The 53,773-nt window shown below is 42.6% G+C and overlaps 1 protein-coding gene and 1 long non-coding RNA gene across 10 annotated transcripts; one reads left to right on the top strand and one right to left on the bottom strand.

Annotated features, from left to right (window-relative positions):
• Positions 1-16,199: 16,199 nt before the first annotated feature.
• CCDC174 (coiled-coil domain containing 174) lies at positions 16,200-46,061 on the top strand. 9 transcript variants are annotated; one of them, XR_003257087.1, is made up of 19 exons: positions 16,200-16,302; positions 17,790-17,894; positions 18,809-18,909; positions 19,774-19,832; positions 20,909-21,089; positions 23,126-23,221; positions 24,646-24,782; positions 25,166-25,260; positions 25,504-25,651; positions 27,215-27,364; positions 30,450-31,289; positions 32,977-33,751; positions 34,361-34,451; positions 36,499-36,696; positions 37,622-37,793; positions 37,895-38,024; positions 38,593-38,705; positions 45,589-45,651; positions 45,961-46,061. XR_003257087.1 is itself a non-coding variant. In XM_026088004.1 (11 exons), the coding sequence occupies exons 1-11, from the start codon at positions 16,261-16,263 to the stop codon at positions 31,184-31,186; spliced, it is 1,851 nt and encodes a 616-aa protein (XP_025943789.1). In that variant the 5' UTR covers positions 16,200-16,260; the 3' UTR covers positions 31,187-31,347. The 9 variants fall into 9 exon arrangements, 1 of the variants encoding a protein (XP_025943789.1); XR_003257086.1 differs by lacking the exons at positions 45,589-45,651; positions 45,961-46,061 and adding an exon at positions 39,270-41,172; XR_003257088.1 differs by lacking the exons at positions 45,589-45,651; positions 45,961-46,061 and having other exon boundaries at positions 32,977-33,202; positions 33,636-33,751.
• A 1,827-nt stretch (positions 46,062-47,888) lies between these two features.
• LOC112976602 lies at positions 47,889-53,773 on the bottom strand. The gene is made up of 4 exons (XR_003257093.1): positions 53,726-53,773; positions 53,585-53,640; positions 51,433-51,520; positions 47,889-48,061 (listed from the first exon to the last, which is right to left on the bottom strand). It is a non-coding gene; the product is annotated as an uncharacterized LOC112976602 (long non-coding RNA).

The raw sequence follows: 53,773 nt of genomic DNA, 5'->3' as shown, positions 1-53,773 counted from the left end.
CCCCAACTTCGCTCCCCGGAGTTGCGGGCGCAGCGTCGAGCGCGGGGATTTCGGCTTTCGCGGCCACAGCTGACACGCGGGGAGGGGGCTGGAAAGCGTCTGTGTCACTTCTTAATATTGCCGAGGTTTCGGTGCTTTAGCACGGACACAAAGGAGAGGCTTATTGCATATGCCGCCGTGTTCGCGTTTTAATTTCCTGGGGGCAACGTATCTCTGCAATGACTAGCAGCTTTTTTTGTTCTTCATCAGGCCTTTTATTAGCTGCCTGATAGGGCTCACTCTGCATCTCCGCCTGCCTTCGTGAGAGTGATTGCATTATGTGCAGTGCCTGCTATAACCTCAAGTCTTACGGACCAAATTCTCCTTGGGAGAGCATGAGCTAATTCCAATTTCAGAGGTCTATTGTCTGACACCACCAGACCGGACAGGACAGCCGCAGAGCCAAAGGATGCATCTCCCTAGCCATGTCCGTATGGACTACCTCAGCTGAGTTTTCAGACCAGCTTTTCATTCGGGTAGGGAGAGGAAAGCTGCTGTTCGGATAGCCGAGCATCCTGCTAAGGGACAGTACTCGCACTCGCCTGAGGACTGCCTGCCATTTGGGGCATCAGCAGCCAGGTTTACAGGGCAGCCAAGTGTAACGTGGCACACGGCAGGCTGAGCAGCAGGGGTTTGGAAACCTCTCCAGTGCCTGGTGGAAACTGAAGTGCCTCAACCCAAAATGCGCTTTGGAGGGTGTCTGCTGGAAGCAGCCCCCTGCAGCTCAGCGCGTGCCCAGGGAGAAAGGCCGTCTCTGCAGAAAGTGGCTGAAAGCAGAAACCTACCAACGTCAGGGACAACTCGGGAGTCTATCTGAGGGGATGAGGGTCTGAACGGCAGTACTGGAGTTAAATGCCTACGGTTAGGTCAGCTGAATATTCTTTATTTCTTCCCTCACATGTTCTTGAAGAGCAATGGGGGAGCTGCCAGCCCTGGGATGGGATGGACTGGAGAGGATCTGTTTTGAAGTTATCATTACTGCATTTTCCCTGCAAGGTTAGGCTCTGATCCTCCATTTCAGCCCGTAAGAGTAGCCCTTTTCATTGAAGCATAAGAGTCTGCAACACTGGGGAGGGTAGGCAGTGAAGTGTAAAGCCACAGAGCTGCATCAGAAGTTCCCATCACAGCAGAGCAGCACCATAATGGCCGATTCCCTTCAATATTTCCAACCAGGGAGTTACCCATCAATTTAAAGGAAAGTGACTGGAGCGGTGGCACCTGAAGGCTTATTCCAGTCAGCTAGAGCAACCATTAAGAGACCTTTCCCAAAGAATATCAGCAGCAGGAACAGTGCGATAAGCTCAGACCCTGCCTATCCCTTGCTAGCAGCACAGAAACGAGAAGTCAGTTATACAGAAAAATTCATGGAAACAAAAAGATTTTTGTCCATATTTGCTACTAGGGTAGAAATAAGCAGGGATTGATTCCTCACCGAGCTAGAACTTCTTAAAGAGCTCCTATCTTTAAATTAAATATGACAGCTTTCTGCAGCTTGCTCCTCAAGGAAAAACACAGCCCTCTGCAATTTGATTATAAATGTACATGATACCTTTGGGACTAGCAGCAACGCAGAACTCCACAGCTGAATTTGATCAGGACGCGTCACACTAACTTATAGGAAGTTTGTGACATGCACCAAATATTCTAGCTGACAAAAAAACTCGAAAGTTTATAGAGGAGTAATCTGAAGCCCACATATATACCAGTGTTCAATAGTTAAGCACAGCACACGGACAAGTGCTGTTGAGTTATATTACTGACTCAACCACGTACATAGGCAAATCTACCTGCCCTTTCTGTGCCTTAGTTTCCTCGACTGTAATTTATAATCACTTGATGATATCCAGATGCTGTGCTATTAGGAAATGATTCCCAGAAAAGTGATCATTATTGATCTAGCAATCTCAGGTAAAGCAATGAGAGTCTGAGGAAAACATGGCATATGAAGGAGCTTTTAAAAATAAGGTCAAATCTACACTTTTGTGCTTAAAAACTCATCTGTTTCTGTCATCTGCACTGGCTGATCTCATAAAAGTCTCCTTTACGTTATCGCTTTAGACCATCATAGCTACAACAATACAACTTTTAAAGCACATTAGTGCCACAGAAATGATTAAACATGGATAATAGCAAGCATATTACTAGTTGAAAATGTAGCCCAGGGCTTTTAACAATTGATGCATACGTTATTGTAAAAAGAACCAAAGCTAGCAGGGTGGGATTCTTAAGAGCACTTCATGTTAGCTTAGCATCAGTACTCAAATGGGAAATTGTGCTGGAGAAAACAAAGCACAGCTAAAAATACCAGTGCTGAATTCATAAGCAGAGTCAATATCAAACAGATGCTATGCTATACGTTTGGAGGGGAGATCCTTTCTCTACAAGAGTCAGCAGTAGGCACAGAGATATTTCAAGCAGCAAAAATCCATAGGAAACCTCAGAAGTGAATATCCATGTCCTTGAACTATGCCTGTAATCCGCCTGCATGACTGAAATGCCTGGCTATAGGATCTTAGGCACCACGATGACACGGACACTGCTACAACCACAAGAGGTACTGCTGGTTTGTTGCCAAACCTCCCACCAGCTGTGCCATCCCGCGGAGTCTGCTGTCAAACCACACTTGGGAGGAACAGACTCCTCTTAAGCAACATGCCCCGGGACAGGGCAACTTCACAGAAGAGTTGGGTTTGGCAGAGACCTCTGGAGATCATGTGGTCCAACTCCGCTGCTCAAGCAGGGTCAGATAGAGCACGTTGCCCAGGACCGTGTCCAGTCGGGGTCTGAATATCTCCAAGATGGAGACTCCACAACCTCTCTGGGCAAGCTGTTCCAGCATTCAACCACCCTCACAGTAAAAAAGCATTTTCTGACATTCAGATGGAATTGCCTGTGTTTTAATTTGTGCCTGTTGCCTCTCATCCTGTCACTGGATAACACTGAGAAGAGTCTGGCTCCGTCTTTTTTCGCCCTCCCATCAGGTACTTATACGCATTGATGAGATCCCCCCCGACCTTCCCTTCTCCAGGCTGATCAGTCCCAGCTCTCTCAGCCTCTCCTCGTATGTCAGATGCTCCAGGCCCTTAATCATCTTTGCGGCCCTTTGCTGGACTCACTCCAGTAAGTCCATATTCTTCTTGTCCTGGGGAGCCCAGCACTGGACCCAGCACTCCAGATGGGTCTCAACAGGGCTGTGGTGTCTCTCTAGGGTTGGAGGGGTGAAGGCAGGTCCCAAGTTGCAGGTTTGTTCCAAACGCGTTTGTAGAGAACATAAACAGGTGCTAAAGGCTGAGCTAGGTTCAAGCACTTAACCTCCCACCTAGCAGCTTTCTTTGGCATATAAGAGGAGGGATGGAGGGATTTGGGTCCATTGTGCTTTAGATACCATTATAGCTGTAGGAAGAAAAGGTGAAAGCAATGAGTTTTCCAGTCTCAAGAGCTGACTGCTGGGCAAAGGTTCAGATCTATTAGCAAGTGTGCAAAACAGTCTTTGGAAATCAGATGGGTCTTCCACCACTCTTACACGCTGTGTGCACTGGGTGGTTAGTAGGCAGTGGCATCAAGTGTATGGTTAGAGGAGACTCACAAGTGCTCAGCCTCATATTAGTAAGGACTCATGAGGTGGTGGATTTGTCCTACACACAAATACAAGGGGTTCTTCAGATAAATCACATTTTCCTTTGAGGGGTAAGGGAAAATGTCCAGGCTTTTTAGCTTCCATCTCATCTGGGGGCATACAGATCAAGGAAAACATCTTCTCCATCAAATACTCCTGTCACGTGCTCCCTCACCTTGAAGGTCCTTGCTTCATTAGCCCACAATGAGAAAGAGCTGACTCTACAAGCAGGAAAGGAAGTGAAATGAGACAACCTTCACTTTCAGCTCCAAACCAAATGATTTAAGAAGTCCCCTTTTGTCACGTGCGAGTCAGTGAGGATATGGCACTTGGGAGACCCTTGCGACTTAGCCATCCTTTCCTCCTTTCACTCCTAGCAGCTTGTTTAAAGACATAACATTAGTGAGGGGACATCCCCCAAGGCCACGCTGTTTCACCTCTGATGTGGAGGCATCATGCAACCCCCTGGGGAAACAGAAAGGACACGGGATGCAGATGTAGATTAGGCTGTTAAAAGCCCACCTGTGCAAGCTGTGGGTTTTGCCTCAGTTAATGACCCACCGCTACTGCCTGGCAGCATTCAATAGTTAGGTCAAATTAACTTCTAGCTTGATCTCATGTAATCTTGCACAGAAAAATCTATTTAGGTATCTAGACTAATCTCCTCTATGTTCTCTCCCCCTTCTGGACTCAAAGAAATTTTCTTTCTCCACCTTTTCTTTTCAAGGTTGGGCTACTTCGAGTTTTGAAGCAATGCACCCTGTATCCTTACAGTGATAGGTAGGATAGCCTGTTCCCATACCCAGCTGTGTCTGGAGCAAGCAGGGGATCATGGGCAGCCTATTTCTATTCCGCTGTAAGAGACAGATAGCACACAGCAGCTCTACTGAAAAGCCAGTCTCCATTTTCGCCTCCCAGGCACATGAAATAGGCTTGGGGATATAAGGGGATTAATATCTATCACAACACAGCATCAGGATGGGTTTATTTCACTGATGTCTGCTACAACTCTCACCTATATGCAGCTGTGTCCTGTAGCCCACAGACAGCAGTGATCTGCATCGAGATCATGGAATTTAAAAATAATCCTGTCATGCTAGAAGGTTAAAGACAGTTTTTAAGTGGATTGTCTTCATTTTGCTACCAGCAGCAGAGGTTGATCAATAGCAAGTTTACCTGTTAATACCACCTGGTTCTGTTTTGCCTTCAACACAAGCAGAGCAAACAGTTTACTCAGTGTGGTGTCCGTTTCTTGCTAGGAACTTCAAGACACACATTCCTTCAGGCTCCTGGAGAAATGTTTATGTCCAACTAGGTTTTGAAGGCTGGAAGAATCTGTCATTCTGCCTTTTCTGGGTGATGTTTACCCCTCTAAAAGGCTGAATGTCTTCCAGAGAGACAAAGGGAGGATGTCTTTGGATTTCACTGACAAAAGTTTACGCTGTGTTTACAGGCACCATGAGGGCATGGTCATCACTATTGCTCTGTTCCTGCTGAAAGGGAGCATGAGTGCTCCTTGCTTCTGGCCCAAAGGCATGCTTGGAGATCAGCTCCAAAGCTGCTTCCTCACCTCCTTCCTTGGAAATTATGACATAAGTCCAAAGTGGCTCGGACCAGTCCCTCACCTCCTTCCAAAGTCACCTTTGTTCTGTGAGCACCCTGCAAAACAAGCACGTACCAAGGCTCTGAGCGCTGAAGCAGTGAGGCTGCCTGTCAGCCAGCAAACTGAGTGGTATGAGATATCTGTGCTTGGCTCTTCTCCTGAATCACCACCATCAGTGGGTCTTCGCTCCTCAGCTCAGGGCTTGTCCTTGCTCACTTGGTTGCCAGGGCTGATGCTAATGCCAAAACTTTGGCTTTGCTTTCCTTCGAGGATGGTTTTTTAGTTTGTTTGTTTGTTTTTTAATTTTTCGTTGCTCTGCTGTCTCTGTTGACCACACCAGTGTCCAACTGCTGCTTCATCACTCGCTCACGCTACACCTCCAGGAGCAGGAACCTAACAGACACATCCCACCAGGCTGTTCCCAACCAAATGTCTCTCTTTGATGACTGCTAATGCCTGCAATACAGAAGCTCTCCATGTTTACTTCCAGATGATCCAGTGACACACAGCTTGGTGCTGGGAGGACTACACAGGGGAGCAAGATGAAGCCAGAGGACCTTTATATCCCTCTGTGTTCACTCGAAAATATCAGCACTTAAGTGAAATGCAGAGATCTGTGCCGTTTCCCCTGCTAACAGCATTGTTTATGATTGTGCAGCGCACAAAGCTCCACTGCAACTGCTGTGTATTGATTTCCGGGCTGCTGAGGCAGGTTTCAGAAACTCAATACGCTGAGGTGACTGCGTATGTTAGCATGTTATCCTGTGTAGCCTCCAATTCCAAGCAGTCAGCACCGAGCCTGAAGTGCTAGCAGCTGATACAGTTGCTTAACGTTATTAATATTTCCTTACAATTGTACAGCATAAGAGAAAAGAGCCATTTGGTACCCATCCTCTTTGAGAGACTCCTCGGGATGGCCAGCTTACAGCTTTGTCTGGGTTGCAGTGAGGATGCCGTGTGATCTGGACAGTTATTTAGAAACAAGTCTGAACTCGCTCACCCCCAGCAGTATAAGAGCTGCTTTTCAAACTTGTGGTTGAAGATGCAGTTGCTGGAAATGTATTCTTTCCCTTTCAAAACTGCCTTTAGGACTCCCTCCCTCCCTCCCTTTTTTGCTTCTGTAATTTTCTCCCTCACACACCATCCTTTCCCCTAGACACATATCCACACACTCATTCAATGCTGCACACACATAGCATTGTGGACAAAATAGCACCCATTTGCACCATGACCGAGTGTTCATCTTCACAGAGCTACATAATCCTCTTACAAGACTGGTGCTTATCACCATTTACCCATCGTAAAGACCTCCATACCATCCTATTGCTGTATAAAAATTTTCATTCCAGGAATTCACTTAGCAGCAAGATCATAATTTGCCTCTGGCTACATAAGGCTTCATCTCTGCTCCTCACTGCAGAGGTGCTTCAGGGTAGTTTTACAAATCACTTAAGTGAGAAAGAGTTATCAAACATGGGATAGTCAGCTCTCTGCCACCAAGAATACCAGGTACCCAGGATCTCAGCCTAGGAGAGTTTTCAGCTAGTAACTGCTCTATATTTCACTTTGATTTCCTGACTGATAAATGTTTCTGCATGGTGAAGTATCTGCAAGCTGTCCCTACAAAGACAAATTGCATCTTTCTTGGCTACCAGCTATGCAAGTAAAAACAAAACGGAAAAAAAAAGTTGCTTATCTGGGATTTGCCATTTCTCCTGGGAATAGCTTAATGTCTTAACATCCATGGAAGAAGTATGTACCAGAAGTCCTTTTATGCCATCTATTAACATGACAACAGGATCTCCCATGCTTAGAACTCAATTTACAACCACACTGGGAAGGGAAGGGAGCACAGGAGAGCATCCATCACAGGTGCTCAGGAACAGCCAACCTCAGGGTAGCAGCTGGCAGATTGGACTGTGCGACTTGTTTGGTCCTGCTGAGCCTGCTCTGTCCGGACCACATGAGCTAAATGAGCTTGTGAGGCGAGCTTAAGTTGTGCATCAATGGCAGATGGTTCAGGACATAAAAACAGGCTTGGACTCACCCCTTCATTCATGCTACGACAGTCTCAAGCTCCCTCCTAAGCTTTCATTAAATCAGAGCTGGCATTAAATACTCAACTGCCCCACCAAAATCCACTCTGAACTACTGCACTTGATAGCAAGCAGGGAATCACCATCCATCTTACAGTAAGGAACATCAGCATTTATATCTCATGAAGACAACTTTCAGCATTGCCACCAGATAAAATTCAATGTTTTCTTTTTATCTGGTCACTGACCAGAAGCAGTTAGAATAGTGAACAGGGCTCAGAAAGCAGTTCTACAGCTTTGTCAATATATCTAAAAAATCATATTACTATGACTATCTTGCTTCCTCATCCTTTTCAGTTCTGACCTGACTTCAGCTGTCAGTAACACAGCAATGACTACTGTCCATTTCAAAACCGAGAGGCAAGACAGTTGCAAATCATGTCAAGAGAGCGATTGTTAATCTTAATGGAAGTGCTACATATGTTTGCATGTACATTCAAAGAGGATGGGAAGAAAAAAAACAGAAAATAATGGCCATTTCCATGCTCTGATCTCTCCCAAACTAGCTGGCAAGGAAACAAGTACCATGGGCAAAAGTCAGAAATATAAAGCCCCCTTCACCTCTGGGTATTGTAGGCTCCCTCCTCCAATGTTTTATAAAATATTGGAATTTACATTCTACGTGGCTCTTTGGTATAGCTGAGGAGTTGCTTGGCACTCATCAAGGCTTTAATAAAGCAATCATTGGACTTTTGCCTGATGTAGTTATTCATTCTGAAATATTATTCTAGTTCTCTCACTCCACTTGTCTATATTTGACTAATGGCAGCAATGCCACAAACACTTCTAAGCTCTCTGTGGGCACAGACTCAGTCCATTTCTTTTCTCAGTCATTTCTAGAACAATATCTATAATCACACTCTAAGCTTTCTTTTGTGATACATATAGCAACACTTTGGTGCTTTCTGGGCTTCTATTTTAAGTAGATTTGGTATCAGGAGGCCTTTCCTGGATGCTGGAGCCCTGCTCAACAACAGGCCAGGGATCACTCAAGCAAAAGTGCAGATTTCCTCAGGACATGTCTCGACCAGCCTGCAAAGGTAACAATCCTTTTGGAGGATTCCTTACCTATTTATTCTTAACCTTATCCCTAGCAAGGCTATCGTCAGCCTTGAGTTTGAAAGGGTGACAGCTGTTACACCCATGCTAGTTAAGGTACTTGTCTAAATTTAATTTCGCAGAGCCCGCTAATGTGTAAGTTGTAACCTTTCAGTCCCTGCTAACCCATGCAGAATTTGAACGGGCTGCCTGAAATCGAAGGTCAGCTCTTCTTGCAATTCTGGGGTTTCTGCTTGTCCTACTTCAAGTAACTTTACATGTACGACACCATGGAGGAAGCAGGGAGGAAACCTATTTACTCCTCAAATGTTGGAGCAATGACAAGGAACTGCAGGGGAGAGACACTCACTGATGTACGGTAACTTATGCCAAGTGCTCGCAGCACCACTGAGGTACGAACTCTGCGGCTGTAAGAACAAACAGTCTTTTACTGCCATCTACCGCGTTGAGAGCGATCCAGTTACTAGCGGGAACGATTAACCTCCATGACATTGCTGCAGAGGGAAGCTAGGAATGAACCAATGCCCATTGAAAGCTGTTTCTTCCGTAGCCCTGCCAATCTCTCTCTGCCTGGGGCAGGTTTTGCTATACGGCCCTTTGAGTCGCGCGCCTCCTCCGACATGCGTGATGCTCAACTACGTTGTCTGGAAAGCCAATCTTCTCAGCAACACACTTCCTCCACTTCGTGTTTTGGGTCTGGGCAACGCAGGGGATGGCAGATGATGAAAGAGCACTTTATTTTCAGTAATTAGAGATGTACCTGCAGTGAAGATGGAAGCCCAAACTAGATCAAGGTTTTGAGCCACAGTGGAAAAAAGTCCTACAGTTCTAAAATGCATCTGATGGCAGCTTTTCACCACCAGAGTATCAGAGAAGGAATATATACAAGATAATGGTATGAAGGGTTTTTTTAATTAATCAGTCATAGCTGCCACTTAGTCTTCTATGCAGACATATGGTGGATGACTGCTAGGTAACCAATGACCATATGCTAGAGAACCTCCATACTGAATATGCTGATTTAAATCTCTCCAGTGCATCAAAGTAAAAATGATCATATGCCAGAGAAATGTCATGCCCAAGTACGCAGCTTTCATCATTCCTCTGCATGAGAAATCTCATCATATGTGGAGCCACGGTCTGCTTAATTATGCCAGCCCATCTTCTGCTCAGCATCAAGAACTAGACCCTCCACAACCAGAAAGGGTTATGTCTCCACATCTGTGTCTCAAATTGCAGTTCAAGTATTGCTGATAGCTAACAGGATAAAGATTTTTTTTATATACTTTTTTTTTTTTAATGTTGACACATGCTTTGGCATTTCTAGCCTGAGAAGACAAATTAGAAACCTCAGGCTAGTTTTCCATGGTTCCCAGAAAGAAAGACACGCTGCTTTGCACTGAACTGAAATCCCACTCAGATCACATTTTAATGACACCAGCATGAATTCAAGATATGTTTAAAAAACACCAGCAGCAATTCAACGATATTGCACTAGGACAAGTAAATGCAAATTATCCCTCCTTCCCCAAAGTAGTTTAATAATGTGCTAGAGGACTCAGATTCTTGCCACCATGTCAGGAAACCTGACTATGCTGCCATGAGCCTGCAGGTTTAAAATAATTCAACTCAAACAGTGGGATATAAACAGAATCATTTCACAGGCAGTGAAGGTGATATAAATACAGCTCACAACATCACCCTGACACTAAATGAACGTAAATAACAGGTTTAAACTCGGAGTTAGAAAGCAGCTTCTTTGGAAAGTTACATCTGCAATGAGCATGTGTCTATCTTCTTGACACAATCAATAGCCCAGTGATTTCTTCAAGAGAAAAAAACTGGAGCATGAAGTAGGTACATGAGCTTTAAAGTTCCCAACCATTATGCTCTGATAGCTGCCTTTTACCAGAAGCATACAACTTTATCACTGCAAAAGCTATATCTGCTAGGCCAGGTTCAGATTATAGACAGTGCTTTAAGCAGAACAGGCATGAATTCACTAACAGCATCCTCACTGAGAAGATCTGGACCGGTACTCTGGAAGGGCAATCGATTTCAAGGAGAAAATATGCTTCCTAAGGGGAAGCTAAACTGTGGTTGTTCTTTTCTTTTTTCTTTTCTTTTCCTTTTCTCTTTTCTCTTCTTTTAATAACCAATAGCCACATGTTTTTGGACAGATACTGGGGTTTCAGCAATGTCATGAGGAGATAGAAAAAGGAGCATCGAGCCTACGCTCTTCCCATAAGTCTCTCTAGATTACAGTCTCCCCCTCTGCTGTAATATTCCCTCTGGCCTTACCTCTGTCCTGCATTCACTGCAGACAAAGAGCAAGGCTCTTCCTCCAGCCTGGCATCCCAGTCCAAGAGAAAGAAATGCAAGTTCGCAGGGTCTTGAAGGGGCTTGCGGATATGCAGCTGGAATAGAAAATCCAGCTTCTTTATAAGGCTACACCTTAGCATAGAGGCAACTCCATCCGCGCTTGCAAAGACAGGAAACCTCCACTTCATGTGAAAGCCTGACTGTGAACCATCCAGGCTGCATTTTGCTGCAGGGATGGAGCAACTTCGCATGTCCACAGCAAAAGAAACAGATGGTGAGGGAAGAAGAGAGGACGGACGAATGGGTAAATCTCAAGGAGCTGAACAGTTCCTTAAGGGGCAGGCTTGCCTTTTATGCCAGCTACGCAGAAGCTACAGACAACAAAAGATTCACAACACAGTGCACATATTCTAATAGCTTATGGTTCCTGTGCAGGGGATGAAAATATTCCCTCCCCTCACCACCGCCATTTAACTGATAAGCCAAATAGTTTTCTTTGCAACTTCCTCGCTTTTTACATCTCCAGTTCAGAAAATGTATGTATTTATACCTCTTGCTACAGGAAAACATTGAGAAATATGCTTATTTTTTCATTGGTACTCAAATTTTTCTTATGTCAGTCAGAGTTAAGAACATGCACACATACTCCCCGAAGGAGGAAGGGTTATTATGCCCATTTTCATCAAGGCTTGCTAAAATGCATATTAAAAAATGGCTATCAGTAACAGTTTTCTAAGTAAATTCCAGTTATGTTAACTACGTCCCTCCTACAGATTCTGACATAAAATGGCATTAAGCCTACTTCTGATCTAAGTTGTTGCATGCTTTTAGGGAATTCTTACTTTTCAGCTGTATTTCTGAGAGAAATAACACTGTATACACAAATAGTACATAAAAGCCACTCCCTCTCTTACAACACATGCCAAGAGAGGAGAGAGGAGGATGCTGTTTATCCATCACACAATTTCGAGTCCATTATAAAACGGTACATAAAATGCAGGTTCTCGCAGAACAGCACGAAGCTGCTTAAGATCTCATTTCAGTTTCGCACTAACAAGTTGTTAGCAGATTTGTCTTCTGCGCCCACTTTGCAGTTTACAAACAGAACCAAGCTAGCACAACAGCGTTCTGGCACTGCATCTTCCAGCCCAAGCAGCAAAGGACCGGAGAGCCACGTGTGTACCAGGAACACTAGAAACACTATTGTTACGCACCACTTCTGGTTTTGACTTGATCACAGAAAAAAAGCGTTTATTACAAGCATTTATTCAAGTTACAATGGTTTTCTCCTGACCTTCACAGCTAATTACATATCTAGAATATGGTTTAATTTTTATTTGCTAGTCTTTCTCCAAAAGATTTTTCCATAGTGCCTATCTCTGCACCAACTATATTTTTGGCCAGCAAGGGGGGACTTTTTGTTTTTGCTGCAGCAATTCCCAATACTTCTGTAAATTTAAAACTAGAATACAAAATCCTAGTTTAAGTTTCAGGTATCTTTACAGAAATATACAGATCTGAATAAAGAAAGAAGATATGCTGGGGACTCTGTCTTGGGAAGAGACGTAATCCTTGCTGTGAAGGAAAGATAAGCACTTTTGGATCATTCATGTCACAAGAACTAGTCTGCAAACAGCTTTGCTTGTGCCACAATTTATTTGTAGCCTCACATATTAAGTCTCCTCTTTAAAAAGCTCAGACTCTGTGTGCTATTGATAGGATAGAGAATTAAACTGTAGAAAGTGAGAAAATTCTTGCCTTGTGTTAAAGGGATACTTGTTGACATAGCACAAATCAGCCATGGTATGATAACTTCTGAGTTACAAAGTACCTAAAAGACACAAGAAAATGTCTGTTCCCTCACAGAAAGAGAATTACTCCATCCTCAGAGAGACATGGATATATACCTTACATCAAGAGGCTATGAAACTGTTACATGATGACACAGCACCCCAACCCCAAGTCTTATTTCAAAATGTTCACCTGTTATTTGCCCACAGTTTTATTTCACCTTAAAGCCAAGATGCAGTAACTAAGATGAGTTTCGTTCTACCCTAAGGCCTTGCTGTTCTTACTGTCCATGAAAGAATCAGTCTCAGAACAGCAAATCCTCCAAACATCAACATAATTTGTTTTTGAACTCCTTTTCTAAATCCAGTTTTTGGAATGGAGTGGGAGGTAGGGGAAGTACACACACCCGAGCTTTGCATCTGATTCACTTGGAGTTCGTACAGCATTCCTCACCAAAGCCTCCAAGGTGCTGGAACTCCTCTGTTTCTTAAAAAAAAACTTAGAATAACCCACTGTGATCCCCATCTTCCTCAAAAATAACAAACAAGCTTTTTGTGTTGATGCAGCTTTGTGGAAGTAAACACAATTAGGCCTCTTATGCTAAAATGAGCGGCATACTAATGAGTTATTCCCTAGGAATTCAGGACTATCAGCAGTCTTAGATCAGACACGCTAGTTTATAAAGTCTTCACAAATTCCTGGTAAGAATTAAGCCTAACGCAGCTACACTGAATCTGTCTCATACACACAAAAAGACAGTTTCCCCCTTCCTCACCCTGTTTCCTCTAAATTAAGCAGATTTTGCTTCACAACCTAGTAGAAATGTTCTTATTGCAGCTCCCCCTCCTTCATTTACATGTTATTAATTGCCTGTGGGCAGGATTAAAAAAATATCCTAGAACAGACTTCCACAGGTTGAGGTTGACTTCAAGCCTTTTTGAGGGAACCACACGTGTGAAAACTCGTCAGGTCTTCGACTGCAAATATGAGAATACCGAACTGACATTTACAGAGTGCTTGAAAGCCATCTGCCTGGCTGCACGCTCCAGAGCACTGAATCACACACCTATAGCAGCACGACAGCGCACAGAGCAACCCCGCGGCTCCGGCGAGCGCGGCAAGCCCGTCTCTCTGGATACGCTTTCGTTACTGCCTGCTGGTCTTGCTAATGTTAATTGAGAAAGGGGATGTGAGCTAAAGGTTATCGCATAGCTTGAGACCATCAGTTATACAGCATCAAACAGTGACACTGATTGACTTGTTCCCGTCCAGGGATGCCTAGCCAGACCTTTGCAACACACAAAATGAAAAGTCTACTGTTGCAAGCGCAGAAGTGTCAGTTCTGCAATCCTTGCTCACAGCAACACTAAAGATCAATTCCTTTTTCCGTATCCTGCCAAGTAACTACCCAGTAGCACAACGCTGGTTATGCATGCCAACCTTAACCAGAAAGAAACATTTTAAGAGATGATACAGACACATCCAGGGCCTCATTCTGTCTCTGCAYGTTCCTGAAGTCTATCCAAGTAATATCTGTTACACAGAGGGCTGCTAAGATGATACTGAGCCATTACACAGACCAAGAATGCTAAGTCATTTATTTAATGCCAAGGCTACAAGGTGGTGTTTTACGCAACACCCAAACCAGGAAGACTGCTGCTCCAGGGTGGTTTGGACAGATAAATACAAAAAGAAAGTCCAGGAGGGACAGAGTAAGTCACTGACAAAGAAATGGGTTGGCAAATACAGTATGGAAAAGGAGAATAGGTGCTGCTAACATTACAAGAGAGGGTCAGTTTTCTTGTAAAGAGGAAAGAAACTGCTACTACGAATTGAAATTAAGATGGTGTGACAAGCAGAGTGTTAAGAAATGTGGGCAGGTCACAGGGGAAAAAGGCAGCAGCAAGTCCAGAGCATGCAGTAAAAAGCTGTAGATAGCCTTACAGGAGCTTAGAGTCAGTGCCGAGGGGTAAGAAATCCTGTAGAAAAAGGTCTGGTTTTAGGTATTTGCCTACACTCCTGAGTTCCTGAAATGCTTGATACCTACAACACTGGAAACACAGAAACGTGAGCAAGCGAATCCTGTCACCATAATGTAGAACATGAGTGACAGGGAGAAAAACCAATGTGTGCCAAGGGGGAACATGTCCTCACACGCKCCCCTGAAATAAAGATGGGAACTGCCAAGTCAGAACCAGCCCTGGGTTGGGTTTGGGCTGATTTCTCTCCTCGGTGTTGTCGCCAGGTGAGGTTTGAACAGACGCCTTAGTGCAGGATTTGTTGTAGGCAGCTTTAATTAGAACAGCACAGCTGTTTTCATTCCTTTGTCCTACTTTTCAGCAATGCTATTTCTCTTCTCCCATTGCAGATTAAAACAGTAAACCTCGTGGCCCTAATATGACCTGCAATTTTCTTTTCTCTTGTCTCCCATCATTTTCCTTTCTCCCTTCAATGAGCCAAAAGCAAGTCGGCTTTACTACGGCTACAAATTGCTCTTTCTGAACCGCACACTTCGTACTCCCCGGAATACAGGTGTAGCGTATTTAGCAGTGGAGTATCTGTGTCAGAGTGATTTGTAATTCCGCATCCATAAAGCACCTCAATGCGGCCTGACCCAGCTTCCCAAACACAAAAGCAATAAATTTCAAAAATCAAAAGCAGCGCATCTGAACCTTGTATCTGCCGTCACATCGCCAAGCAACAACATCCAAGCACCTTATATTCTTCCACTTTAATAAAGACAAGTGAAAGGCGGCTTCCTCTTGTAACTCCAGATAATTACCAACTTCTGAATCACACTGAATTAAAAGCCACCAGACAGCGCTTTTTCCCTCACGGCCATGATAAAGGCTGCAATGAGCTACCCAGGAGAAGCAAAATATTCAGTTTCCCCCCTGAGGTGAGAGAGCGGTCTCGGCCCCCGCGCTCCGCGTTACGCAGCGCAGCCGGGGGGGGCCCCAACCGCCCGGGGGGCCCCGCTCACCAGGCGCCGCTTCGCGGGGCCTCTCCCGCCGCGGCCGCCGGCGTCAGGGCGCGTCAGGGCGTCGCGCGCGCGCGCCCGCCCGAAGGGAAAGCACGGGCCGCCTTCCCACGCGCGGCTCAGCCTCTGGCTGAGGGGGCTTCGGCCGCCACCCAGCCGCGCGGGGCAGATGTGCGGCGTCGCCCAGCGCAGCTCTAAGGGGGGCAAGGACCGCCCGATAGGGGCCTGCTGCTGGCAGCGGTCTGCATCACCTGCTCCGGGCTGCGGGCGGCTGCGACAGTGGTGCCAGCAGGGCCATGCACCGCTGCACCAGTGCACCATTGCATCCTTCTACTATTTGCATCCATGCACCATTGCATCCTTCTACCATTTGCATCCGTGCACCCGTGCACCATTGCATCCTTCTACCATTTGCATCCGTGCACCCATGCACCAGTGCACCCCTCTACCATTTGCATCCTTGCACCCGTGCACCACTGCATTCTTCTACCATTTGCATCACTACACCCGTGCACGGCAGCGCGCGCACCCTGCAGCCGCGCGCGGCCCCTCAGCGCGGCCGCTCACCACGGCGCCCTCGCGCGGCGCCGCGGAGCCTCCCGCTCCCTCCTGCTTGACCTCCCCAACATGGCGCCGGGGAAAAGCCGCCTCAGCCGCCCTCACGGGCGCTGTCGCAATAAGCGCCGCACACCTTCGCCGCGCTTTACGGGAGTGCCGCAAAGGGCTGAGGCTGGGGCCGGTGGGGCCGGCCGCCATGGACCGGAGGAAGAAGCCGCTGGACGTGGCCGCCTCCTCGGTGCGTGAGTGAGCCGAGCCGGAGGGCGGGAGACCGGGAGGCCTCCTGGTCCCCCCCCTTCCCCCCCAGGCGGCGCGGGTGGTGTGGGGCGGCCAGGTGGGCCCCGCTGGCGGGCGGGCCGGCCTGGGGCTTGGCTGCCGCAGTCGTTCCCGGGACAGACGGACACCCCGGGGGGGGGGGGGTGGTAACTGCCGCTTCTTAGCCCGGGCCCGCTGAGGTGCGCAGCCCTGAACGCGAATACTGCTTCAAAAAGCTCTGCTTTGTGCTATAACGCTGTGTGCGGCAAGGTCTGAAATCGCCTTTTGCTTTCCTGAGGTGCCCGGGGGTCGGGCCGAGGTGGGTTTAGCCCCTTCTCCTCCTGACCGCTGGGCAGTTAGTCTGAGCCTGCCGGGGCGGGGTTYGCTGCCATCCTCGGTGCGGTGATAAAGTCTTGTGTTAGGGCATGAGAGGGAAATGGGAGTGTATTTCCTGATTTGTCCTGAAAAACAGGAGGGCCGTGTCATGGGAATTTAACCGCTGAACCTTAGGGCACGGCGAAGTGATGTTCTCCTGCTCTTCGGTGCTTAGCTGATGAGTGATTGCCACCAAACACTTCGTGTGTTTTTCCAAATAAACAGTTAATTTAAACTATTGGGTGTTGTATATGAAACATTTAACATTGAATTTTTGGATGATCGCTTGTAAGTGTTCATAGGAAAACCCTGGTTTTGCATCATTGTTACAGGCACACACACAAAAAAAGCTTCAGTCCTTGGGATAAATATTAATACCAAAGTCTCCCACTTTCTTGGTATAATATACATCCACGCAATTTGTCTTCTATAAGACTTGCAGGAAAAGTGACACAATAACCTCTTCCATACTAGATTTTTGAATATAAGACAATACCCCTGCTGAGTGATGTTTCTTAGTAACAGATAAGATGGGGATTGTCATAGACCAGAATGCCGCATCCATATTTAAAAAAATAAAAATACAAGAAAACCTAAGTGCTGTGGGAAAGTACATATATTTTATGGACACAAACTTTCATCATCTGGTTCTTTTCTGACACTGAATTTTATTCATTACCTAATTGTTAGAGGTTTCCTTTTCAAATTAAGCAGTGTAATTATTTCATTAGTCCTTCTCTATTTGTTTGCCTTTAAGAGGCTGGAAAAATCTGTGTGGGATTATGTCTGTCCTATTCCCATCCACCCCGGGTAGTAAACGATCAAGGATAACTTTGATTTTTCTTTTTTTTCAGTCCCTAATAATAAATTGCTTTCTGTGGTTTTTATGTATTTATTGCTGTAAACTTAAGAATGATATTCCTGTTCAGATCACTGCTTCTTAAATTCCTCATAAGAAATGCAATGAAATGCTCTTATAATTGTAAATGCCAGATTATTTTACCAGAAATACGCTTGTTGTTTTACTATAGTAACTGGTGTGTGTGTAAATAAAGTGTCTTGGTTATTTATTCATTTATTTTGCTGCTCATGTAGTTGGTAGACCTCAAAGCAGAACTCTTCCGAAAGCAAGAAGAATTCAAGAAAGAAAAGCTATTGAAAGATGCCGGCATCTCTGCAAAGCCCAAAACCTCTAATAAGGTAGAAATATTTTTCCATTGTTGCTTTTTTCATTCTTTCTCCTTAAACTAAGAAAGATTCAAATCATTTAAAAAAAAAAAAGTTTTCAGTACTGTGGGGTTTTTTCAAATGTAAAATCTTCGTGATGAGGAGGTCCTTTAAATTTCTGTCAACTCATTTCCAGATGGCATTCTGGTGCACAGCTGAAAACTCATCTCATGCTTATGCCCATCTAAAACATCTCTTAATCTCTAGTTCCTGGGGAGCCACAGCTTTTGTAACTAAAGGGAAAGGTGTTTCTTTTTCAGTATGCTCCAAGATTTTATGTTCTTCCAGAATCACTGAACTTCCTTGATAAATATTCTGCTATCTGTTCCTTTGTATTGTGGTGAATGATGATGAATACATAATTATCACTCACATTTTAATCTTTATTGCGTTTTGTCTTCTATTCATTCTATAGCTCTCCAGTAGACGAATAGAGTATCGCTGCCATGTTTGAAGAACATGCAGCTGTTTACCCTGTTATAATGTAAAYAGCCAAACTGATTATATGTTAGACCTGAAACTAAGAATAATAGAGAATATAAACTAATCATAACTTTGTTATTACTTTAGTAATGGGAAAGATAAATGTTAGTAACTTTTTTTTACTTTAACAATTTCTCCAGCATGGATTTTCCTCATTTCTGAGTGCTTTCTTGCTTCTCAGTCTGTCCTTAACTATCATATTGTAATGCAATATATGCAATTTTAGCACATACCTATTGCATTCTACAGTGCAGTAGAAACAGTTTCAAATCAAACATACATAAGATGTTATTTACCAGTCTTTCATGATTTATTTGCAAAGTTTGCAATATGCAGTTGAAATCTTTATCATTATTATTTTAATTTATTTTTATTTGTTGTTATTATAAAATTGTATCCCACAGAAGCCAAGCATCTGGAACAAACAAAATGCAGGAGTTGCAAATCGATCTGAGAAAGATGTTGAGCAGAAGACGGAAGAGGACCAAACATTAGAAAAATCAAGGTAATTCTTAGGCTATGTAAGAAATGAAGGCTTTGCAGAATATGTTTTTTAACATTTAGAAAAGCACGTAAAATGAGTTGTGAATGTATTGGGCCAGCAGTTCTCACTAGATCAACAGGTGAGATCAGCAACAATTCTGTGATCTTTACCAGTAGTGTGCAAATTGCATCCCAGCGGTCTCATGCTTTTCACTCTGGAGTGAAATATTGACCCTTACATTATCATAAATATCTAAATATGTCAGGTAACTGATTTTTGAAAGTAATCTTTGGAAGTAGAAGCTGGGGCAGAGGTAGCCACCTCAGAATGTAAAGAGTTTCCTGGACTTGATAGAAAATGGCTCACTTTTTTTTTTTTTCAAGGTAAATAGGATTTGACTCAGCCTCTAACTGGGTTAGTTGTACAACAAAATATACATTGAAAATATAAATTATAACCTATTTGCTGATTATCTGTAAGCAGCTCCTACTTCTGCCGTTCCAGAAGCTAGCTAAGGTTTTCTTCTTCAGTTTCTAAGAACAAGCATAACTCCATGTTATGTCTTTCATATTTTTTTCAGTTACATAGAAGTAGAATATTTGTGACTTCATGTTCCTGCCTACCTGACAAATTGCACTGAAGATGAAGTCTGTAACTTCATTAAAACTATTTTCAGTATCAGTTCTGGAACTGAATATATATGTGTCTTCAGAAATATCAGTTCGTGTTCAAAAGCATAGCTCAGCTTCTATTAAACATTTCAAGCTCTATTGGTACTTTCCTGTTCCATTTATCCAAGGATACATTGGTCATTTTGAACTGTTTGGAATTAGTGAGATTACAATGTTGTTGGTTTTTTGTTTTGTTTTTTTTCTCTCCTCTCAGGAAGAAACTAGAAGAGAAAGCAAAGCTATATGAGAAAATGACAAAAGGCGATTTTCCAGGTGAACAAAACTAGTCTAAAATGAGTGTGTGTGTGGTTTTGTTTTTGTTTTTAATAAATCTGCTTCTAAAGTTCACTCTAAAAATTAGCCTTCCTGGCTGTCTAGTAGTTGACAGCTGCTACACTATGAAGTTACTGCTTGTCTTCTTACAGGAAGGAAGGGGTTCTTTTATTATTTTTTTGGAGGTATTATATGAAGTGATTGGCATGGGTTATTTCGCTACAGAAGGGAGCAAAAATATAAGTACTAGAAAACAAAAAGCATTACTTTCTGAAAAACAGCCTGCCTTAGTAAAGCACCATAGGCTTGTTTCATTCAGTCAGTCATTAAGTGGGTGAAATATATTCTGTTTTTTCAGTACATAACCTCAGAAAAAACAGAATTAACTTGCTCTTCATCATGTAGTCTTTGGATTTGGCTGCTGGTTTTCTGTGCTTCTTTGTAATTCTTGGACCTTTATGACGAGAAGAGGAGCAGGAGGGGAGTCTGGTTGGCCCATGTGTGAATGCAGCTAATAGGGTTGAAATCTAACTTGTCCATTCTTCTTTCACAAATTGAGTCCCTTGCATAAAGTAATTATTAAAATACAAGTCAAATGTCTTTTTGCAATTAACTTAGTGTTTTCTTTACTAGTTTCCATCTTTGCCATATATGACCCCACCACTTTTCCCTTATTTTCTAAAAAGAATTCTAGTGACTGCTTATTTGCTGTCAACATATCAAATATTAAGCATCAAATGAGTATTTTAACTGTTAAGTAACAAGCCAAATATTTCTGAAATAGTTAACAAGCAGGGAGTATTGTAGCACAAAGACTGCAACCTTTTCTGTATTGTACGCAAATGATTAATTGTTTTTAAAAGGCCCTGAAATATTGAAAAATAGAGGTTATCACTGTGGAGTCTGCTTATAATTCCAAGTTTGTTTGGCACAAAATGAGATTTAAGTATTCTCCAATAGTATGGGCAAGGACATTGCTGGCAGCTGAAGAGCTGATTGCGGCTATCTGGTATTGATTTTATGTTCAGTTCTGTTCTTTTTGTGCCTGTTCTCTAAGAATTGATTTTTTGCTGTAGATGAAGAAACTGAGGATTTGTACCTTGTGGATTTCACTCAGAAGATCATAGACAGACAGCGAGAAATACAGGAACTATATCAGAGTGAAGCTGCTAGAAAGACTTCAGAAAAAGAGACAGATGATGAAGAAACTCAACCTGAAATGGAAATACCACCACCCCAGGATCCAGACGAAGAATGGTTGGTACTACTGAGTGTACTGAGCTGTCCTGACTAATCTGTTTCTTGACAATTGCAGGAGAAAATAATTTTATTCCCCAAAATATGCTGGAGGGAGAGGGGGGTGGTTGGGGGGGGCTAATACTACATGTTAGGAAGGGTGGGCAATGTTCTTTTATTTCATGTCTCTTTAAAAGACATTCCTTTGTGTTACTTTCCTTTCCGAGTAGGTAACACTGCAGTAGAACTTACACCCAGGATTTTTAGAAATATCAACCAGAGAAATGTACCATAAATGAAAACCATTGGAATATTCTCTCTTTATTTTCTTGCAGAGTTTATGGGATGTCTGATCTAGGCATCAATACAGTTTTACATGCTTTGRTGTCTTGCCTTGAAATGTGCTTTAACAAAATACAGGGTTTTTTATTGCATCTGGCCTCCCTTCTCTAATTGCATGCGACTTCCAAAATGAGCAGTCATCTTTGTTGTAGGACCTCCTTTTTTAAAAGAGAGAAATTCTCCAACTGGAGAAAGAACATGATTTTTCCAGATTTTCTTTCACAATTTAACAGCAGCACTGCAAATACCCTGTGAGAATTTTCTGTGACATTCCAGGTAGCTGCTGGTTTTTCCTCTAAGAAGTAATTATGCAGCCAGTCTGGACTAAACATCTTCCTTGCCAATTTGTGAAAAATGCTTATGTACCAGAGATTTTACTTCTGGTAATCAGTTTAAAACAGCAATAAGCAGTATGAAAAACAGCACTCCGATTCTCCAGTTTATTAGGTTGAGATAAGATTTGCAGTTAATTTTTCAGAATAAGTTGGGAGAGTGAATCCAGGTACCAGAAAACTGTTAGATTGAAAAGGCAGATATACCTATTACTAGTATCTAACTGAAATCCAAGATGAAACTGCGAAGCAGTGATCCAGATAGGCGCTCAAACTGCTTTATGTTTTCATCACAATCAAGTGTTTGGAAATTTAACCAATATATTTTACCATTCACATGGTGCTTTTAAGTCATTGCCTACATCTCACTTCGATGACATGTAAATGATAAAACTAACTACTGTATGAGAAACTCTGTGGGATTAAATCTTTTTTTAAAAATATTACTAATATATTGCCAAGCTCAGCAAGGCTTTACCCTAATGAGGATATTTGGGTGCTCACATAATTGTTGCTAATTATTCTGCAGCCATATTTATGTCTTTTGTATAGAGATTGCAGACAGTTGTGTTTTTTTCTGGTGTTAAATTATAATAAACAATGGGTACTGATATTAAGCTCTGAATATCTTGGAAAATTATGTAAAAGACCTAACTTACTAAAAGCGCAGATGTTTAAAAGTTTGTATTTTGGGAACTAAATTGCCAGTCATACTTTTTCCCCTGTAGTATGAATTCTTTAAAATGGGATAATTGAGGCAGCTTGATGCTAAAGAACTCTCTAGCATTATGGGACAATAACTACAGCTCTTTATCTGCTCTTTGACAACTGTAAATTAAGTGTTCAGTACTATAAGGAGTTGCATAAGAAGCACAGTATGTGCTTCAAAGGAACATTTTGCTGGAATTTTCGTCAGCCTTTGTTATGCCAGTTGAATGAATGCTATCAGCCTATTCTAAATGAGCTTTAGACTGGTAATTGAAATATATTGTAGCAATTTAATATTTGCAAGAAGTCAATGCTGCATCATTATTTTCACCATGGGAAGCAAGTATTAGGCACAGTTTTATTTTGATATGGAAACTATGTCACATTATAACTTTTAAACATTTTTTACGCCATCTTACTACCAAGGCAAACAGTTGGCTGAAAGTGAGATTGAATAAAATAAACGTCTGTGATAAATCTGTTATACGCCCTGTTCAAAATGCATCCTTTCAACCCGAGTCTGTAATTGAAAGGTAGAAGAAACTGTCACACATGAAGAGACTGCGATACAGTGAATACTCTTCAGAAAGTGTCRCTGTTTTTATCTTCTGGTTAAGTGTTCTGCAAATCTGCAAGTATAATTTCTCTGTGAAACTTCCTTTGCTTTCGTTACAGGGTTGATTACGTGGATTCGTTAGGCCGATCTAGACGTTGTATGAAGAAGGATTTGCCAAGTCTACTTAAAATGGATCAGGAGCTTCAAGGGAAAAGGTGCGGTTGCTTTAACAGAAGTGCATGTTCCTTGCTTTATTTAGCATACAGATTTCTAATGGGAGGGAAGAGAGGCTGTGCTGTGTTATCCCGCTCTCATCCAGAGCTGTTGAAGCTATTGCTTTCTCTAGTTTTACTTTAGACCACCTTCTGCTGGTTTACAACAGTATGCCTTAAAAATAAAAGGAGTAGCTACAGTGAAATTGTGTGTGAAGGTGGTTTTATCAAAACTCTCTATTACAGATTCATATAGTATTCCAAGGCTTCTATTTTATTTCGCCGTGGCAGCTGACCGTTTGAAATATGTAGCTGGTGTTTCGGTTTTAAATTGCAACAGATTGAAGGCCTTGGACATCAAACAAAATCCCAAATCAAATTTTTAATAAACTACTGAAGCACACTTTTTGATGAAAATGCTGACTAAATCTAAAACCCCAGCAGAGTATAGCTTGTACAGAGAAATTTTGATACCTGACAGACTGCCAAGTCAATTTATCTGATGCATCTTTTGAAACTGTAGAAAGAGGAGAAATGTAGAGAAATTATGTCTTACTGTACCTTTCAAAAAACACCAGAAGAGTGATTCCTGGTTCTGAATAAATGGGTTATAGGCTTTTAACAAATCCAAATTCATTATGATATTCAAAGTGAATTTATTAGATCTCAGTTTGGTTTTGTACTTACAGCTCTTCTGTAAAATTACTGTGGTAGCACTGGGAATTGTTTTCAGGAAATATTCTAAAGGCACCTTAACTGAGCCCTTACTGTTGCCAAAATGAAAATTCTTTCACACTGAAAATCCATTACTGTGTTCTCTGTATTTGAAAAATAAGATAGAGAATACAGGTGTATTGAAATTGCAGTGTCTTCATGGATATGGATGACAGTGTGCCAGCAAAACCTGCTTTAGCTAGACTGTAAGAGAAGAGGATGGTGCTGCTTCCCTTGTGAAAACAAAACTGTTTCCCATATTGGGTATTAATGTTTGGCCTAGGCTTTTAGAGTAAACTGATGGCTAGATTTTTGTTATTTCAAATACCTTTCATTTTCATGTGTTAAATTTAAAATGTTTCTCTGAGTTGCTAGCTTCCCAACAGATGCTGATAGAAGTGAATACTTATCTCCTGTTCTGTTTTGATAATGATTTCATAAAGCCTCTGAAAAGGATACAGTTTTGTTTTTAAAGAGTCTTTTAACAACATATTTTACTAGTACCTTGTTTCAGAGGGAGTACTGTGTTTCTGTCTTTGCTTTGAACCATACTCATCGGTGCTGCATCACCAACTAGTGCCTAGAACAGTCTATGTTTTTGTAAACACTGCAATAGTGGATTAGACGCAATCGTACTTTCATCATTTGATACCACAGAACCTCTAAAGTTCTGCTCTGTAATCCTTAATTTTTTTTTTCTTTTTTTGAATTAGACAAATTCCTGATGGGAAGACTCTGTTATCTGAAGACATGAGAAGAGAACTTCAGAGGCAGCAGTGGGAAAAAGAGGAAGAAGAAGCCCTCAGGAAACCCATGGGACCCATACATTATGAAGATATTAGAGACAATGGTATATTTTCGTATTTTGTATCACTTATCTTCACAAAGAGGTTTTAGAGGAAGCAAGGGAAAGTTGCTTCTTGTGCCTATATGACAAACTTCAGGTACATGTTAAGCCACATTTGTAATAACCTTTTGAATTACCAGTACATTGATCTAGAAGGATTCTTTCCCTCAAATTGTATTTTTTCTCAAATATATTTTTCAATTTTCATTCCTTCATCCTGCTTTCTCCTTCAGGATGCTTCACTTCATGCATCGTCTAAAACTAGCCTGTGTGGTGTATGTCTTTGGGAGTAATTCAGTGCATGAAAGCGGGGTGCATGATGCTTGTAGTTGCTGTGGATTGTAAACTGAGTGTAACACATTTATTGGCTTTCTTTTTCTTTTCAGAGGCCAGACAGCTTGGTGTTGGTTACTTTGCCTTTTCTCGTGACAAAGAACTTAGACATAAACAAAGGGTGACACTGGATATGCTAAGAGAGCAGGTATGAATTTAAAAAGCAAATTGACATACAAAGGCATCGAGCTGCAGTTGTCACTGTCTTTAGCTTATTGTACAAGTATTACGCTCAGTGATTCCTGCAGCTGACTCCCAAAAGTGGGACCTCTTTTCCCCTGTTGAAACATGGTGCCTGATAATGATTGCTTTTAGTTGTTTATTGATGGAAGATGTGCAATTGATTATAATAACACAGGAAGGTTAATTCATGTTTTTCTTTACTGTTAAGACACTTGATCAGAGAACTAAACGTGAACAGTTAAAAGAAAAAAGGAAGGCAGCTCTAGAAGCCAGACTGTCTAAACTTCGAGCACGGAAGGCTAAGAAGTTAAAGGAAGATGGGTTAGAGGAAGAGGGAGACCAGCTGGAGAGTGGAGGTACAGTTTGTTGTCCTTAAGTAAAATATTTGCTATCTCAGCTTACGCCTGAGCAGGTGATTGCACTTTACTTGATTTAGATTTGGACACTTAATATATTGGAATTATGTATTCTATTTATGCAATTAGTATGACCATTAAAATAGTAAGAGTTCTTATAACTGCATGTAGGTGTAAAATCGTGCCAGAAATAGTTTAATAATGCAGGAAGAAATATGCGATATGTCACACATGGATTATAGTTCTTTTTGAATTCATGCCTGACAGCAGGAATTATGCAGGTTAATTATGCAGATTGAAGTTAGAGCTGCTGACATTTTACTGGCCTTCTTTTTTTTTAAAGGTGAGCTGAGATTAAAAAAAAAAACAGTAACAAATTTTGATAACATCTAACACACAATCTTACAGTTGTAGAGCAGTCTGTAAGTTGGGCATTCGTAAAACTTAAAATAAGGGTAGGTGGCGATTAAGGACCAGATTCTGTGCTTAGATTGTTGTGTACACCCACTGGAGGGAAGATGTTTGCTATTAATGCTATAACTTGGCATACTTGTGCAAAAAGACCCTATTTTGTGATGTGACCTTTTCTTGTGGGTACTTTTAAAGATGTAGTATATAAAAATGGACATATTCCAGAGCTTACTTATATCAGTGTACAAAGATAATATTCTTCAAGTGTAAGAGTCCCTGGCTAAATGAAATTATACTGTCTTTACTGCAGAGATAACTTGAGCATAGATAACTCAATTTAACTTAGGTGTGGCCTGTCCTAACTTTTTTTATACCCGTTCCTTTCTAGGCCTGCTAACTSAAGTTCTTTGCTACTTCCCTGAAGTCCTGTCAACGCATACAAATGCTTCACTTGAATTTTACCTTACAATTAATGGTGGAGTGTAGGGAAGTTTTGATAAAAGATTCTTCTGAGGTTTACCTGTAGAAGGCATACAGCCAGACATTTAGGATTTAGGATGATGAATTTGAGTTCTAATCCCATCTCTGTGCAGTTTCCCTCATGACACTACCAGTCACTTGTATTGCCTGTTTCCTGCTCTAAAATGTAGCTCATATTTAATTCTGTCAGAATTCTAAGCAAGTGATTAAATGTGAAGTGTTTTGGAAATGAAGAATGGTAGTGTGCCACTGCTAACTGTTCCTGTTGTTCAGAAGAATAAGAACGCAAATTGTTTTCTCCAAGATTATTGAAGTGGAGCTGCATGCTAATGTTCTTGTTTTTACCTAATTTTCTAGCTTCACTATAACACTCAGTGCATTCTTTTTTTTGAGTTATTAGGCAATAGATTTTTAGCATTCTCTTTGGTACCACTAGAAAGCTAATGAACTGTCTCTTAGTAGATTTGTTTCTTGATTATCTGTTTTATCCATTATCTCTTCTGAAATAAGATGCAGTAATTAAAAAAAAAATGCATTTTATTATTAGAATGAAATTAGATAACTACTGTAAGCTCTATAAATGCAAATAACTATTACTTGCATATCCCTCCTTTGAAGTTCAAATAGGAGATTTTGTGTTAGTAACAAAAACTATTCTCTCATTCTTTAAAGTAGAGGTTAAAGATGTTACTGGCCCAGTACGAGCCGAACCGGAAGCTCCAAGAGTTACTGCAGCAAGTAGGAAGGTAGAGGTCATCATCCAGGAGAGAAGAGATACAAAGCCCGGCGTGCCTTATGTCCGAGAGTGGGATAAAGGCAAAGGTAAGGAAATGTAGATTCAGCAACATTGCTTGGAAGTCGTGTGTACAGAGCTGTCTTCATCCCTCTTTGACAAAGTATGATAAGACTGAAAAGTAATGAAACACTTTCTCCTTTTAAATTGATGACTATCTAGTGCCAAGTGCAGTGATTGACAATGCAGGCCATAGTGCCTGTAGCTGCTGCCATAATGTCCCCTAATTTTATCTTCTATGAGTTATTACATTTCTGGATGATCAAGGGAGCTTGACAGAATGACAAATTTCATAGTTCATGGAATTTACTATCTTTCAGTCTGATCTGGTCTTGATATATTACTGTAGTTTGTGCTACTTGATGGCAGAACGAAGCACAATGAAACAGGTACAGGATGATAATAAAAAGTGATGCAAGCAGCAACCACTTCAGTGCCGATGCAATGTATGGTCGCTGTATCTAGGAGGTTTCATGGAATAAATGAATTACAGCATGGAATAAATGAATTACAGGGAAGAACTTGGAGGAGAAGCAAAGAGATAGTTGGTATATAGAGAAGGGAGACTGTTGCATGATTATCAGAAGGGTTACACGTATCATGAAGTTAGATGTATGCAAGAGAACAGAAGAAGAGAAAGTATTGCTGGGACTTGTTGCAGATATTTTTTAAATTGAAAAACTCAGTAAGGTGAGGAGCCATATTATTGTTGTGTTTACCTCACAGCTGAAATGTAGTATATCTAAATGGGCTAGCAGTGAAATACATGGTTACACCCATTTTTACCAAATTACCAGATACATGGGAAAGTTGATAGTGGAATTATTTTCTTTTATATCAAAGAAAATCACTCTTTAAATCAGAAGGTTTAGTATTACTTTGACTAAGCACTAATACAGTGAATAAGAGTTACATAATTTGACTGTTCATTTGAAGAAAGTGTTTGTCCAGAAATGCTCTTCAAAGAAAATGTTTTTTGGTCATTAGTGGAGTTGAGCCTCCAGTTTTTTCAGGCTCCATTTCTTACCTGCTTGCACAAGTATCCATGTTGCTTTCCCATTTGGAAGCATCTTCCTTGTCACAGCATCAAGTGATTGGTCTCTTCCAGATCCTTTCCAAACTCATTAACTCACTTTCACCATTAATCTAAGCTCATACACATTCCTCCTGTAGTCTGATGCCTGATTTCTAGGTAAAAGCAAGCAAGAATGAGGCAAAGCACATAAATCACAGAATCGCTGAGGTTGGAAGGGACCTCTGGAGATCATCTAGTCCAACCCCCCTGCTCAAGCAGGGTCACCTAGAGCACATTGCACAGGATTGCATCCAGGCGCGTTTTGAATATCTCCAGAGAAGGAGACTCCACAACCTCTCTGGGCAACCTGTTCCAGTGCTCTGTCACCCTCACAGTGAAAAAGTTTTTCCTCATGTTCAGATGGAAGCGTCTGTGTTTCAGTTTGTGCCCGTTGCCTCGCGTCCTGTCGCTTGGCACCACTGAAAAGAGTCTGGTCCCATCCTCTCGACACCCTCCCTTCAGATACTTGTACACGYTGATAAGATCCCCTCTCAGCCTTCTCTTCTCCAGGCTAAACAGGCCAAGCTCTCTCAGCCTTTYCTCATAAGAGAGATGCTCCAGTCCCCTAATCATCTTTGTRGCCCTTCGCTGGACTTGCTCCAGTAGTGCCAYRTCYCTCTTGTACTGGGGAGCCCAGAACTGGACGCAGTACTCYAGATGTGGCCTCACCAGGGCTGAGTAGAGGGGGAGAATCACYTCCCTCGACCTGCTGGCAACACTCTTCCTGATGCAGCCCAGGATACCATTGGCCTTCTTGGCCACAAGGGCACACTGCTGCCTCATGCTTAACTTGGTGTCCACCAGCACTCCCAGGTCCTTCTCGGCAGAGCTGCTTTCCAGCAGGTCAACCCCCAACCTGTCCTGGTGCATGGGGTTATTCCTCCCCAGGTGCAGGACCCTGCACTTGCCTTGTCCACCTTCTGTGGATTCCTATAAAAGCAGCATTCCTCTTCTATAGAATACTGATATATTTTCAATGCTTTTTACTTTTCACAGCCTTGTCTTTGTGTTCAGTTAATGAATATTGTTTGAGTGGGAGGGAGGAGGTGGTTCCATTAAAAAACAAAACTTCAAGTTTGTATCTGTTAAGCCTTTATCCTGCCTGACCCTTTTTCCTACCCCTGTGGAATCCTAGTGTCTGACTGGGACACACAGGCAGCACTGTAGTACACAACAAAAATCATCATCTGAAAACAGAGGGTAACTCACTCTAAAATGTGAAGTAAAATAACTATAGTTCAAGTTACTTAAATTTAACGTAAGCATCTAAATTATTATGAGAAGGGATAAACAGAACTCCAGAATCCCTTAGATGACTTCCTCCTTTTATTTAATACTTTTACCAGAGCAATGGAAGAAGTCCCTTCTCTGGTTGGGGTTCTCTTTTGCTCCATCAGACGAATGTGTAGCCCTTCTGTATCAAAAGTTTGTACTTTAGTTCTTATAGAAATCTTGGAAGAATTGAATAGTGAAAACATTTTTGCTCCTTTTAGAAAGTAGGTTTTGGGGACATCTTTGAAAGTATGGTGATTCTGAGTTGTCATCCCATTGCAGTACTTCAGAACAATATTTATCGTGCCATAGTAACTAGAATCTACCACTTCTGCAGAAATAAAGTTATTGTTTTTTCCCTATGCCCACTAAAAGCACAACCCATTATGATACTGAGACAATCTCATAATCTCCATCTTCTAATAACTAAGCTCTTAGTGCTTTGATCAGTGTGTACTTTGATTCACCCCTAACTAATTAGCAGTTTGTCATAACAAGTGACCAGGTTGTTAAAAGATCTTAAAGTGACTAAGGTGGGTTATKTAGAGGATGATGGTTATCTTTAATGCTCAATGGTTTAGTTTCTGCTGTATAGAAAAAATGGACTATCGGCTTAGCTAACAATTATAGTACCAGATGGGAAAGTAACTTCAAATGGCTTTAAGCAGCTGCATCTTCCCTGCTTGCTAATGCCTGTGACCTCCTTTCTGACTGATCTTCAGATGCTGAAGTCTATGTTCAAACTACTGTTTCCTTGTTTCTAACAGAACTGATTTTTGGACAATGGTCAAAGAAACAAGAAGAACTCAGAGACGAGCGAGATCCAGAATTTGCACCACCTTCTGATTACTTTTTGGGACAAAAGAAAGCTGATAATTACAGCCAGAATTTGAACAGTCCTGAAGCCTCCCCTGAAAAACTGGAACAGGAGACAGCACAAAACCAACAGTTGCCATCACAGCAGGCCAGTGACAGCAGCACTGCAGATGTGCCAGTATCAGCGCAGGCTTACAGCAATGATGCTCAAGACGTGTCCACATCAGTAGAGACCTGTGGCAGTGACGCTCAAGATGTGCCACCGTCAGTAGAGGATGATGGCTGCGATGCTCAAGATGCGCTGCTGTCAGCGCAGGCTTGCAGCTGCGGYGCTCAGGACGTGCCGCTGTCAATGCAGGCTTACGGCTATGGCGCTCCAGAGGTGCTGCCGTCAATGCAGGCTTATGGCTACRGCGCTCAGGAGGTGCCGATGCAGGCCTACGGCTACGGCGCTCAAGACATGCTGCCGCCAATGCACGCCTACTGCTATGGCGCTCAGGGCATGCTGCCGCCAATGCARGCTTACGGCTACGGCCCTCAGGATGTGCTGCCCCCCATGCAGGCGTGCAGCTGCGACGCTCAAGATGTACCGCCTTCAGCGCAGGCCTACAGCAGTGGCCCTCAAAATCAGGAGCCACTTTACCAAAGTTTAGATGATATGCTGTCGTATTACAGACAAGTGACTTGAACTGAGCAAAAGAACAAGCAAGAATCATAATTTAAAGGACTGAAATAGAATTATGTTCTAAGCACGGCTTTTATTTTCCCACATCTGGGAAAAATAAGTTTCTGTAAGTAGATCTGAAATAAATCTTCTGCAGACCTAAGCTATTTTACATCACAGCTATACATTTGCCCCCTCAGTCTTTCCTCTTTACTGAATTTTTATGGTTTTGTGTCAGCACGTATTTAATTTAGCACACGTTTCGTTTTTATTCTTTGTCATTTATGCCTGAACTTTGGGGTTTATTAGTAGCTTTCTCTCAAAAATATGAACTCTTATTTTACTTTGTCACTCTTCCCCCCAGCTTTCCCCCATTAGCTAGCCCCAGCTAGCTGCTGGTTTGGAGGCACTGCAAGTTCAGTGGTATCTGTAGAAGCAGTATTGAAATGTCAGGCCTTCTGCTGCTAAATACAAAGAGGTTTTAGGAAATTTATTACATGCTTAATCTACTGACTTTATGGACAGGAAATGCAGAACATCATCTAGTGAACAGCTGTGGCATGTAGTTCATATGGTCGCAGTGCCTTCTGCATTCCTGAGACCTGTATATGACTTAATTCTGTGAAGCAGTTCAGAGTTGGAGAGGCACCGCAGAAATCAATAAATAATGATTGTTAGACCAAGCATAAACACTTCACTAAAGCAGACGCCTTGACAACTGAAATTACCATCTTACTGGTTTAGAAAATGCTCTCATAATTCTCAAAGTGCATTTTTGTTGTATCGCTCTGTTATATTTTTGGCCTTATTGAATTCTTTTTTCCAAAAACTGTGATGTTGCAATGATTATATGTATAAAGTAGGCTGACGTTTACCAAACAAGCTTCTATTTCAATATCTTAAATCAGTTAAATGGTAGGAGTATGTATTTACCATTTAGGAGACGAAGGTTCCGATTTCTGAAGGCAATTTAGATAACCCATTTGTATTTTAAAAGCTCATAAAAAAGATAAATGCTAGAAAAGTGGGCTGGAATGGACAATTTCATAATTATGTGTAAGGTTAAACGACGATGATACTGTCAAAGTAGTGAACATTTGAACCAGATAGTGAATTGGCCAATGTGACAGACAACGTGCTACTTCTGTGTGCTTCAGTGGGATCTCGGGCTGCTTTGCAAAGCCTGGTGTATAGCAGTGYCTCTACCACAGGGAAACCACATTCGGCTAAACTGACCCGTTCAAGGTCACTGAACAAACTTAGCAGCATGCAGAACACATTCACTATCCCCAGACTCTGYGTTAACCTTGGCTAGTAAATACACTTCTCTCTTTCCTCATTCCTACCTTGCTGGCTTTTGCACAGGAATTTGTAGGGCAGGAATTACACTCCACAAGAACACCAGTGATACCCTTTTAAAAAACAACATACTCCCTTCAATCTTGATCATATACCAAATTGCTAAGAGATGGGAGCTCTATGATAACTTTGCGTTTATATGCCTCTAGTCACCTGGAACTTGAGGACAGTATGGCGCGGTTCAAGGCTACGTCCATCTGAAGTGCACAGAAAGTTTAGCAACAGAGCGTTGGTTTTACTGCTGCTGGCACTGACCTGAACTCAGCCGTTGAACACGGAGTCAGGGTTTATATTTCTTCCCTTCRTTGAATATCTTCAGTGTGGATAAACAGCTTGAAAATAAGTAACTGTTGTATGCTAATGACTAAAAGGAAGAGGACGATGTTACAAATCCATCTGTTTCTACCAAATGCAACAACATCAATGCATAAATTTTTTTTTTTTTCATTGAACAGGTACAATCTCAGATTAGTCAATATCCATGAGGGGGCAGTCTAATCTCATGAATTTGCTAGAAGAAATTCTGCTGGTAGATACCTATTTACTACTATTTACTTCACAGTAACACTGAAGTAGTCTCCGAGTCTGSTCCAAGGAGGAATTTTTCAAATGCTGTGTCATTCCACGTTTAATTTAGAGTTTAAAATTGTTGTTTTGCTACAGCGGCTTCATTCCRGAAAGGTAAGAGGTGGTCAGAATACAGTTTCAAAATTGAGTAGCTAGAAACAAAACAGTTTTCCTGCACTGCCCCCAGTTGTTCAACTTGTAGGTAGAAGCTGAGGTTAAACGTCACCACGTAAATAAGAAGTRCTTGGCTGCCCTCAGAGCAAGCAAGCAAAACCTAGGTGCTAAATTTAAGTTATTTGCAAAGACCCTGCAACTTCCTTAGGGTACCAAAGTACTTTGAGTAAGTTATCAAGCAGCCCACTACCAAATTCTGTTGCTCTGCGTGGCCTTCCCACCTGATGGCCAAGACTGTAAAAGGTTCAGTAGACAGATGTTCTCTCGCTTGAGCTCTCCGAGAAGGGTGATCAGTTGGGTACGGCTGGAACATGTCCAACATGCCGACAGAAGTGACTTCACGGTGACTGTCCTTTTTGAACTATTTAATTAGGGCAGCCTGCTCGTTAACRCACTAGCCCAGGAAATAAAGGACCTAATTCAGATTCCCACCGTGAGTCTGGGAAAGCTGTGATCCAATGATGCACCTCTTGTGCCTGGGAGTGAATGGTAAGTTTGGACTCATTACAAACAGCTTTGCTCTATGTTGGAACAAACATCCTCGAATAAACATCCAAGATTTCACTTGTAACAAGCAGTTCCAATGTGTGAAGCAGGGGAGAATTGGTTTCCAGATTAAAAACACTGTTGATAGGCTTTTTTTAAAGCAGGTAATGCTGTTTAGTAGTATTTTCTGAAATCTATTGAAAAAATAATCTGTTTTGATCAGAGATGCTTAACTAACCTGTACTTAAATTTCATAGCAAGAAAGAATTTATTACTGTAGCTTCTTGGCTTCTACAAATAAATAAGATCAGAGTGAATGAGTGTTTCTGCTGTTTGAAAGAAATTGGAAGAAAAAAAAAACTTTTTAAAAATCTTTTTGTCTCTTCTGACATTTGGATATTGTTTTGTATCTTTGAAAGGTCGTAACTTAGAAATGACTATACTGCCCTTGGGAGATGGGGACCCAACTGTTATCATTTCAGTTYGGAGAAAAGGGAAACTAAGATGGAGATTGAGCTGCTAAAGGTCACACAGGGATCACTAGTCAAGGCTCGGCTAGACCCAGGAGCTCTAGTGCTGCTAGGCCATGATGTCTCTCCTGTCTTTTAAYAGAACTGGAACAAGACCTTCCTCAGAATCCCTTTCTTGGTCTGCTGAAATTTTGTCTAAAAGTTATATCCTACCTCGTCCCAAAAGACCCAAGGTATGGATTTTGCATCTTAAAGTTGTTAAAGAGGTTAAACAGAAGCAAAACAAATGTAAAAATGTACCAGGAGCTGGTTAGCATATAGATGATTGGATTAATTAGCCTGTCAAAGATATGGCCTCGAGTGGGCCACAGAAGCTCAAACTTTCATAAAAATTCAATTGAGGTTTAGCAGATCTAGCTGGACGTTTACTTTGTAACTAAGAAAGAGCTGTGCTTGCTTTTGCTAATCTAAATATATTTTTTTTTCCACAGAGAAGTAAAACAATATTTAGTAAGCATCTAAGAAAGAAAAATAACTCCTATAATTTTTCTGGAAAGCTTGAAGTGAGTTTAGCCTCATTTAAAGAAAGAGATCCAGAGGAAATATGGGATGTTGTTTTGGTGTTTTGCTGCCAGCCCAGCCACTAACTCATGTCATGACTTAATTTGATACACAGAGGTGCCTGATCACGGTCAGCCACCACCAGACTCAATGATTAAAGTGCTTTGACCTTTAAGTGCAAAGTGACTGAAACATTATATATATTTGTGGTAACATYGGCTTTTGCTGATAGGAGTGTTATATGACTATGACAAATACTGCAGATGCCCAGCTTTCCAGCTCGTATTGCAGCTGTGACCAGAATGCAGAGAATGACCCTCCGCTTGTATGATCCCAAGAGGCCTCTGGCCTTTATCCACAGGTGGTAACACCATTCCGTGGTTATCCTGTATTACTCGGGGCTATTTTCACTTGGGCCAATGTAAATCAGCCTAAGTTTATTCATCCAGGTCTTGTACAGGTTGTGAGATATCTCACTAAGGTAAATGAGAGCACTGAGAGTAAGCACTAAGGTAAATAAACCATAGTAGCTTCATCAAAGACAGTGAGGAGCCAGCCTACTATATATTTTAATTCATTTTTTAAGACTGCAGAATAAGAGAAGTATGTAACAATTAAACTGTTTCATCTTGATCCTAACAATCTCTCCCTCATTTTGTTTCATGTGATTAGTTTAMGAGATGTTTTGACATCTGCCAGTGTAAAAGGTGATCTATTATGCAGTTCAAATTGTTGTTATTGCTTCAGAATGAATCATTACTGTGAAACGCTTCACTGGAACATATTCTTTCTGGGCACCTGGTCAGCAGTGTAGGCCTATGACAGTAAAAAAGACTTTTCTGTATCTTCCCCCCTCCAGATCATATCTACTGCATTGCCCACAAGTGAAATGACCCCTGTCAAGTTGAGCAGCAGACGGAAAGCTGTCTTGTTATATGAAGAATTAAAAGCAAAAGCTCCAGAAATGCTGGCCCAAATTATTCATTTGCTTGCACGTTGTTGTAAGAAGGGCATCCATGTGCCATGAAGGGTCAGKGTTATTTCTGAATTCACCTTGGATGAGCTAACTGTCACCCTGCCGAGGGAAACAGTGCTACTGGGTTTTGTCCTATTCATATATCCTCCAGGTCTTCCCTAGAGCCCTGCAAGGCAGAGAAAGCTGCCTCTGAGGCAGTGATTACACAGATGGCACATCTGTCTCCCTCAGCTAAATGTCAGGAAATGCTCCTCACATTCCAGCTTAGATTTGCCCATYTGCTGAATTAAATCATCAACCTGAAGACCGAAGAAGCTCAGCAGCTAGTAAGGGTTATTTCATTATGTTCCTTTTCTTTCACAACTGCAGCAACGGGAGTCACCTCTCGTTGGGGAAACCGTGCTGGAACCTTAAACCTTCCTGTTGCTAAGTGGGGTGCACTATGTTTATGGTAAGTCTAGTCATGATCCCAGCACAGAGGAGACCCCATTCACCCACCCAGGCGAGGACACATACCCATATGTCTGCACTACCTTTGGGCAGCAGTACGTTTCCCTTTCTATATAGGAGTGAAATCATGCTAGTTTAGTCAAACTATTTAAATCATGATTATCTGTTGTATAGCCAGCCTGCTCCACTGTTATCCTGCCCTTTGAGAAAAATCTCGCATTTTCTGTAGGCGATGACATATTAAACAGGAAGTACATTTTATCATTTTTCTCATTCTTATATTTATTTCTTAGGTTACAGTTCTGAAGAGACTGCCAGGAAGGCTTTGGAAATGGGATCCCTCTTTTCCCCTACCAAAAGCAAGAGGTGGCTGAATTAATACCATAAAACAGAAAAAAGGGTGGAGAAGGAAAACTGTGGCCAACTGTTTGAACACAGGGTTAAAACTGCACTCTTTTGTGGCGTGATGGAGGAAAAGGGGTCTAAAATCAGTAAGACTAATGTTTTGTTGCTGTGTCACACCTTTTTCCGAAGCATCTCAAAGGGGCTTTTCCRAATACTAATTCACCCTTACAACAGCCCATTGAAGTATCTGTTTTACAGGAGAAGCTGTTGCACTGAAGCACAGCAACGTGTGGTGTCAGGGTTCAGGAACAGGGCTATGGCTTTTCACCCCAGCATAGCCCCCCAGCCCCAGCAAACACACACACACACGTACAGGCACAATGTGAGCAACAGAACAGGTYCCCATCTGGGCTAAGAAAAGAATTGAGAAGTCTTTCTCTCATCTTTGAACCCTGTCTTTTCATGCTAACCTCTCAGCACCGCAGAAAATTAATRATGAGAGATTTTTCAGCCTGCCCCATGCTACAGACAGACCGATGCCCTTGAGACGTTTGTTTAAACCCTCGGAGTCATCTSGGTGTTAAAGCCAGCAGTTGCTGCCTGTTTCCTCTCTCAGCGGAGCTGTTTGGGAAGGTCGGCACAGACACACACACAGGGAAAGAACTCGAAGAGTCAGTGAAATAAATTGTGACTTATGTTGGAAGGTCTCTGCAGGTTTGAACCTGCGAGGAGAGTCCCAGGGAAGGCGCTTTATTTTGCAATTTATTCACTGGGAGTTTTCTTTCAGCCTTTACCTTCCCATAGCTCTGTTCTGTAGCAAAAAGAGATCACCCACCCCATCCTGAGAGGCCTAAAGAAAGGGCAAAAGGTGGGAAAAGGAAACATCATTATTTCCACCTTATGGATCTAGTGTGAGGCAAAGAGGGAATAAAACTAGATCCAAACTGTGGGACCAGCTGCACTTTGTTCACTCTCAGGTCCCAGTACATGCCTGGCCATGTCCAGATGCCATGTCAGACCAAGAGTGAAGAGGACACTGTGCCTCATATCTTGCCCCTTTTCCCCACAAAGGTTCACCAGCATTCAGGACAAAAGGGAGTCGCGATGCTTTCTGGGCAGGTAACCTGGGTGACTGGCGTACCGAGCCTGCTGGGCAGCCTCACGTCTCTGGATCCCCAGACCAGGCCCTCAGCACCCCTCTTTCTTGCCTGCCTGGGTGTGCCAATGTARCTGACGAGCTGAGGTATCTACTTTTAATTTTCTTTTCTTGGTGGATGCTTCTTTTTATTTGAAAGTTAATCATTTTCCCTCGCTCACCCCTGCCTTCCCTCTCCATTTTTTAAGGCTTTCCCCAGTACCGCAGGCTGCCAGCATGAGTAGCCCCCGGCCAACGCTCCACAGTTTCCCCTGGTCTCTGCAGCGTGCTTCAGTTTCTCACTGTCCTCAGGAGAAAACGGAGTGCTAGGGCTGCTGGGTGAGTACAGTTCTGGCACGTGCTGCTGCCTYGGTTTGAAGTGGGGCACGGGAGAAGGGCAAGGAAGAGCGACTTGCCCCAGGCCAAACAGGAGGCAGAGAATTAGATGTGGAGGGTTCATAGGACCGTCTTATTGCCTTTGCAACTAGCAATGAAATCACAGCAGTCTTCTTATTGGTAATCTTCCTTTTTCCTCTTGTCATTTCCCCTTCCAAACTTGTGTCCCCCATGTGCATGTATTGTCTCCTATTCTATTAAAATTAAAGCTAGTTAAAAATGCTTTATTTTTTTCTGTAAAGGAATAAAATGGTTCTGGTTTTCTACGAGAAATGTTCCCATTTGACAGGCTGTAATTCTAGTAGCTGAGAGGTTCAATAGAGCAGAAGTGACTCAGAAACCAGTTTGCTTTTTCACCTTTTGAGTAAAATTGATGTTGCTTTGTGACAGGTACAACCTGTTTACAGTACAAAACAAATAAACTTCAGCTCCCATGTCACCCTGTTMCGAGGACAAGGGCAGAGAAGTGATATTTGAGCAGCTTTTATATTATAAAATATCTACCTTGTAGGTTCCCCAGAAATTGGATCTGTCCATCATAAATACCAGAATGATCCCTGCCCAGAGGACAAGCAGAGCGATGCGCCGACGTACATTACCATCCTCAGTGGCCAACGGGTGCAGGTCAGAGCAATGCAAGTAATTTCTTTCCTCCATTATCTTCTTGCCTTTGCATCTCATGCCTTCATCGTTGGCTAGAATCAGAGTTTTTAATGGAAGGAAACCCCACAATGGTGGGCACACAACTTTCACATAAGCAGTTTCTGATTTAGTAGTTGGTTTACGCTATATATGAGGGCTAGACCCCCTTGTACATCTCGATATGTCTAATTAATCGATTTACTTCTATTCTTTAGATTTATTTCCTGCTGCAAGATGCTCATCAGAATTATCTGCAGCACATTACCTACTGGGGAAGAGAGATCTCCCTCTCTTTCTTTTTTTCCAAAACAATAAGATCTAATTATTTTTAGCTGATTTATGGTTTCTTCCTGCCTGGTTAACATTTCCAGGAAATACGCACTTTGAATGTTTATGCTTGCTGTAAAGACCAACATCCCACCAAACGTTGCTGGTGATCCCATCTTCCAGTGGAAGTCAGCTGTTTGACTGGCTCAGCAGGAGACTTGCTCACAAACCATGTCTGACCATAGCGACAACACAGAAAATTCTTTTCTTTCTCCCCAGCATTTCCTTAACGGAACTGTGCATGCATGCTGTGTGATATGTTCCTCCTCAGCACTGCCAAGAGGTATCAGACCTACTGCTTTTGAGCTTTCCAGCGAGCTTGCATAGTTAGGAATCAAATATACTGTGCACATGCAGTAAATGTTCTCCATGCAGGGAATACGATCCTCACTGCACCTGCACTCTGTCACTGATCCAACAGGATCCCAATTAGGCTTCATCCAACTCCCTCTGAAGCTGATAAGAGACCTTTTCTCTCTCTTTTCCCCTGCTCTCTGCACTCCAGGCCCCCAYGCTCCATTATTTTCTATTCTGTTAAATTTCCGTTCTTACAATCCCCCACTCCTCTTCTACCCTTCATCTCCCCAAATGTGAAAACCATTTGCAAAACCAAGTGAAAATGAGCTAATTCCTTCCTGGAATAATTAAATTTTCATAATTAAACTTTCCTTCCCTGTCCTTCAGGGAGTTCACAGCCTGCTGAGCAGCTGAGGTGCTAAGGGACTTGACAGCCTTGCCAGAGTTGCTGCTGAATCCTCTGCTCTCTTGCAGGGAATTCCTTTCCAATACCTTTCTTAAAAGCATCTTGGCCGCAGGTCAATCTGTATTTGCTTCGCAAGAGCTTGTATTCAGTTTGACCTTTTGACTGAACTGGGTATTAAGAATTTAAATCTCCCACTTCAAGATTTCATATTATTTTTCTAGTTTAAAGGAGCCATTCATCACCCTTTATCCAGTCTGAAGCTTTTTAATACAGAATATTAAATACAAATGGCTCATTTGGAGACCTTTTCATTCCCTTTTTTATTCTGCTTCTTGCTCTTCACTTGGTTAATGGAAGCAGTTGCTGCAGGGTTAGGTATGAAGATGTCAGTGAATTACACTCTTCTAGCACAGGCTTCCCCAGGGAGAGACAGAGCTGGTGCTCGGAGTTTTTGTTCAATTCTCTTTAACATAGCCGCTTTGGTAGTAATTTTGTAAGCTCCCCATCTCATTACAGAGGTCTGAGAAGGCTTTGGAARTACTTACAGCTGTGATCTGGCATTTGCTGCTTTGCAAAACTCCTCTATAATAGCAATGCCTGAGAGTCGAGCAGGAATACTGCATATGATTGTTAATGCTAGATGAAGAGAATTGATTTTTTTCTGCACAAAATGAATTACCCAATTACTTTCAGACTGAATTAAGTATTCTAGCCTTAGAATAAGATGGAGAAAGGAGAAAAACAATGTTGCCCTGCAAAATTAAAGTGTTTGTATATCTTTTTTTTTGAGACAGCAGGAAGCAGACTTTGTTGTAAAATGATTGCTCTTTCTCTGTGAAGTTTTGATTAAAGGGAAAAAATGCTTAGAGGAAATGTGCAATTTTTGTTGGAAAAAGAGCTTTCATATTTTGGCTGAAAATCTTCAAAGATGTTTTGTTATTGCTGTTTTCTTCAGAGGAAAATTTCATATTTTTGAAAGAAAAGCGTCTGTATGTTTTCTATTTAAAAGTGTTAAAGGAATCCTTAAAGTTGAAGAAAGTCTGCTATAGGTTTGATAACAAAGTAGATGGTGTCTCTGGACACAGTATCTTTACAAAGTCCCTGGAGCACAAAGGCTTTATAGATGTGGGTACCATGTTACCACGTTTCCATAGTATTTTTGCATCATTCATTAATGTAGGTGTTAATTGTGAGGGAAATTTCAACAAAATTCCCTGCTTATTAAGAAAACTTCCCCATTTGGCAATATTACTAAAAGCTGATCAGAAGCATAGCTAAAATAGTGGACCTTCCACCATGCCCTGAACTTTACTGAAGTCTCCTTCTGGCAAACAGGTCACTGAGTGGGTCTGGGTCCTGTGATAAGGCAGGTGCTATTCCAAGGAATTCATCCACCTCCTTAAGGACAGTGATCCCAAGGTAACGGACGTGGGGGGGAGGCAGGGGGAAATGCATGTGGCTGCTGCTGTAAGGGACCAAAGTGAAAGGTGCCTGTAACAGACCTTTGACTACAATTATAAAACGTGGCAACACCATGATAGAGCATCTCAGAAAGCCTTTGTACGTGAGCACTGGTCGCGCGTGGCAGTGTGTGCAAGTTACCTGGCAGGAAAGATTGCTGTTTGCCAGTTCCCTTTGTGTCGCATGGAAAAATGCATCACCCTTCTCTTTAATGGTGCTCCAGAGCCACCTCTTCTAGGTTCCTTACAGGTGGAAGCCAGGCGTGTGTATATTACTCCTGCAGCGCCTGGTGAGGGGATTTTTAACTTCCTCCTGTTGTGCAGTGGGACCGCAGCAGGGAGGCCCAGGAGTCTCTTTTCAAGAGCTATTAGGTACTAATGGCTCCTCTTGTCCTCTGGGAGATCTGGACAGAAATCTGGGAGATCTGTCTCAGCAAAGCAGGCTCTGGGGACATAACTTGATACTGAATTTTGGGTCGTAACAAGCAAGGTACCTCAGAGGCAGCGGTGTAAGTGGAGCACAGCACTGTAAATGACACCATAGGGTGCATTTACTGTGATACTGAATATTCATAGAGCCAGAGAAGTTAAAAGAAGTTACAAAACAGAAGAGGACTTTTTATGGAAAAACTAAACAATTTTTTAATAAAAAAAACTAAAAATACTTGCAAACAGGACTATAGTGTCTGTCATATATTAATACAAGGAGAAAAGGGCATCAGGGTGTATTGCAGGTGATGGTGATTCCTTTTGCTGAAGCACCTTGTCTGAGCCCAGAGCAGAGAGACACTGCAAACTTATTACTTAGTGATTTTAGTAGTCTCCTATTGTGCACTCTGTTAGAATAACAAATGGTCTGGATGCTGTGTGCCGTACAGAAGAGAAGAGCTAGATATGGATGGCATGGGCAAGGGACCAAGCCTGGGGAGCGGGCAGGAGGGGGAGGGAGGGGCACGTGGTGGGTACAACATGGGCCATAACCGAAACACAAAACACCGTCAGTGAGCTGAGCGGGAAGGTGGCAGGAGCAGGCAGAACAGAACTGGGCTGCTGGGTGGTGAACGCGCCGTTGCTGTGCCTGAGCGCTTGGCAAAGTTCTTTGTTATTGCTCGCTCTCGTGAACATTGCCTCCTAAAGCCTATCCTTTTGCTCACCCCTCTGTGCCCAGCTGTCCAGTTGCATTGCTAACGGATCCTCAAAGAGTTGTCACAGACAAAAAAGGATATTTGACTCACAAATGGAAATGGTCTTCAACAAAGCACACTTCTCATTCTTTAAAATTTCAGGTACTTGATATTCCTAAGGGTAGGAGAGCTGGAGCGCAGAACATCCTCACGAGATGCACAGTGGTTTGCACAGCACTGTGCTGCACTGTTTAAGTCATTGACCCAGTTTTAAGTTCATCTGTTCAATCCAGTGGTGGCAGCTCAGTTGTGATTTGATTATTTTTATTCCCTTTCTTCTACTTTTGCTCCAGTTAGGGAAATAATTTACAGACTATGAAGGCTGTAGTAGTAAAACATTCAAAAGACAAAACTTGTGAAATAGTTTTCCAGCTATGCTTTATTGCTAAAGCTGGGACTGTGGCTTTAATAGTCAGAAAAGCAGATGGGAAGACCTTTTTACTTCCAAAGAGCTGAGATTTTCAAAGGATCCTATGAGACAAGGTGTGATTACTTCTAAACACTTTCTAAAGAAATTTATCATTTGAATCTCAGACCTGTTTCTAAAGCCTCCATCCAAATCAAGTTTTGACTTAATAAACTTGTGCTGCCTGACTAGATTAAACCATCCAAAATTCTCACAACCCAAAAGCTTCATTGGCTTTTGGCTTTCACTCTCTGATGACTATACAGGTGACACCAAGCTTTCTCTCAGMGGTGAATTGCCCTGAGCCTTTAATTTCCTTCCATTCAGTCCATTTCATTCCATTCACACACATTGTGTGACCACCTGGAATCTCAACAGGAGCAGGACTAAACGAAGTGTCCACTTGTGAGAGAAATCACAGGTCTGTGGAGCTGTGGACAGTTCTTAATGCCTTCTCCTGCAGAGGTTCCCCACTCACTTCATCTCCTTAGGCAAAATTGTGAATTTGACATGATTCATACTTTTTCATTGAAACCAGGTGAAAATATGATTTTTCTGCATGTTTTTGGCATAGAACTGACGGTGTTTGACAAACTTGACCCTTTCTTGTTCCAGCTAGTCTCAAACTCTAACAAAATTTGTTAGATGTATTTCAAAGACCTTGCTAGCCATCAGATGAAGAAATAGGTACGAATCCCTTTGACTATCACATAGCAAGAAAACAGAATAGGAAAACAAGGATATAATTAACCCTGTTTCTTTCCTCAGATAAATGAACAGCTAAAACTAGAAATATTTGGCAAAAAACTACATGAATCTTTCTTTTACTACTTAACCAGACTAACCTCTTTTACAAGAGCTGAATGTTCTCACCTGCCCAAAGTTGACAAAAGGGTAAGGATGCAAACAGCAGTCAATTAACCAGCCACGTGGTGTGGACCATCGCTCAGGATRTTGCTGTTTTGCCTGGTCCAGCTGGGCTGTATTTACTGAAGAGAGTTAAATAGGCTGAACTGAATGTGAAACTTGTTTGTTCACTGGGAATTTTAAAACTTGGTGTTTATTTAAAAATTTAATGTTTATTTATTCAGTGCTCTGAGGCTTTTCAAAAGCTCTTCTCRCTACAGGACAGAGAGCCACATTAGTGCATTATCCCTCCTTCTAAGTACTGCATGGACCTGGAGAGATAAATGAATTTAAACTTAGCTCTGGCAGTGCACTTTTAGGGTATTTCTAAACTACATGCTATTTAGGGGGAATATTGTTCACTTTTGCAGCTGAGATTTCAGGCAGGGTTGGTGTGGATGGTGCCTGATGCACTACTATAATGCCTCATTGTAGTGTCTAGTTCAGAGCCATTTGCAATTTAAGAGGAGAAGAAATTAATAATAGATACTTTTATGCCTTCTACTAATCTACAAAGTTCAGCTCCCCTGCCTAAAAGAGGAAACAAGCTTCATTGCTTCAAGCTCATTCCTTTTTCTCAAGGAAATACCTTTATTTGTAATTTTAGCCTACTTTTCATCTAGCACTCAGCCCAAAGGCTCTCACTTAGCTTGTGTCCAAGGTTTATGCTATCAGGACAGCTGTGATTCYCACTTGTAAACACCTTCCTGAATTCTTCGCTGTTTCTTTAGTCTCTGTTTCTCCCTCAAACACYTGCACCCAAAACAGGGATTTCACCAATCGGTGCTTCCTCTTGGGCACTGGGATTCAATTTCTACTTGGTCTTTCTTCTAAAAGTTGCCTGCAGAAACTATTCTGAATGAAAAGCAGCTGGCTATAGCCACCAACCATTTTTATGAAGGCTTAATCCAAGCCATAATACCACAAATCCAAGAATTCTCATTAAAAAAGTTATTTTCTGTCAATCTCCATAGCTGCCTGCACTTCATCAGGAGCAGAAAAGAGTAGCTGAGCAACATTCAGTGAGTAAATGCAAAACTTACTACACTCGTGCACTACTGAAATCCACATTTTCAAAAAATATAAACAATTTTTAAAGTAAATAAACAATGTAACCTGATTGAAGTAGGCCTTGCCCCTCTGGTCCTTTTTAAATTGGTTCCCAAAGCTCACTGACATTTAGAGGATAGCTCCTTGCAACTACATTCAAACCTGCCTTAAGACAACCCTGTCTTTTAAGAGCTCATTCCCAGGTTTTCCAAAGGCTGCCTTCATAGACTAGTTGGCGTATATTTTAACCATATGGTGTGAACTGGGCCAGCCTTCACGTGTAGAATTCATCACTGTCCCAGCAGTCATTTGGGGATTTAGTGCTTCACTTTTTAAATACAGATAAAATAAAAAGGTTTATTCATCATAAAGAGGGAAAGCTGTCAGGTTAGAAATCAAACAACATGTGGAAAGCTATTTCGTCTTTGTTAACACACAGCACAGTGTTACAGTACAGTGAATGTGGGGCTTCCAGGAAATCTTCATTTGCTAGAAGAAGCATGTGGACAGGTCCTGGACTCGGGAATGGGGAGAATCATTAAGATAGTTGTATTAGGGTGGGCTTTGCACAAGCGTGCTCATCTTGGGATGGACTGCAGCATCTAATGTGCTTTTAAACCTTTGAATGTGGTGTGCTCTGAATACAGTCTGGATTTTCTTCTCATGCTGTGCTAGGCTATACAGTTATTATGACATTTAAAAACCTTCTGTTTGCTTCAGCTGAGGGGCTGTCCAAATTAAAACCCAATAAACTGAGTCAAGTAGATATACGATACCTCCTCACAACTGCAGTGGCGATTTTGTAATCATGTGTTTTCATATGTCATAGGAAATCCTGAAGGTTGCAAACTTTCTCCTTCAAACAACATTTGGAACAATTTTCCTATCCTTGGTAAGTCTACTTTGTTCTTGCTTGCTTGCTCAGTTTCCCGCAGCACTTTGAATCTGCAGTGCTGCTCGTCCACGCTTCCCAGCCCAAGACGGCACAGAATATATTTCATGGCACAGGCAGCAGCACTTCGCTCATGTGGAAGCTGAATAGCTTCCAAGAGGCTTTGGGATTCCTGAGGTTGAAATGTCTATAGGAATGCCTGAGGGAATTCTGCTTTAGTTACTCCCTTCTGTTTGTTTAAAAATACCAAGAGCCTACTCATATCCCTCCCAGATGGTCTATATTTATATATCTGGTTTATATTTATAGCCAGTGAAACTCTCGATGGAAGAGGTAAGGTGTCTGACAGTGCACCATCCTTCCCCTGTTGTTCACCGTGGTGTATGTGCCCCCTGGTGATCGCTCTGGTTCTTAATCCACCTGATCACTTCATGAGGGAGTGAATGTCCTGTGGGCACTTCTGTCGCCGTTCTCTCCGGATTCGTCATGGAACAGTCGCTGCTGTTTGGGAAGAACAGTATCTCGGCTGCCTGTTAGAGCAGAGAGCTGCTCCTGCGATCCAAAATGGGGCCATCGCACTGGGCGTTCTTCTGGAAGATCCAACTCCCCAGAAATGGATACTAAAATAATTTAATTTTCAAAAGTTGCAAGATATTTAAGGTACCCCAGCCATAGGTTTCCTGTATGTGAAAGTGTTAGAAAGTGAAAGATATAAGTCATTTTTGATGTCACATTCCCATACGGTAAGGGGGAAAAGGCTAAAAAGGTGGCAATCCGAAGATTTGTTTCTCTTATTGCCACGGGCTAAGGATGATGAGTCGTTACARGGGGGTGAAAGGGAGCATGGGGAAAGGGGAAGCTTCATCCACTCACTTAGGGTATCTGTCTGTCAAAACCTGAGGTGGGACAAGCCATCTTCTGTTCTGAATTAAAAATTGTCCCATTTCTCTCCAGGCTCTTTACCGATGTTTTCAAAGCCCAGGGACACTGTGAACAAGGAGCAGCAGCTGAAGAGAAGCTTGGCAGAGATAAGGAAGCAGTGTCAGAGGGAAGCAAAGCTATTTATTAGCGCTGTTTTGACTGTTTCAGTCTATTGCTTGCCTCAACACCAAGAAAAGGCCTCAGCACCGTACACAGGTGCAGTAAGAGTCACCCTCTGGCCAGATGTCGCCCTATGCGATAACAGCTCGTCGCAATCAGGTGCGCGGCGGCTGCCTGAGGCGGGAAATCAGTCCGGCTCCGCCGACGGGCGGCGCATGCGCAGCCCGCGCCAGACGCCGCTGCCCCCAGCCGGGCGGCTCGCGCATGCGCACGGCAGGGGCGAGGAGCGCGGCGGCTGCGGCGGAGGCGCCGCGAGGTGGCGCTGCCCGCCCCCGTGACGCCGCCGAGCAGCGCGGAGCGCAGAGGGGCTGCGCGGCCCTTCGGGCGCTCCGCGGAGGAGGCGCATGCCCCAGACATGGCCGAGCAGGAGGAAGCGCGGTGAGCGGCAGCGCGCATGCCCAGTCAGCCGGCCGCAGCACTGAGGTGTGAGCAAGCGAGGGCGGCCGTGCGCGCTGCGGCTGCAGTGCGCATGCGTGAGGTCGCAGCCCGCAGAACGACGTTGCGAGGCGCGGGCGGCGGCAGTGCGCAAGCCGCGTTGCGCATGCGCGGTGCCCCCAAGCCCCCCGCTTGTGGCCGCTCTCAGCCGCAGTGCGCATGCGTGCGCGGGTCGCAGCGCCGCGCTTACGGGAGCGATCGACCCCTCGCCGCAGAGGCGGCGGTCCGCACCCACCGTCACCGCCACCGCCACCGCCCGCTCAACGGCCGCGAGGCCTCCAGGACGCGGCGCTACGGTGCACCGAGGCGGCAGCTATGAGAAGGAGGTACGAGCTTGGCCTGTGGTCGACCCCACGGTAACCGCTGTGTGGCGCCGGGAGCGTAACCCAACGCTTTGCTGCGAAGGGACCTTGGAGCTCTTAGGAGAGCGCATGCCGAGAGAGCCCCTCCTTAATAGCTGCAACCAAACCCCACAGCCCATGCCTGGGAGCCTCCAGGTTAAACTCCGCAGCGTTTTAACACTCAGACCCCGACTTGCACTGCCAAAAAAGAGAAGTTTCAATTTATTCTCACACATTACTACCAARCCAGCAGCTGCATTTAGGCTACATAAGGTCACAAGTGGCCTTCAGTAAGAGTTTCAATTCCAGTATAATCTGGTAATGCAATTTTTAGCACAAAACCTTCAGTTAGAGAAAGTATGACATCTTAACAAAAAAGATTTATTCTGACTAAACAAAATGTACAAGGTTTTTCAAATGACAGTGAGTTTTCTTGACTCTCTGAAGCCAGCAGATCCATTGAATAACTTGACCACTTTTTCCAGCAGCTTGATCAAACTACTTTTTGCCAGACTTCTTGATTCCACCGCTAGCTGCCAAAAGAAACAACACAACTGTTTAGACAATTTTTACACCTTAGCTACAGATTTAGTTCCTTAGAGTCGATTCCCCACTAGACTACCTGTAAAACTCACTTTCCCACTGGTAAACTTTAACAACACTGCTGTTTGTTTGCATTATATTCCCAACTTACTACCTGAGTGAATTGTTTTCTCATGTTACTGTTATGTTTGTGATCACACATGCCTTACTCTGAATAACTTTACATGAGAGACTAGCTTTCTCATGGAACCGAATACACCTCTTAAATTTACAAAAGCGCTAAGTATTTCAGCAATTCCTTTGTGCCTCTGAGGATACTCTCCATTGGTTACTTCTTTAGCAGCAGTATAATCACAATGAAAAAACCCTTGAATTAGCATACATATTTGTCTGTTTCTGTTCTACTGAATGCAGTTGGGCTGCACAGCAATAACAGACAAATTTCAGCCCRTAAGTGCAAGAGAAACGAGAATATATGTTAGAAAACTTGGTTAATGCCTTGTTAAGTCTTAGGCTTTTTCCTCCTCACTCAACATATATAAGGAAGAAAGCAATACAGTTACATGCTCAAGGGCATTTGCTGACCAATCCACAGTAATTAAARGTCAGTCCTTATTTCTGTACTTTTCTGTCTGAGTTAAATAGCTGCCATCCTGCCAGAGAGGCAATCAAGTGAATAGTGTTTGGTGATTTCCTGATCATCCCTGCTTGTCAAATCATATTTATGACTATGGGAATAAAAGCATCAGTACTCCTACAGCAGTCAAAGTCCCCAGTTGGGATCAAAGCTCTACTGAAGCAGATACTAGAATTACAAGAGCATCTGTTCTGTGTAGTCCCTATCATTGAAGAGACTAAAGCAAGGTGAAAGAACACAATGTATTAGCACACTAAAAAGTGCAGTGTAGTTGTAAATGCTGTTTTTTAGAGCACATGTAGTATATGATCAATGGAAAACAGACAAGAATATCAAGGCTACAGCAAGATAGGCTGGCAGGCAACAGCAGACTGTGTGCCCTAGTATAGTCATTCTAACAGYGTGGCCTTGCTCAGCCTCTTGGGAATAGTCTAGCCAACACAATAACATAACAATTGCTATCTGCTTTGGCAAGCATTGGATGAGGACCAGATGACTGAAATTCAATCTAGAAAAAGGCAGAGTAATAATGGCAGCAAAGTACTATCAAGAAATATTTAAGTACTCACAGCTGAAATGCCCTACAGAGAACAAGTTTATGGTGGTAAGGCCACAGGAAAGAAGGCTCAATGATTTTTTTGCAACAGTCCATACTATAACTATCATCACAGCCACCATGTCAGAGGACTCATGGACTGTCCACGTACCTCCCAGATACAGAAAGGAACTAGAAAGGAACTGGGAACCTACAGACCAGTGAGTCTAACTTCCATCTCAAGCAAGATACAAGGGTCTGTAATAAAGCAAAGGGATAAACAAGTCTTTTGCACATTAACAAGACTTGTGTAGATGGTAAATCCTTCCTCACTAACCTGCTGGAACTCTATGAGGGTATCATTAACCATGTAGATAAAGAAAATCCAGGGGACATAATATTTTCAAACAACATTTGGYGAGATTCCATAGCAATGGAAACTAAGTTGCTGTGGGATTGCTGGAAAGGCCCTTCTAGGACTTTTCAGGGATTGAAAGCTTGCTAAAGAATAGGAAGCAAAGGGTAATGTTTAATGGTCTTTATAGAATGGAAAAGATTCAACAGCTGGGTCCTGCAAAAAGCAGTGCTGGGATAAGTTTTATTGAACATCTTTGTCAGTGACATGGACAACAGAGCAGACAGTGGAATCTCCAGTTTTGCAGATCATGCTAAGCTCCTGTGGCTACTCAAATGCCTCACCAATGATAAGGAATTTCAGAAGGACTTTAAAACACRGTGCACAGAAAAGCTTAAACCATGCTGACATGACACTGAACTCGGAAGCAGCAGTTACAACTCAGGAATGAATTGTCATTCATTGATTACAGAGCTGTGAAATCATCTCAGTGTGCAGCAGGAAAAAAGCCAGCAAAAATTGGATGGCATCAGAAAGGATACWGAGATCATTATTTCACCACTGTGTAAAACCTTGGTGTACACATCTTGAGTACTAAGTGCAGTTTGGTCTCCACATCTCAAGAAGGATGTAGTATGATTAGTAAAGACGCAGRGAAGGGCAGCTAAAATGACTATGGGGGTGCAGCAGCTGGCTTTCAAACAGAAGCCAAAAAGGTTCAAATTCTTCGGTATGGAGACAAGAAGACTAGGAGGGAATTTGATCAAGGCTTACAAAATTGTAAGGGCAGAAGGGAAGAATAACACAGAACCATGATTCASAAAATCCTACAATAGTAGAATTAGGGTCACTCACTAAAACAAGCATTTACTTTCAGGAAACCAAACACATGATGGGTAATGAACTTCTGTAACTTGTTGGCGTGGAAGGCTGTGGAAGCAGAACGTATCACTGGGTTCAGAAAGGGATTAGTTGAATTGATGGACCACAGGTCAAAAACACACCTAGAATGAATAGGCAGGGATGTACCCTTTAATGTTCCTAATGCTATAACTGCRAATGATGGAGTACAAGGCAAGCAGACACACTCGCGTGCTCTTCATTAACGGCATCTCCTACTCCTGCTGTTCTAGACAAAGACTAGGCCAGGTGGACCGTCAGTCTGAACCACTACAGCATTTCTGACATTCTGCCTTGCTTCTGACTGATGTGGACAAGTGTACTTCATCACATCTCCTCCTGAAGTAGTTTCTTGTGTGAACGCTATGCAGCGCAGACGTACAGCTATATGCCCGAGCTGCACAGAAACAGAGCTTGGCAATACACTCTGTGACAGAGTGCATTTTACAGTCACTTAGGCAAAACAGTTGAAGCCAGACTAAGTTACAAGTCGCAGGTTTTCTTCTGCCAGGAATCTTCTGCTCATGAAAAAATTAATCTCTAAGAGAACAAAGACTGGATTTGTTAAATGTTTAGGACTGTGGCAAAGCCTACATGTTTCTTAATATATCTGGAAAGAAAAGACTGAGTGTACTAAAGGAAGGGCGGAAATGCCTCTGCACCACCCCCCTAGAAGTTAGCTTGCCAGGCATACTGTTGTACCTGTTAAACCAGAGCTTGTATCAGTGATTTGGGGGTGAAACTACATAATCACAAAAAATAAATACATAAAATAGCCACCATTTTTTACTTATCATCTGCAGCTGCCATCAACTTAATGAGGTATGTTAAATAACTTAAAGGTGCATGACTTTTGCGTTTGTCAAGAAAAAAATTAAATTTTTGAAGCCAGCCAGCCCCTCARTTTTTCCTATCATTATGGCACCTCACTTACTGAGGGGCCCTTTTCCAGCAGCTTTTGCTTTCATCTCCTCAAGTTTCTTTTGCTCCTCCTTCTGCTTTTGTTTAAATGCCAGATCTGCCTAAAGAAAAGAACAACAGTGTTTGTTAACATCTCCTCTCAAGAAAATAAACAATAAAAACCTAACACACTAAACAGAAGCAAGATGGCTGCATACTATTAAATATGGAAAAMCTTTCAGAACTGTGAAAAAGGGTTTTTTGCTGTACCAGAACACAGAGCTTTAACTCTGTGTGCATACTTCTGAAATTAAAGTAGTATCATTGCCCACACCATAGTCTTATTCTGCCTTCTGAGTGACAGATATGTGCACTATAACCATTCATTAATATGCTACCACTGATATTAGGAACCTAGCACRTAAGCACTGTCTAACAATAAAATTAGGGTTAAATAGGGCATTAAAAAGGTTATTTTTACCTTAAAAGTATTTTTAAAAATCCTTCTGCAATATGTTAATATTTTTGCAGTTTTCCTTTAAAGACTCTTTAATAAATTTGTATAATTTATCCCACACTAATTCCAAGAAAAGTAATGTGACTGCTGACAAATCCTACATGCRAGTCAACTGTTGAACATCCCTGCTAGAACAGCCTCCAGAATTCAGCAGAGCTGAGACATATTCGATCCTTTAGATGAATATTTTTCATAGACAACAAGGCTGAAAGGGACTCTAGCCGTCTTGCTTGGCACTCRGGATTTTTGGGTAACTAACCTGAGTATCTTAAACAACTGAGATTCTACAGATTTCTCACTAACCTAGTCCATGGCTCARATGTCTTTACAATTGGAAAGATTTCCTCTTCTTTAATCTAAAGCTTGCCTTGCTACGTATAAGCCTATTATCTATTCTATTTATGTCACACACAACAGAATATTCTGCTTCTCTCTGCAGGTTTTCCCCTTGGGTTTCTCTTCTGTAGACTAATGCCTTTCCTAGTAAATCATTCTCTCCCATTCATCCATATCATTTTGTGTTTTTTTTTAAACATACACTGCGATGCCCACATGTGCTTGCAGTACTGAGAGGAAAAAAAAAGATTACATTCTGTTTGACACATGAAGCTTTGTTCAGACATCTTGTATGATTTTTTTCTTTTGCAACACCTGATTTTGCTGGTTCATGTTCTAACAGTACTATCTAAGGTATGGTCTAAGTCTCAAAGTCTAATAKGATCTAGATCATGCAGACCTGCAGTTTAGCCAGTCATTCTCTCTGTGTTTTACAAGATGATTATCCTTACCAAGGAAAGGGACTTAGCACATATGCTTGATTAAATACATCAAGATTTTTTTCAAATTTTCTCCAATTTGTTAAGATTACTTTGAACACTAATCTTGTTCYCTGATGGTCTGTGGGCCCTCCAAATTTTCTGTTGTCTACCAAGAGAATAAGCAGCATGGTCAGTAAGTTAGTCAATCAACCAAATCAGTAATTAAAACATTACTAGAATCTGATCCAAGCCAAAATCTTGCAAAACCCTATTCAATACATCCTAGTCAGGCACRGAATTGTTAGTTACTGTCTTTAGAGTGTGACATTCCAGCCAGTCACACGCTCACCTTGCATCATTTTAAGCCTTTCTAGAACATGTTCCTAACTGGCTTCAGAGAATGTTGATGGTGGGTTAGCATCAAGAACCTCGCATCTACTGTTTTTCTTCTCATGTGCATAGTGCTACCCCGCTATAGAAAAAGAATTTGCTTGGGTTTGCCACAGTTTTACTAAAATCCATACTGGCTATTCCTCGTTATGGTATTATGACCTGGATGCTTGTAAGCCAGCTTCAGTTGACYGTAATATTTCTCTAGGAATAAGAGTAAACTCATTTAAAAACCTATAGGTTTCTTTTCCCTTTTCAAAGCGGCATCATATTTGTCCTTTTCCAGCCACTGGTGCCTCATCTATCCTTCACGATTCTCAGAAATACCAGCTTAAGCACATCCTGTTACGAACGCGAGCGTTACAGCCAGGCTGCCCGGGTTTCATAAAGCGGCGTTCCCGCGGAAAGCTCCGCCGCGCTGCCGGGGCAGAGTTAAGGCAGGGGARGAAGCGCCTTCGCCCCCCGCCCAGAGAGGCCGCAGCCGCCGCGGGCCCCGGCCCGCCCCCCCGGCGGGGCCCTACCTCATCCAGGTCCTTCGACTGCTTCTTCGGCTGCTTCAGCGGCTTCTTCTTGCCGCCTGCAAAAAGAGACGAGACAGTGAGGCCGCGGGAGCGCGGAGCCGCGGCGGCGCCCGGGCCCCCACCGGCACGGCCCACCCTTACCCTCTCGGCCCGACATGGCGCCCGCTCCGCCGCGCTGCCGGCGCCCCC

The sequence above is a fragment of the Apteryx rowi genome, unplaced genomic scaffold (genome assembly GCF_003343035.1).
Source record: "Apteryx rowi isolate R43461 unplaced genomic scaffold, aptRow1 scaffold_75, whole genome shotgun sequence".
Lineage (NCBI taxonomy): Eukaryota > Metazoa > Chordata > Aves > Apterygiformes > Apterygidae > Apteryx > Apteryx rowi.
The sequence above is the reverse complement of the archived record's forward strand: the minus strand, read 5'-3'. Positions and strand labels throughout refer to the sequence as shown.